General features: G+C 37.4%; 2 long non-coding RNA genes and 1 other non-coding gene across 3 annotated transcripts; 1 reads left to right on the top strand and 2 right to left on the bottom strand.

The window, feature by feature from the left end:
• Positions 1-9,309: 9,309 nt before the first annotated feature.
• LOC123385959 lies at positions 9,310-10,944 on the bottom strand. The gene is made up of 3 exons (XR_006599272.1): positions 10,867-10,944; positions 10,636-10,746; positions 9,310-9,658 (listed from the first exon to the last, which is right to left on the bottom strand). It is a non-coding gene; the product is annotated as an uncharacterized LOC123385959 (long non-coding RNA).
• Positions 10,945-12,326: 1,382 nt separating this feature from the next.
• On the bottom strand, positions 12,327-38,834 carry LOC123385958. The gene is made up of 4 exons (XR_006599271.1): positions 38,464-38,834; positions 37,263-37,320; positions 32,708-32,821; positions 12,327-12,493 (listed from the first exon to the last, which is right to left on the bottom strand). It is a non-coding gene; the product is annotated as an uncharacterized LOC123385958 (long non-coding RNA).
• LOC111561080 lies at positions 36,293-36,395 on the top strand. Its single transcript, XR_002743443.1, has one exon. It is a non-coding gene; the product is annotated as a U6 spliceosomal RNA (small nuclear RNA).
• Positions 38,835-72,089: the final 33,255 nt, after the last annotated feature.

Here is a 72,089-nt window from a genome sequence, read left to right on the forward strand (position 1 = left end):
CCACCTCACGCCTGTCAGAGTGGCTAAAATGAACAAATCAGGAGACTATAGATGCTGGAGAGGATGTGGGGAAACGGGAACCCTCTTGCACTGTTGGTGGGAATGCAAACTGGTACAGCCTCTCTGGAAAACAGTGTGGAGGTTCCTCAAAAATTTAAAAATAGAACTACCCTATGACCCAGCAATAGCACTGCTAGGAATTTACCCAGGGGATACAAGAGTGCTGATGCATAGGGGCACTTGTACCCCAATGTCTATAGCAGCACTTTCAACAATAGCCAAATTATGGAAAGAGCCTAAATGTCCATCAACTGATGAATGGATAAAGAAATTGTGGTTTATATCCACAATGGAATACTACATGGCAATGAGAAAGAATGAAATATGGCCTTTTGTAGCAACATGGATGGAACTGGAGAGTGTTATGCTAAGTGAAATAAGTCCTACAGAGAAAGATAGATACCATATGTTTTCACTCTTATGTGGATCCTGAGAAACTTAACAGAAGACCATGGGGGAGGGGAAGGAAAAAAAAAGTTAGAGAGGGAGAGAGCCAAACCATAAGAGACTCTTAAAAAGTGAGAATTAACTGATGGTTGATAGGGGTGGGAGGGTGGGGAGGGTGGGTGATGGGCATTGAGGAGGGCACCTGTTGGGATGATCACTGGGTGTTGTATGGAAACCAATTTGACAATAAATTTAATATTTAAAAAAATTAAGATGCCTTTGGCTGTAAGAAGTAAGTTAATCCAATTCAAGTTGGCTTAAGAAAGAATAAAATACATTCATATTATCAATAAGAAGTCTGGGCCTGGGCAATCCAAATGTTAATTCAACTCACTGCTCTCAGAGCTATGGGTCAGCTTCTTCATTGTGATTTCCTTGGCTTTCCATCATTTTTCTCTACCTTTCCAAGAGTTGATGAAGTATTACTCTCAGGACTCCAAGATATCTCCCTTTCGCTCAAGTCCTCATGTCACAAAATCTAAAGTCAGGAATTGGGCTACTTCCTCCATTGTGTCTCTATTCAAGAATCAGGAAAACTTTCTGAGAAGTTTCCTAAAGCTCTTCCTCATAACTCATATCTCATAGGGCAGGGTCATATCACTTGTCCATGGCTAGAGACATGATTGGGAATGGGAGTGGAATGATCCTGGTTGGCCTAGATTATTCAGAGTTTAGGTATTGGAAGGGGCCGGAAGCCTAGGAAAAACTGGCACCAAACTCAGGTACTGGTAGCATGGAAGTGGAAGGTATTTTTATAATAGTTCTTGAATATGAAAAATAAAAGAATTCTGCTACAGTCTTCAAGTTACTTGATGTTATGGGCTGAATTGTGTTCCTCCAAAATTCATACGTTGAAGTCCTAATACTCAGCATCTCAAAATGTATTTGGAGAAAGGGTCTTTAGAGAGGTAATTTCAGTTAAATGAGATCATTAGGGTGTACACTAACCCAATATGACTGGGATCCTTATAAAATGAGGAAATTAGGACACAGACATGCACAGAGGGAAGACCACATGCAGGCAGGGAGATGGTCATCCAAAAGCAAGGAGAATGGCCTCAGAAGAAATCAACCCTGCTGACACCTTGATCTTAGACTTCTATTCTCCAAAACTGTGGCAACGTAAATTTCTGTTGTTTGAACAGCCCAGTCAGTGATGCTTTGTTACGACTGCTCTAGCAAATTAACGCAATTGGTATTCTGGTTAAAATCCTGCTGCTTTTCTCTTTGCCCTCACCCTAGGAAGTCCTAATGATATTAAGTACTGGTTACAGAAGAGTTAATTTTACTTAGTTTTCTCATTTTTTACATGGGATGGTAAATAATGTTCTTTCCCAGTTAGTCTCAGAACCAGAACGTTCAAAGTAGTTTTATGGGAAATATAGTAATGAGTTGTTCTAAATTAAATGCCTTGAATTTTAACTTGGTGCTATGCCAAAATTTTCTGCCTTTATGCGTATAAGAATAGAGGATTAAGAATTCAAAGTACATTTACAGAGTGTGTAGTGGGAACTTTTTCTATTATTTCAGAATTTGAGCTGAGTCGCCAAAGCTAAAGACAATGGATGTTTATTTTGTTAGGACTGCATTTTTCCCCTAATTTATATTTTTCTAATCTCTTAATTGAAGTGCATCACACACATAGGAAAGTATACAAACCATAAGTGTACGTATCGATGAATTTTACCTACTGACCATCCTTGGGTAGGTATATTCATACATAGTCATTCAGCTGAAGAAGGAGATTTCCAATACCTCAGGAGTCCTTGGAGTCCCCTTCCCGTTTTACCCAACATTCAAGTGTGACCACTACATCAACATCTAACACTAGAAACTATATTCAGATATTTCAACGTAATGTTGTCATTGTAATCCCACAGTATGTATGTGTATATATATATATATATATATATATATATATATATATATATATATATATATATATATATATATTTTATTCTCTTTTTTCCCCCAAATGTATGTATAGTTTTCTATTATAACAACACCTCACAATGAATTTATCCCTCCTAGTAATAGGTGAACTTGAAGTCTGTAGTATAGACTTCTTAGGGTCAGGGCAAGGAGAAAAGCAGTAGAACTTTAACCAGGATGCTGACTGGATTAGTCTGCTGGAGCTGCCACAGCAAAGCATCATGGACTGGGTTGTTCAAACAACAGAAATTTACATTGTCACAGGTTTGGAGAATGGGAGTCTAAGATCAAGATGTCAGCAGGGTTGATATCTCCTGAACAGTGGTAGTATAACAATTCTGGTAAAACTCTTTTGGTGAAATATGAGCATATTTCTGTTGGAACTATACCCAGAAGTAAAATTGCTGGGCCACAGGTTGCACACCCAGCTTTAGCAAACACTGCCAAACAGCTCTCCAATTTATACCAATTTATACTTCCACCAACAGTATTATGAGAGTTTGAGTTGGCACATATATTCACCAACTCTTGATTTCTTCTTTCTTTTTCTCTTCACACATTCTGGTGGCACGTAATGGTATAGGCATTACAGCTTTAATTTGCATTTCTTAAATGAACCATTAATTTAATCGCTGTGTCTTATGTTCATTGGCAAATTGGACATACTCTTGAGATGTCGTTTTTTTTTGTTGTTGTTGTTGTTTTCTTTCAAAATGTTTTTAATGGATTACCTACACTTCCCTTATTTCTTGGTAGGTTTTGGGGTTTGTTTGGGTTTTTTTTTGGCATATTCTTCATATGAATTTTCACTGGGTGTATGTATTATATATCCTTTTTCATACATTTTATACCTTATATTTTCATTCTTTTGATAGTTTTTTTTTTTTAGGAAATGCTCTTTATTTTGATATAGTACTTTTTTTCTTTTTGATTAGACTACATTTTATCTTTATCTACTTCAAGGTCATAAAGATGTTTTATTTTTTCATGATTAATTGTTTTACTTTTCATATTTATATCTGCAATGCATTTGAACTTAAAGTCTGTGTATGCTGTGAATAGAAATCAAGATTCACTTTGTTTATATATGAGTATACAATTATCCCAGAACCATTTATTGAATAGAAAATCCTTTCTGTACTCGGTAATATCAGTTTTGACATGAATTAAAGTATAATATTTGTTTATCTGGATTCTAGTCTGCAGCATTGGTTTGTTGGTCTGCCTTTAATTCACAACACACTGTTATAATTGGAATAGGTATATCATAGGTCTGAATAGATAGTATTGTCGGTATTTCAGCTGTGTTTCTATGGCTTCAACATTTGCCTTAGTTATTCCTGTTTGAATTTCTATATAAGTGTTAGAGTCAGTTTGTAAACTTCAAAACAGACATTTATTTAATTTATTTTTTTTCTTAATTTGTCACAATAAAATGTACATTTTCTTAAAGTTTTGAGAATGTTTTCTTAAAAATAATTCTAGGTACTTAATATTTTGTGATTTTAAAAATCCCTAGGGGCACGTGGGTGGCTCAGTCAGTTAAGCATCCAACTTTGGTTCAGGTCATGATCTTGCAGTTCCTAGGTTTGAGCCTGGCACCGGGCTCTGTGCTCACAGCTCAGAGCCTGGAGCCTGCTGCAGATTCTGTGTCTCCCTCTTTCTCTGCCCCTCCCCCACTCACACTGTGTGTGTGTGTGTGTGTGTGTGTGTGTGTGTGTGTCTCAAAAATAAACATTAATTTTTTTAATTCCCATAACGTTGTTGAGGTTTAATTTGCATAGGAAAAAATGCATAAATTTTAAGGATACAGCTTGATACATTCTGACAAATATTCACATACGCATGTAACCACCATTACAATGGTATCAAACAAACAAGGTCATTTTTCACCCTTTCCCATTCAATCCTTAACCCTACTCCTATACCCAGGGTAAGGACTGATCGGCTTTTTGTAACTGTAGATTAAATTTGTCTTTTTATGAGTTTTATATAAATGGAATCAAGCAGTACATATTGATTTGTGTCTGGTTTCTTTTGTTTAGCATTTTTGAGATTCGTCCATGCTGTTGCATGTATCAGTAGTTCATTTTATATTTTTTTGCAGTTTCATTTCACTAAATGTATATATTGCAATGTGTTTATGCAATCACCTGTTAATTGACTTTGTGTCCAAATTTTGAATCTTACGGATAAAATTCTTATGAATGCACAGACATATCTTTTATCTTTCTCTTGGGTAAATACTATAAATGGAGTGACTGAGTCATATGGTAAATTTATGTTTATCTTTGTGTGAAACTGATAAACTTTTTTTATGTGGTTGTATCATTTTGTGCCAACACATGGCAGGATCGATCTTTTTAATTTTCGCTATTCTAGCAGGTATGTAGGGGTATCTCACTGTGGTTATGTTACAGTTTTCTGATAACTGATGAGGTTGAGCAAGCAATGAATTTGCTTATTAGTCATTTGTGTAACTTCATGATGTTTTGTTCAAAAGTTTTTTCCCAATTTTGGGGGTCCATCTTCTTTTATCGAAACGTATAATTTTATTATACATATGTTTTGAAAATATTTTCCCAAGGCTGTGGATTATCTTTTTATTTTCTATATGATATTTTTGTAAACTGCAGGGTCTTTTGTGTTTTTTTTTTTAATTTTTTTTAAAGTTTATTTACTTAATTTTTTTTTAATGTTTATTTATCTTTGAGAGACAGAGAGAGACACCGCACAAGCAGGGGAGGGGCAGAGCGAGAGGGAGACACAGTATCCGAAGAAGGCTCCAGGCTCTGAGCTATCTCAAATGCACAGACCGTTAGATCATGACCTGAGCCCAAATCAGTTGCTTAACCGACTGAGCCACCCAGGCGCCCCTGTAAACTATAGTTTTTAACTTAATGAAGTACAATATATTTTGTATTTTGTGGTTCAAGCTTTTGAACCTATCTAAAATATCTTGATCTTTCTCCTGTATTTCCTTATTAAAGTCTTATTTTTCACTTTTAAGTATCTGAATAATGAAGTTAATTTTGGCATATGTTTGAAGGTAAGGGTAAACGTTTATTTATTTTACATATAGATATCCAGTTTTTTCTAGCACCTTTTGTTGAAAATAATATACTTTTCCCACTGAATGACCTGGGAACTTCTGTTGGACTTCAACTGTTGTATGTATGAGTCTATTTTTAGACCACTGTCTCTTGATTACTGCAGTCCATAGAAAGCTTTGAAATCAAGTAGTATAGGTTCTCCGACTTTGTCCTATTTAAAAATTATTTGGCTATTCTAGATCCTTTGCGTTTCCTTAAAAAAATTTCAGAATCAGCTTGCTGCCTTTTATTTTATAAAAGCAGATTATGATTTTGATTGGGGCTGCTTTGAATCTATAGGTTACGTTGGGGAAAATCTAGTATCTTAAAAATATTTAGTCTTTTGGTATCACTTCATTTATTTAGGTCTTTAATTTCTCTCAGAAGTGTTTTTGTTCTTTTCAGTGTATGTGTCATACACAAAATGTATCTCTAAGCATTTCAGGGGTATTTTTTGATATTATTATAAATGGCCATTTTTAGATCAATTTACATTTTTTCAATTACATAGCAGTGCAGCTGATTTTTTTTTTTGTACATTGACTTTATATCATACAATCTTACCAAACTCACTTAAGCATTCTAGTAGCTTCTTTGTGGATCTCTTAGGATTTACTGAATAAATAATCATGCTGTTTTAATCATGCTGTTAATAATCAGGAACTCAAGACAGTTTCACTTTTTCTGTTTCAGTCTGAAATCCTTTTACTGTTTCTTTCTTCCCTGCTGCACTGACCAGGATTACTAGTATATTGTGGCTTCCTGTATTTGCAGTGCAAGTCTCTCCAACATTCTGCGCCACAAATTCTAGCCAGTGTTTCCTCCCCCAAATCCAATTTCTGTCTCTTCAAATCTGCAAGGACGCCAGGCTCTATTTGGGTCCCTGCCACTGCCCCAGAAACTATTACCAGTCAGTAAACTAGTGCCATTTATAGAGCTTATCTTATTTGTTTGTTCTCTCTTAAGGATCAGAGTCTTGTCTGCCTGTTGTCTAAGTGTCTGAACTTACTGTTTCATATATTTTGATTAGTTTATGAAAGTTGTTTAAGGTGGTAGGGTATATCCAGTCCCTATTATTCCAGATATCCTAAAGCAAAATTCCCGTTGTATTTCTTAGAGATACTTTAATTTCAAAGAGCATATACCTGGGTATTTCTATGTAGTTCCTTATGGATATCTTTGTCTTTTAAGAAGACTCTTTGGTATGTTTACATTTACAGTGAAGCTTTATATGGTTGAGTCTCAGTCTACTGTCTGGCCATGTATCCTTTGTTAGTTTTCTATGTTTCTCTCTTCTTTTATACCTTATTTCTTGTCTGCTTTTCAAGTATTTCTGGTATTCCATTCCTTCCCCTCTATTGTCTATTGCTCCACCTTTGATACTTGGTATTTTGTTTTTAATGTACAGTTATTACTAGGATTAAAATGTTTCCTTAATTTATCACTGCCTAACCTGAATTATTATTATAGCACTATGCATGTAGTGTTAGAAACTTTCAATATTATAATTCAGTTTTACTGTGTTTTATCTTATTCTTGTCCCTGTCTTATTTCTACATATATTATGAACTCTACACTCTGATTTTTTTTGCTATGGTCAATTGACTTAAAGGTATTTAAGAACACAAAAATTTTCTTTTATATTTGCTTGCATCATGATAGTTTTCAATGATATTCTTTTTTTCCTGTAGACTCTGAATTTCATTAACTTGGAACTACATTCAGCCAAAAAACCTTTTTTTTTTTTTTTAGGATTTCTTATTGTATTGACCTGCTAATGATAAATTTCTTCACTGTTAACTTACCTAAAAAAATCATTATTTTGCCTTCATTTCTGAAAGATATTTTTGCCTCATGTTGAATTCTAAGTTGGAAGATTTTTTTTCTAAATTCTGCATTTTAAAGATATGGCCATATTACCTTCTGGCCCCCCTTATTTCTGAGGATAAGTCAGTTGCTATTTTTATCATTGTTTCTCAATTGGAATGTACCCATTTTCCTCTAGGTGTGTTTAGATTTTTTTTTCCTCATCTTCAGTTTATAGCATATTAACTTGATGTGCATAAATGTGTTTTCCTCTAAATTTATCCTGCTGAAGATTTGCTGAATCTCCAAGATCTTTGAATTGATGACTTTCATTAATTTAGTTATACTTTTACACATTTTTTTTCAAATTATCTTTTGTTCCCCTTCCTCTATCTTCTTTCTTTCTGAAACTACAATTACATATATATTAGGTAGAATGATTTTGTTTTAAAGGTTCTGGGACTGTGCTAATCTGTTAATCTCAGCCAATGATTTTCTTTTTGATTTCAGATATTTTTTATTTCTATAATTTCCATTTGCATCTGTTTTTAATTTTTGTAATGTTTTATTACTGATTTTTGAGAGTGAGAGAGACAGAGCATAAGCAGGGCAGGGGCAGAGAGAGAGGGAGATATAGAATCTGGAGCAGCAGGCCAGAAGCTGTCAGCACAGAGCCCGATGCGGGGCTTGAAGTCACGAACCGTGAGACGATGACCTGAGCCACGGTCGGATGCTCACCTGACTGTGTCACCCAGTTGCCCTGATTTCCATTTGCATCTTAATTAAAGTTTCCATCATTCCACCATTGTATATATTTTTCTGTAAATAAATGTATCCTAATATTTTACAGCCATCGCTAATTTCTACATCCATGTTGTCTGTGGTTCTATTACTGTTTATAGATTTTTCTCTTAACTATCAATCAAATTTTGTTTCTTCATCAATTTGGTATGTTTTAAAGTTTTATCATGTGCATCAGGGATGCTATTTTGTAGGTACTCTGGATTACACTGTTTTTTTTCCCTCTGTAGTATATTGAGTTTGTTCACTAATCAGATAAATAACTGGCAGAGAAACTCAACTTTATGGAATATTCATTTCAGTCTTTGTTAGGGTATCTTATTTTTACAAATTTCCCTAAGCCTAGGGCAAATCCTTTGGTCTTTAGAAATAATATTGACTTCTTAGTCATGAAAATCCAGGTTATTTACCAAGCCCTTCTAACTGGAGCTTCACATTCTGTCTTCTCATTGGGCAGCCACTGAAATCTTAGATCAGGTATCTCCATCTTCCAGCTGTTGTTTACCTTGGGATAATTGGAGTCTTTTCTAGTGCATGCAGAGTTCAGGTATCATGCAAGGACTTAGGGAAAATTTATATGCTGATTTAAGGATACCCCCCCCCCAATTTGTGGCTGTGTTCAGTTCTCTCCTTTTTTGACTCTTCAATACCTTAGTAGAGTTATTAATCAAATCTCAAACCTTGTCTCCCTACTCCCTGTTTCCCTACTCAGGGTGTAATCTTCTCTTTCCGAGAATTATCTTGTCTTGGCATGGTTAGGCTGCTTTCTGAACTCTAATTTTTTTTGTTTTTGGCATTCTTTAATTGAATATTCAGTCTGTTGTAGGGCTTGCAGATGGCTCTACTGGTTTCGGATATTTATTTCCCTATATTCATACAAATTGAAATGTATAGTACTTGCTGTCTCTTTGTTATGCTGTGGCATGAGTAGTGGAAGGTTTGTAATCTTGCCTTATTGATTGGTATGTGTTATTGGAGGTTGTAGGGAGAGATTAAAATATATTCAGCTGTTTTTACACTATATCAACATAGAATTATATTTAGAAAATACTTGAATGTCATAAAGTGAATAGAAAAACAGAAATCATTATCCTCCCAAGATAAATGTCTAGGGGATAGGGAAAGGATTTCTGATTAAAGGCAGCATTAGCAAAAATTAATAGCCATATCCTGTCTAGATCTTGTGTCCAGTAAATCTAATACACTAATTACAGATGGATAACATGTTCAGTGTCGAGCTTGGCACTTCAAGAAATAAGAAGCACAATAACTGTGTTTTCCTGCCCATACTATTCCAACAAATATCACTTTCACACCACTGGGTCCAACTCTGGCAAGGTCTCTGAATCTATACAGCATGAGAAGGCATAGAACTTCAAGACTTCTCTCTAGTTTTCAAGACCTTCTTGATCATTTTCACTTCTTTGAGAAACTCCAACGTGGCTTGTCTCTCTACCCACACCTAGATGAGGTGCTTGCCCCAGATATGGAAGCTTCCAGGGTGACTCTGTTTGCACTGCCTGAGAGTGAGGAAACACAAGACAGGGCTTTAGGACACAGAATTGCCTTTATGATATGCCCATTTGTGGAACGGAGGAGAGCATGAATTTATGGTCAAAAAATTGTCCAAAAATGAACAAAGGAATTCAGAAGCTATATGGATGAGCTCCTAATAATAGTACCACCAAAAGCTGGCTGTGATGGCTTGAAGACCCCAATTAAAATGAAACTGCAGGGACACCTGGGTGGCTCAGTCAGTTAAGCGTCCGACTTCGGCTCAGGTCATGATCTCACAGTTCGTGAGTTCAAGCCCTGCGTCAGGCTCTGTGCTGACAGCTCAGAGCCTGGAGCCTGCTTCGGATTCTGTGTCTCCCTCTCTCTCTCTCTGACCCTGCCCCGTTGATGCTCTGTCTCTGTCTCAAAAATAAATAAATGTTAACAAATGAAACTGCAGCATTTCCAATAGGTGATCAGTACTCTAGTGAGCTATAGTATTGAAGAGGCCCAAGTGCCTGTTCTTCTTTCTTTCTGTGGAGTAATGCATGTGCTAGAAAATATTTATGAATATAAGAAAATTAACATTAAAAAAGAAGCATAAACCATCACTTCTACTTTAAAAAACTACAAATTAGTTTGGGAGATAAGACATTCATACAAAGGTAAGTACTAATATGAGTTAATAATACAGAAGTTTAAGAAGCACTATGACTAAGGGTCAAATAAAAGTAGAACTGACAGAAGTTATACATTCAAAAAAGATTTTATGAGCCGACTCAACTAGAAATTTTCTATCATTGTGGCTATAGTCAGGCATCTCTTCACCAGTTCTGGGACTATTCAGAAATGCACAGTAAGTAATTTTTTAATGGCTTGTCCCAGTCTTTCAGTCTAAAAGACCTCCTAACCAATTAGTCATGGCCAAATATCCTTATGGTGAGATCATTCTTTTAATCATGGTAGAAACTCAGTAAGCTATTCCAATTTCATCATCTCTTACCAGAATCGCTTAGCATAGAGAACATCCACTATGTTTCTTCCCAAAGATGTTCTTGCCCCTTTCACCACATACTTTTCAATGTCTTGGTAAAAATGATATCATCTGGGTCTTCTACAGAGAAAAAGTAAGGGGATAAGGTTGTAGTCACAACTCATAAATCTATTTCAGCATTCCTACCTGTGGAAAGTGTTTAATTTGGGGGAGGAGAGGCAAATAATTATAGTTATTTACCTAATTCCAGACAGGTGACTAGAAATCCCTTCTCCTTTATAGACAGAAATTCTGTTTTATTTATGCTGACAATAAACTGCAAGAGAAAAAAAAAGACTATATTTTCAGCCTCATTACAACTCAAGGTGGCCAGTGAAATATAAGTAGTAGTCATTGGGTGGAGAAAAGTCTTCAAGGGTAGCTGATTTATATGTCAACTGTAGTTTACTCTGTGATTATTGAATGCCAAAGTTCAGGGGTCAGTCAAGAACTTGGGGAGAATTTATACACTGTTCTTGACACACCTTCCTATTTGTGGCTACCTTCAGTTCTCCTTTTGCTTTTCAGTAACCAATGCTTTTATTGATAAGTTTTCATATCTCTTTTCCTATCACAGTTTCCCTGATCACAGCGTAGGTCTCTCTTTCTACCGCTGAATTATTTTGTTTTGTCATAGTTAGGCTGTTTTCTGAACTCCTATTTTTTTAATAGTCTCCAACTGAATCAACAACCTTTTGTGGGGTCACCCTATTGCTTTTATTCTTTCTTTTATTCCTTTTATCCTAGGAGATCCAGCATTCATCTTAGACTAAAAATCCATGATGGTTACTCACATGGTTGGTACCTTGATGGGAGGACTGGAAGTCTGAGCTCAAATGGGACCTCTCTTATTATTTAGTCTCAGAGGTCCAATAGGGAATGTTCTAAGAGATCCAGGCAGAATCTTCAAGATTTATTATTATTAACCTCAGAATTTCGGAGGGTAGCTTGTGTTGCATTCCATTGGTTAGTAAGACCATAAAACCAGTGCCAGTTTAAGGCAGGGAGGAATTCGACTCCACACCCTACCTAGAGGAGTAGCAAAGAATTTGCATCCATCGTTACTACAGTTGTTTTTTTTTTTTTTGTTTCTTTGTTTGTTTGTTTGTTTGTTTTTCAGAAATCCCTAAAGGGGCGAAAATGACTATGTACTCTAGATGGATATGAACATTAACTTAGAAAAGGGTGAAGTAGGTCAAATTTTACTAAGGGTGAAAGGGATCTCATTACAAAAAGGAGCACAAAGCAAGAATTTAAGCTCCCAGAAGACATCATTGTGGAGGTTTTGTGGACCTAGGAGGGGAGGTGCAAACTTTGAAATACCTTCCCCTTTAGGGACCTCGAAAGTGAGCAAGTCATATGCAAACTAAAAATAATGATGTCAGAGGTTTCTCAATCTGAACAGAAGCTCTTGAATTTATCATGATGTGGTCATCAGGGACCATAGGGCCTCCATACACACAGCATGGAGCCCGCTGGTACTGAGACACCCAAGTTCTGTTGGCCAAACACAGGACCTGACTGCAGTTCTCCTACCAAAGTTCACACAGACATTCCAGCACAGAACCCATTTTGAAACTGTTGTTTTTTCCTGCAATGGGAACTCTGATTAAATAGATATCTCACTATCTCAGCCTTGGGGAGTATCTGTCTCTCTCTGTCTCTCTCTGTCTCTCTCTCTCCGTCTCTCTCCCTCTCCCTCCCCTTCTCCCTCCCTCTTTTTAGAGGAAGGGCATAATAAAAATAGGAAAAAGAAAACTAGAATAGTAAACTTGCCTTTTACTTGGTAGTTTTTCACTCTGTTCGCTCCTGTTGAATACACTGTACCCTTAAGGAAAATAAAATGTTGGTCCACCATCTGAGAAACTTATTTTCCTGAGTAGTTCTGAAAATGACCCATATGCCCCCTCTTGAGCCCCATTATGACACTGCAAATCTTGTGAGACTGTAGTTAGCAGAAGACTCTGAGGCCATAGAATATTAATTCATGAATAAGCACAACAAGATGCCCAGGAATCAAAATAATTGATTTTTACTCTCACTGACTTTACTCTCCTGACAGTATCGTTTGATCAAGTACATGAAACATGATTCATTTAATCACCTTCATATAAGGGATTCGAGTTTACATTTCTTCATTAGATTTAAAAAATTATTCTGTGTAACAATAGATTTTACTCTGCCTAAGGAATCAACCACTAATTAGTCTTTTTCCTCATGATATATAAATACCTTATTTTTTTAAATCAATGCTCAAAATATTTTTAAAACTAATTATATTGAGGTTCTTTTATAATGTTTTTATTAAAAATATTTTCATTTGAATTCCATTTTTCCTTGAAGGCATTGGCTTTAATTGATCTCATTTTAATAGTTTCTCACATGATGCATGTCACTGGTTTATATTAACATTCTGTCATCAACTAAATAAATAGCTTCTCCTTGGTATAGTTAGTTTCTCTGTGGTAAAGATCACATTTACTAATGCCTTTTTCAGAATTTAGAATCAGGGTTTTTTTTTTTAACTCAAATGTAAGAAAAGCAAATAGCAATTTATGGCAAATTTATCAACAGTTCACAATATTACCAAAAAAAATCAATGATAAGAGAATTTATTATTTCCTAGACTTGGTTATATGTTCATCAAGTGACCTGGATGAAAATTCTGGATATTCACCACCAGTTTTCATTATTTTCATTATTCAAAGGACAGATGTTTCTACATTGTCATTAGGAAGAAGTCTGTGGTCCATTAGTACCTCCACAAACTCCACCAATGGAGAAGATGATATACTAGAACAATGACATACAAAATAGTTAAAAATATTTTAGACTCTGAAACATCTCTTAAAACTTCTTTAAAAAGTAGAGTAAGAGCCCTAATAGAATTTTACCTCCATTAATAAGCCAGTATGTACCCCTTCTCTCTCTGTCTAGATAGAATAAGCATTATCCTTATTTATGTATAAAAAGTATTTTACTAAAGTGTTAGCAGTCTGGGGTGCCTGAGTGGCTCGATCAGTTGAGCATCTGACTTTGGCTCAGTTCATGATCTCATGGTTTGTGAGTTCAAGCCCCATGTCAGGGTCTGTGCCTACAGCTTGGAGCCTGGAGACTGCTTTGGATTCTGTGTCTCCCTCTCTCTCTGTCCCTCCTCCACTTGCTCTATCCCTGTCTCTCTCAAAAAAAAAATAAACATTAAAAAATTAAAAATAAATAAATAAAGTATAAGGAATCTGTCCAGGAAGACAATTTACAGGTGTACTGCTTAGTCACAGGCTTCAGTTTAGTCTCACTTGGACAAATATAGCTGGTCATTTTTAACTTCTTTGCTACATGCTAGCAAGACAGTTCATTCCATTACCGAACACAGGATATAGGGGGCGTATTACAGAGAAGGTTCTCTATAAACCTTGTGATATGACAGTGAACAAGACAGAGTCTATGTCTTCATGTAGCATTTGTCTTTGCATGTAGCATTTCTTAAAGAGAAGAAAATATTCTCCGAAAGCACCTAATACTCTAAACTTCTCATGTCCCGATTCTGCTTTTTCTGGATCCAGGTCATCTCCCATTAACTACTGTTTGTTATTTTTCCTTTAAAGATTAGCGAGGTCTCTCAACCTCAGTTACTTCATTTTTCTCCTATTATACCTGTCATCATACACACTGCACCTACCTATTTGTTTGTTCATATTTTCAGCTTCCAAGCTAACTTTGAGGTCAAACTAGGGGTTTAAGCTAGCTACTAATGTCATTTAGGTATCAACTTCAATGTGTTTTTTTTTTCTTTACCTTTCTTGCCTAAATTAGGTGTTTCCCCCTCCCCCTTATATTTTTAATGCCACAGGACTTAAAACATTTTTTACGCCATGTGTTTACAATGCTGGTATTCCAAACAACACTATAAGCTCTCTGAAATAAGCATGTTTTTGTATATAACAAAATAAACATAATGACAATACACATAAAATATGAAAGGTGGAGTTTCTTCCATATGCCACCTAAAATCATGAGTCTTATGATTGGCCAATTAAAAAATTGAAAGCCTGATAACCCAAAACTAGGAATGCAAGAGGGTATTGTTTGTGAGTGGTTCAGGGATTGGATGATTACATGTATATGGACTTGAATGAATAACAACCTCATACTGTTCCTCCTCTTGTGCAAAAATAAACAAACAGTAAAAAAAAGTCTCAACTCCTGAAAAACAAATTCCAACTTATTAGTTCTGTATGATAGAGCTAAAAAAGGAATAAGGACAAAAGTACTGTAATAGCTCTAATGTATGTAACAATTAAACTGACTAGTCATAGCATGCCCTCTCCCCACATATATGTTGTTAATGTCACTGATTCTTCATACTCAGTAAGGTATTTTCAAAAAAAAAATTGATTACTTACAGTTTGTAATCAGAGACAACAGTGGCTACCACTCTGCTAGGTGTCGCTGGGTTGACTTGTGCTTAGGATTCTGCCTGAGAATCACCAGCCACAGGGACTTTAGATGATACAGGATAAGGGGTGCCTGGGTGGCTCAGTCGGTTAAGCGTCCGACTACAGCTCAAGTCATGATCTCATGGTCCATGAGTTTGAGCCCCACATCGGGCTCTGTGCTGACAGCTCAGAGCCTGGAACTGCTTCGGATTCTGTGTCTTCCTCTCTCTTTGCCCCTCCTTCTGTGTGTGTGTGTGTGTGTGTGTGTGTGTGTGTGTGTGTGTGTGTGTGTCTTGTGTTATCTCTCTCTCTCAAAAAATAAATAATAAACACTAAAAATTTTTTTGAAGATGATAAAAGATAGTTTCTACTTAAAAATTACAGTCTTAGGGCATCTGGGTGGCTCAGAAATTGAGCAGCTGATTTGGGCTCAAGTCATGATCCCAGGGTCCTGGGATCGAGCTCTGTGTTGGGCTCGGCATGGAGTGTGGAGCCTGCTTAAGATTCGTTCTCTGTCCCTCCCTCTCCCTCTCTCTCTCAAATAAAATTTTAAAAATTACAGTCTTTTCTAAAATACTAAGACAAAAAAATATAACCTTGGTCCAAAGAGAATTTTTCAAAATTTATAAGTTTATTTCTCCCAGAGGATTTTACTACTTTTCCCATAGGATAATGATGACTATATCATAGAAAACCAAGTAGAAATAACTTCTGTTAGTATCATAAACTAGTTAATATTGAGTACTTTATATGGTAAGGACTAAAAAACAAGTTATTCTTGTAAGCATTGGATGAATTATTAATTTATATCATTGAAAAATAATCTCTAGTTTATAGTATAGAGATCTATATATATCAAGTTTTCTTAGTTACAATCTAATATTCCATGATCAGGACTAGCTACATAATTTGTGGAGTCAAATACAAAAGGAAAATGCTGGGCCCCTTGCTCAAAATTCTTAAAACTTTCAAGGCAGTGACAGTTGACCATTAAACCATTAAACTATGTAACTTTGCAGACTTCAAGCCCTGGCTATAATTTAGAGTTTTTATATCAACTACCTTATTATATACATATAATTACAGATAAAAATCCTTCATCTTCCAGAAGAGTAGACACAGCTGTCAACATTTGCACATGAAGAAACCATAGCCCAGAAAAGCACGATCTAGGCTAAAGCTTCCCAGGCAGTCAGCAAGAGTACTCAGGCAATAACTTATGTGTCCTAACTCCAGTCTCACTCTCTGTTTACTTTATCAGATTTCATCTCCAAATCGAACTCCAATTTCAACAAATAGCAAAGACATTTATGACCAATATACACCGCTTCACTTCAAAACATCACCTCTGGAGTCAATTCTAGGAATTTAATTGTATGAGACAAGCAACTGTTACTTTTGTGAATGATTTTTTTTTTTGCCCCATTCAGAGTCCAAAACATTGCAGGATTGGGGAAATGAGAAAACTCATAAAGCAGCAACTCTTTTCTACCCAGTGCAGCTGAAAGATGCAATTAATAAAAATGGAGAGACTCGGCAGCCTAGCAGCACCCAAAGTAATAACTCCTTTTATGAATATGAGACATAGGTCTCAGGGTATCTTGAGGTAGGTTTCTGCTCTATTGATCACATTGTCAGACAACACATTTCATATCACTGAACACGTCCTATTTCAGGAGACGTGAGAAAGGGACACTGGAGGAAACATAAATGTCAGAGGAAATAGGAATGTCTGTGAACCTCAGCACATGTTTCTTGGAGCAATAAAGGTGGTCTGGCTTGGGAAGCCAGTCCCAGGAGTGATCAGAAATTAGAAAAGCATCCATAGCTGGTGAAGTACTTGAACATATGCTAAGTATAGACAACATGGCACGAAAGTCCAAGCTATTGCAAGTATTCATTTCCTGGGAAGTACCAGGAAGCTATCAGTCTCTCGTTCTGCCTTTCATTTGGCATTTGGCAAATTCTTAGGTACCAGGTCATATACTTAGCCACACTGATTCCTATGATATAAGTCATTCTGTTCATTGTATGCAGGAATAAATTCAATGCAATTGTCAATGCATTGTCCTGTACCCTATCTCCACATTTTTTTTCTCCCATTAATCCTTTCAGCAAGTTAAAAGTCAAGATATTTCATCAGATATTTATTTAAAAAGGAAGGATCCTTGACACGACAACGAAATTCTTTTCAGTGATTGTCTTTTTAAACTGGTGAACAGAAAGTTCTGTGATTGTTACACTCTCATTCTAATGCCGCTAACCTAGCTCTCATTCTGTTTCTTCAATCCCCAGCTGGACCCTCCATCCTTTTAACATTTCCTTGTCATTCAGAGATACTATTGGTTTGACTAAGTCACTTCTAGTGAATCAGAAAATGTACTGAACACCTACTAGCTGCTTTATGTACATTATTTCTAGATGTTTATAAACCCTACCCATGAAAATGTCATTCACACTTCAAACGCTAAGTGGCATGGAGATGGATTTTGAACATTAAGATGTGAAGCAAGAAATGGATTTTGCAGCTGTGGGGGTTGAGGAAGACAACCTAAATTGGTGATACTCAATTTAGTGAAATTGAGTGAAATGGGTGAAATTGCAGGTGGGACTCTCCTTATGCGTGGGGATTTAGAGAGTGAAGCAAAGTTTCAAAGTTTCCTTTTTCCTTTTGAATTAAATTAGGCAAAACGTGTGGCCCCTCTGTAAAACACACTGTGAATACATCTATTACAGAACATTATATTATTGTTCAAATTGCTTTTCCTATCTCTCTCTCTATATTAGATTATATACCCTTTGAAGCAAAAACATATGCTAATTGTTCTCCTGTACCCAGAACTTACCACATTGTATGGAAAATCAAGTCCACAACAACAATTTTAATAATGTGTTACACTCTTGAATCATATTATGCATTGTATTAAATGTCTGGTGTTCGTAATGCTAGTTCATCTTCATAATCTAATGATTTCAGTATGTGTTAGTATTTCCATTTTAATGAAGGGAAAATGAGGGTTATAACCACACACACTGAATTTAGGGTTTGGGGTCCTAGACTAATCAACAACCACAAGCCCCAGTTGTTAAAGCCCCAGCTTAGCTTCCCTTCAATTTCAGCAGCAGCCATCTGAGTCCGGAGATGTAAACAGAGAAAAGACTCAGGCTCCTGTGACAGTCCCTAGAAACAATCTTTAGGATGAGATACACACCAGCAGGTCAAGTAGTATATACTTGGCCAGAGCAACAGCCTCTCTTGAATGTAGGAGCATGGCCACTATAGCAGCTGGCATCAGGGAGTTCTTCATCCTATTGAAAAAACAACTCACCCAAATCGTACGTTCTTAATATCCAGGTTTTATCTAACGTGTTTTCTCCTACATCCAAGAACAGAGAAGGTATAGATGTGCATGTGCTTCTTTGTGTCTTGTTTCCTTTAGATTGCTCCCATGTGTAGAGCCATAGCTGCGTCTGTTTTATGTCATCCCGAAGTCTTTTGGTTGTAAACAATTCTCTTTGAGTTACCGCTTGAGTAGAAGGGGACAAATCCACCAGTGGATGTATGACTTGTTTTATCGTATGTTCTTCTACAGTAACTAGTGTGTTATTTCCTCATTCTCTTTTTTATGCTTCAACCTGAAGAGGAGGGAAATTCTGCCTTTACCGCTACTTTCTGTCTCTACCCATTACTAACTACCTTCCCCCAAAGGAGGAGAAGCTGACGTGATTGGTCAGTGCTAAGTACTGAAGGTAACGTAAAATGCACCCAACCATTCGTGGTCTTCTGTTTCCAATTCTTTCTCCCAAATGCAGCATTCTGTCTTCTATATCTGGAAGTCCTGAGGTAGGCACAGGGTGGACACGGTCCACCAGCCTCTTCACACTTTCAGCTGCATCTTAGATTTGGGAGAAGTGGTGTATGTGAAACATACTTTTCATTCTTGTCCATGTGACTTATGGGATAAAAAGATTCAGAGTTGATTCCATAGACCCTCCAAAATGGAAAGGTATATATAGGACAGTATACTTTGGCTTGCAGCCTAATGTTTCCTGAAGAAAAAAAATGAAATCCAGAAAAGCCCTACCTTTGTTTGTATATGTTTGTCTGATAATAAATAATGTTGACCCTTTATTTTTCATTTAGCTATTTTGTTTTTGTTTTTGAGTGTTATCAACCTGAGAAAGGCGGGATGATGAACAATGGGATTTGGGTACCAAAGGCCACCTTGCATAATTAACATGTATGAATTTTTTTCCTCTACTTTACAATCCTCCAGAGATAGTTAGGGCAAAGAGGTATCCAGAAAAAGGGGAGGGAATTTGAGGAGACAGAAGGAAATCCTCAACTCAAATTTTGGACCATGATGTTTCCTGGGGCTCAGCCACCTACATTCCTTCCTTCCCTGGCTGGGTAGGGCAGATATTAGTAGTTGTTCAGCACTATTTATACTCTCTTTCCAGAGTCTTAGCTGGGCACATGGCCAATTCACAAAAGACTCTATTTTCTAGGAGGCTTTGTGACCAGATAACTAAGCAATCTTATGTGTGCCACTTCTGAAGCTTACTCATAAATGAGCAAGTCTGCTATCTCTTTGGCCCTTCTCCTCTTTTTCATTGGCTGGCATATAGGTCTGATGGCAGATGCAGGTGCCAAGCATCCAGAAATGAAGGTATATCTTGAAGATGGCAGACATTCCCTAGTGTTCATGGGCTTCTTATTTGTATTTACTTTTTAAATGTTTATTTATTTATTTTCAGAGAGAGAGATAGAGAGGGGCACAGAGAGAGAGCGAGGGAGAGAGAGAATCCCAAGAAGGCTCTGCACTGTCAGCTCAGAGACTGACGTGGGGCTCAGTCCCATGAACTCATGAGATCATGACCTGAGCCAAGATCAAGAGTCCGACACTTAACTGACCCAGCTACTCTGGCACCACTGGACTTCTCATTTTTAACTATCACATAAAAGAAAAGTAAGCTTCTCTAATGCTTAAGTTATTGTGCCTTGGGTATTTTGGTTACATTATTTTAGACCATGCTCCCAACTAATACAGGGAAAGGAGCTCCTCAGAAACCTGGTTTACTCTCTTTCCCTGTATTTCATTTCTCACAAGTCCCCGATTGCACAGATCCTTAGCTCATACCATAGTTTTCAAGATGTCTTTGGTCATGATACATTTGAGACCTAAAGTACAATTTTTTGTTTGTGATACAGAGAGATATGTATTCCTTACTTTTTACTGATGATCTTCTAAACTGATGATGCCTTCCTTTCATTTTGAAAACAAAGATAGTCACATTATTTTTAGTCCTCCCATTTTTAATCCTTACCAAAAATAAATGAAAACTTTTGGATATTTATGACTTTACCTTTGCAAATACAAGTACAGAATGATGGATGGTGCCTGACACTCATCCATTAACAATTTCTACATTTTCCCCCTTTGTAATGCCTGCCTTCACCAGCCTCTCCATAGTGAATGCATTTGCTCCCCTGGAACATTTTTCACTAAAAAACATAGCAAGCATCATAAAGAGCACCTCAAAGAAAAAAAACCCACAAAATAAATTTCCATACATTGCAGAATCTGTGGAAAGTAAGATGGTATGATTCAGAAAATCAAGGATTTCAAATTATAAAGACCTGAATTCAAATAGTTTGTTATCTATGAATATTGGTCAGGTATACCTCTTCAAACCTAAGTTTCTCATCTATGAAAGAGAATAGCAATAGTTGCCTTATGTGAATTAAATGAGATAATACATGTAATGTGTAGTTTGTAGAGTGAATAGCACATTGCTGACACATGTAGCCACTAACTCACTGTTAATTCTTCTTGTAGTTAATGTTTTGATTATTTTCTAAATTCATCTTCACAAGTAATTGACAGTCAGTGCATTTGGAAGCAGCGTCTGAAGCCAAGATGTTTGCCTGGTTTAGAGAGAGTGAATGTTTTGTCAAGCCATTGGGGCCTACTCCAAATTCACGAAAACAACACAAAATGCTTACTGAACTGTAGAACGCTAATTATGCACCCTATTTATAATAATCTTACAAAGTCTCATTACCTACAGCAGTCACAATGCATTCATCTCATTTCTGTTTAGGCTGGGAAAATTACAGGAAGGCCTTGTCATTCTTTTTGGAGTTTTCTGTATTTGGTGACATTTCCCCAGCTTGCTGCAAAACAGCAGCTGCAATTAATTACTTTTTGAATTGACTAGAGGACAGCTTGTAAGTTTTCTGCTGCCCTTTGTCAATTCTGGCACAATGAATTCTCTTTTAAAGTTGCATTTTACAACTTGCATTTCAAGCATTTCAAAGATTGCAGGGCCTGAATATAAAATGGAAAATGGGGGACCATTTTGTGTTTAGTATTTTTCCAGAAGATACAGCACTGTAATGTTAATAAATTAACTCTGGATCCTAATGTTTGCAATTAACAAATATTTTTATTTATTTGAAAATCTAAAACTTTGTAGAACTGTCCCAGTTGTTGAGATGACATGCTCTTAAGACTCTAAAAGGGTACTAAGGATCTCAACCAGTTTGGGATTGCCTATGCTGACATCGTCATTTTCCAAAGTTGGACTCATCTGAAAGTGAAATGCAATGAGCAAAGAAACTACTAGCCTGAAAGTTCTTGTCATTCCTATTTAGTTAATAATTGCAAATACTTCCACTGTGTTCATTTCATTTCAAATGAAATGTCTTGCATTTATTTTAAGTTTTCAGGTCATATGTAGACACATATCACAGAACCTTTTTTGTTACTGGAGTCCATCTCCATAAATTGACATTAAAACAAGGTGAGGGATCATAACCCCAATCAGATAAATGATTCCCTAGTTGATCATTTATAAGTGATTTCAGAAGGTATTTTTGAATATAGGCTTTATGTAGGAAATATGATGGTCTTCAAAGTCACTTTAAACAGAATGATCATGTTACATCTGTAAGAAGACTATATTTGAGATGAGGTCACTTTCTCAACTCTGTGCCCCTGCTCAGCACCTGCCCTGTATCTGCTCCACATAAATAGCAAACAATTCTCAGTTTCACAGATGATGGAAGCCAGGCCAATTCATAGTGACCTCTTTCAGAAGTTACTAGACATAAATATTTTGAAAATGTGAGGTTCAGAGAATACTGCCAGCTGAATCCACATTGAGAATAAGGAGGGCTTATCAAATAAAAAGATGTTGCAAATGTGAGAACCTGGTTTCCTACAAAAGAGTCAAATGTCAAAAGTAATTACATTTGCTTTTGTGCATTCAGTCAGCTGATTCTTTTTTTTTCAATAGTAGTAAAACAAGATGTTAGAGGATGACTTATTGTGTCTCAGATTGACTGAGTTGTCAATATGGTAGTTTATCACGGAGTCCAACAGAAGGGAGAGACAAACCCTCCATATGCCAATTTTCAAACAAAATGATCTAAAACCTGTTCACAGAATCTAATATCTTTTCATCTAGTTCATAAATATAATAAGGGACCAGAGTTTTGAGGAGACGTTTTTGTAAAAGAGATTGGTGAACACAGTTCTTTAGAGAAAGCTATGGCTTTGCCAAGATCTCACCACCCTCCTTCCAAGAGATGAGAAAGAAGGCATCACTTTCTAAATTCAATCTTAGGGGCCTTTAAGAGTATCAAAATATGATTTTCAAAACGTTAGCTGTCATACAAATAAACAGTCAATAATTTATGTAACTCATTAATGAGTAAACCAGCCTGGTGACGAAACAAGAAATGAAAAAATATATATATGTATATAGTTATTGAATATATATATTCAAGAAAATATATAAATGATATAACATAGCATATATTTAATATAACATATAATATACATATAAATATATTAAAATATACATATATATTCAATAAAGAGCAAATGCCAAATAAGATTTCAAAATTAGATAGAAAATTGTATACTGTCCTATAGGACAAAAAAATCATAACCAGAGAAAACAATTGTTTTCTTTTTTCTTTTTTTTTAATTTTTTTAACGTTTTTATTTATTTTTGAGACAGAGACAGAGCATGAACGGGCGAGGGTCAGAGAGAGAGAGGGAGACACAGAATCTGAAACAGGCTCCAGGCTCTGAGCGGTCAGCACAGAGCCTGACGTGGGGCTCGAACTCACGGACCGCGAGATCATGACCTGAGCCGAAGTCGGATCCTTAACCGACTGAGCCACCCAGGCGCCCCTCAATTGTTTTCTTTACTAAACAAATCATTTCCATCTCTACTGATCAAAAATAATTTGCTTCGATCTAGTAAATATCTAACTTTCCAGAGTCTGAGACTTAATTAATGGTAAATAGTAATTGAAAACTGTTATCTTTTTGTAGAGTAACAGATGACCTCTGGGCAGGTTAGCCAGACAATACTCTGAAACTAATTTGAAAGGGCACACAGTAATTGTTGCCCTATTTATAAGTTTTGGATTATATCCTTGATAAGGAAATCACTCAGAATATTTTGAGATATATTCCCTGAAATCCAAAAACAGAGAGCAGTACCTGACTCCTGCCTGAAGAAGCTAAAGTGAACTAAAGCTGGAGTCTAATCAGATTCCTAGAAATCTAGTAGGCAATAGCAGGGCAGACTAACATCTCTGGTGGTAGACTCACTTTAGTGCTTCTGCACTGAGATGGTCCTGAAACCCCAAGTGTCATAGGAGCATTCACAGGAATGTTCTCCAATGGGCAGGTCTGGGCCTTGTGGTTGAAAGAGTAAAAACAGAATCTTCTTGGTCCTGACCAATCAGGAGATTGGTCCTGACCAATCTTCTAGAGGGGCATAGAGACCTCAGGAAAAAGGCTGGGAGTATATTGCTGGATGCCCAGGGGTTGAGTTAGAGGTTGCAAGAGACCATCAGGGAGATAGATACATCTAGTTGATTATGACAGTTGCAGGAAAGAATGGCCAAGTAGGCAACCTTTGAAGTGCCAACAAAAGTACCCACAAGAGAAAGATCTACCTTTCATCATTAGCCAGGCCCACTCAGGATAATAACTAAAGCCATCTGCCAGGCCTATATTGCTAACAAGTAAAACAAGTAAGAACTGGCCTAAAGACTCACCTAACACACCTTGGAAGGAAAATAGAGAATATGAACATGAAAAAAGCAGATAATATAAGTACCTCACAACCCTTCCCAAGCAGCTTTCCGCTTGAAGTAAGTTAAATCAGAGGTGTGTGTGGGGGGGGGGTCTATTTTCAGAACACACACTCCACATATACTGCAGCTACTAAAATTTTGTTCTAAATTTTGTTCTAAAATTTTAAGTGAGCCGTATCATCTTTTTCCCTGTTTTATTGAGATATAATCGACATATAACATTGTATTTAGTTTAATGTATACAACATAATGATTTAATAGATTTACATATTTCAAAATGATTATCACACTAAGTTTAGTTAACCATCCAACATCGCACATAGTTACAAATTTTGTTTTCTTGTGACAAGAACTTTTAAAATCTACTCCCTTAGCAATTTTCAAATATGCAATATACATTTGGTATGGTAACTATAGTCATCGTGCTGTACATTTCATCCCCCAAATTAATCTATCTCATAACTGGGAGTCTGTACGTTTTGACCACCTTCACCCATGTCCCGCCCTCTACCCCCACCTGAAGTACATTAAGTTAGATCTGCCACTAAGTTTAGAATTTTAACACTTATGTGGGACTGGATACTGATTGTGGATACTGACTGGATCTTGAATTTCTGAATTATGACTTTTTATGACTAAAGTTGATGATTTTTGTTTGTTTTTAATCTGAATGGGTACAGAAAACCATTAGCCTGTCCCAGTTTTCACTGAGGGGCAGGGAGGGAATATATCTCTCTAAATAAAAATTGAAAGGGAGAATGAGAAATGTAAATAAAAATGTATTGTGGTTACAATCTACATTCCATGCTTTTTTGCTAGTAGTAGAAATTGCTTCCCTTATATGAAGAAACCAGAGAGTGGGACTTCCACACGTCCCAAGACCATTATCTACTTACCTCACCATGATCCCACATTGATACTTTGGGGTTTAAGAATCGAAAGTACAACTTCACCACCAATTTGATAGGGAAGAGCCACAAATAAGGAAATAAAAATTATAGTAAACGATACTTTGTTCCCCATTCCACTTTTAGCTGTCTGTGCTAAACTTTTTAGGTGTATGATATAAAGAAAAATGTATGCCATTCCAATAGGGAAGCATTTTTTGCTTTCCAATATGACATTAAATTGACAGCCTAGAAGATATGTGATATTCCTCATAGGTAAATTTTTACTTCTCTAGGTAAAAATAAAATTTATTCATTTGAACAAAATGTTTCTGGTGTGGCTTATTTTGGCTTGGATGTTTCATAGTATTGTAGCAAAATTGAGGATTTCAAATTAAATAGTTTTCAATTTAATTTTAATTTAATGCCACCTCTACCACGTTATTTTAATAATTTTATTCATTTATTTTGTATTTTAGTTATTATACAGTGCGATATTTGTTTCAGAAGTAGAATTCAATGATTTATCACTTATATGCAACACCTGGGGCTCATCACAAGTGCCTTAATACCCATCACCCACCTAGCCCATCTCTCACCCACCTTCCTCCATCAACCCTCAGTTTGTTCTCTATCATTAAGAGTCTTTTGTGGTTTGTTTCCCTTTCTTCTCTACCACTCCTTCCATATGTTCATCTGTTTTGTTTCTTTAATTCTACATATGAGTGAAATCATGCAATATTTGTCTTTCTCTAATTTATTTTGCTTAGCATAATACATTCTAGGTCTAACCACATCATTGCAAATGGCAAGCCTTCACTTTTGATGGCTGAGTAATATTCCATCACACACACACACACACACACACACACACACACACACACACACACAGAGCACATCTTCTTTATCCATTCATCAGTCAGTGGACATTTGGACCCTTTCCATAGTTTGGCTGTGGTTGATAATGCTGCTATAAATATTAGGGTGCACATACCCCTTCGAATCTGTATTTTTGTATTCTTTGAGTTTAATTACTGGATTATAGTGTAGTTCTATTTTTAGTTTTTAGTTTTAGTTTTTGGTTTTGTTTTGTTTTTCTAACTAATTCAAGTTAGTTAATATACAGCATAGTCTTGGCTTCAGGAATAGAACCCAGAGATTCATCTCCTCTACCACTTTTTAACTCTCTGATTTGAGCAAGATATTTAATTCTTCAGAGCCTCAGTTTTCTCATCAATAAAATAGAGATAATGGAATTTCTCACCATTCTGTGCTACAAATTGAGATTAGACAATGTACCAGTAATAGCCTGACAAGGAAAGAGAATTTCACTTTTTGAAAAAATAGGCTTGTAATCTTTAAGGCTAATTATGATGTATGTGATATGCTAAATAGTTTTTCCTTCTAAGTTTGATGTGGAGATTTTAGATTTGAACTTCAAATTCAAATGGCTTCCCATTAGGTCCACTCTGCTGAGCACTGCTCCAGGGACCACTAGAGGGTCATTGGTTTTCCTCAGAACTCTGAGCTGCTTGGCTGCAGCTAGAGACTCTTGGGTTCTAATGCCAGGCACGTTGATTGCTCTCCTGCTTCAGGTCATAATTCAAAGGGTAGAATTAGTTTTGAAAATCTCTAAGCAGTTTAAGTCCTGGGATAGAAATCTCAAAAGTCAGCTGGTTTGAATTCCCACGTTCTGGAGACAAAACCATGTGAGAGCTATGTATAAACCTAGATGCTAGCTTGCTGTGAAATTTTGAGAAAAAAATAAAGCTACTTTAGAAACAGGACTATGAAACCAATGAGTGCTGAAAAGTCTGATGTTCTTCTCAGAACTCCGTGGGAGAGAGGTAGTGGATGAGTGAAGCTCCAGAAACAGGGGGATGTCTTGGGTCTCCATGAACCCACCCCAGGAACAAGAAACAAGAACTAGCTCTGATGTTGTCAGAAAAAAAAAAATCTGATCACGAATCTGGAAATAGAGTCCAGCAAAAGATAATAATGAGATGTGAAGTCCAACTGATCAGCTGACAAAGGGCAAAAGAACCATTCTGACACACTCTGAGGACACAAAATTCAACAATACATCCAACTTTCTACAAACCTAAGGATCTGCATTAATGATATGTAGGAAGAAAAATCATATCTTCCCAGTGTGCATATGAAAACTTTGGTCAAGACACCAAGCAAGTGGGCTGCATTCACAATTATATAGCATTTTCCACCTGAGGATAAACTAAAGCATTTCTCCGTCAGCTCTATATCACATTGGATGAAAGTTGTTCCTGGGGTTATTAACTGTCTACATTCCAGATTGCAAATGCCTGCTTGATGATTACAGCAAAGGAGGAGAAGTTTCTCCTATAAAATGAAAGATCCCTGGAGACAAGGAACTTGCCATCACCATGAGATGAATGGCCAAAATCAGAAGTGAGGCTGTGAAAATATTATTTGGGGCACAGAAAGTATACAATACAGCCACAGCTAATGGTTTAATGGGATACTAGACATTGGACAAGGATAAATATTTTTTGACCAATGGTAATAAAGATTTAAAAAAATTAGCAGGTTCTATGAGTAAAAAAAAAAAACTAGTGGGAGGAAGATCTAATTTTGATGAAGAGAGTGAGGAAAAGACCTCTTCGAGAAACTGACCTATATTCCAGATCAAATTACAATGGTGGTAGAGGACCTTTAAGGGGTCTACCAGTTCATAAGCTACGTGAGAGAACAGGATGAGCAAGGGCACCCATTTTCAGCTACAATACAAAATAGAATGTAGTAAATAGTGTCTGGGAATATTGAAGGAGGTTCCTGACAAAATTAGCCCCCTCAATGTCTGCCATTGTGTCTAGATTTCTAGTATTATTCCATTCCCCCCTGTCTTGCATTACATTCCAGAAAATGTATTTTTAAAACCCAGTAGAACTACAGTTGATTTGTACAGTTCCTCTATATAGTGGGATGTTAGTTCTCATAATTTTCTCTGTCACCATTCCTGGAGATAAGAAAGATATTAACAGGCTATCCTACTTCATAACAAGAAATAAACCAATGTCTTCTTCCCAGAAAACTGGATTTCTTCCATTTATTCCCAACAAACTCATACATGTTTGTTTTTGCCAAGAACCACAACAAATTTTAAATTGTTTCACTTTTGGAAAGATCCAATATATGGTTTTCCAAAGATATTTTCCTCTATTATTTGAAATATGTTTTCAGTTCATTTGTACTCAACTCAAACTGTTGCTTAATAAAAGCCATTTGATGTCCAAGCCAAATTTTGAAGATTATTGCATCTTTCCCCAAAAACCTTTTAAGAGGAAATTATGTTCTGTCAGCAAGAAATAGAACTGGACTAATGGTTAATTTTGTTCCACCATAAATCAGAGGCTGGCATTTGAAGGGGTTAAAAAAGAATAACACTAAACTAACTGCCCTTGATCAGTAGGCACAGGAAACTGGCAAACTATTAAACTCAAAACAAATGGAAAAGATCCTTCACTAGTGAAAGAAGATGTGATTCCAGGGAAGCCAAAACCTTGGTTTTAGATAAACGTATTAGAGACTGAATTCAGTTTACAAGTTTAGTCTAAAAAACAAAAACAAAAACAAAAACAAAACAGGTGAAAGAATTCAGTTCCAGCCAACTGACTTGCTTCTTCTGCCCTGAGGAAGACCAGATGGATGGAGCAGTCTGGAGGTGCTTCTCTAGCTAAGGAGAGAATAGACCTTGAAATACTTCACTTATTCAACCCTGTCATTATTTTACCTACTACTCGGCATAGAACGGCACAACACGGATAATAAAGTATTATGTTCCCAAAGGCAGCTTCTTGAAAGGCTAGCTTGGCAGCTGTGCATTTCACCTGGAAACTTCAACATTACAACAAATGGAGTCTGGCATGTAACTGGGAGAGGCCCCTAATTTATTAACATCAAGAGACAAGTTTTAAAGGGACAGTTTTTCTTTCTGTGCATAATAGTTTAGCAAAGGTCAGAATCATTTGCAATGCCCAAAATGTGCAAGTAAATAACTTTGATTACACAGTAATGTAAGGCAAGGAATGTTCTTCCTCACATTGATTTGATGAGCCTAAGAAAATCCAACTTGTAGGACATCACAAAACTGTACATTTTTCCTTTCAGTGGCATTCTGTCTGAGGGTCTCAGTTTATCTCTTTCTCTCCCTGTCCCCAAACATTTTCCTAGGTATCTCAATGATGATAAGCCACTGATGCTGAAAATATAGAGGTGTCCTCTGAGATTATGTTACCCAGGGCTATTTGTTAATAGCTATTATTAATATTTAAGCTACCTCAGTAATAATTTTTGCCAATGTATAAGCCTAAGGAAAGGTTTGTTATTTAAGGTTTAGATTTATAGCTTCAACTTCCATGTTTTCTAAAAAAAAAAAACTATATAGAGAAATAAACCTTTAATTAAGGTGAAAGTCTAATGAATATGAGAAACTATCTTAATTGTGAATAGATTTATTGGATTTAGCTTTACTGGGCTTACAAAGCACAGACCTCTGGGGATGGGACATCACTGAAATTATCTTTGACACCTAAAGAGAAACAGCTTGGTCAGGATTTAGTGATCGAGAACAAGCACAAATTTCTGGAGTTCAAGCCACATCAATACTATTTTTATGGTGTTAAGCCAGGGCACATCTTAGGCTTGCATTGTATAAAGAATACTATTTCTGGATCTTCAAGGATTCTGAAGGGGCTCCAGATTAGCTTAAAGGGAATCCACTGACTCCTTAATTTCTCCTAATCCCCAGTCCATTTTTTTCTAAAGTCTTATCATGCATTATTTCAATAACATTCTTGGCCATACCATAAATTCCTTTGCTTTTGTGTCTTTTCATCACAACTCATGAGCAAATCCTCATGTCTCATGCAGCCCACTTTCTGTTTTCTCTCTGTCATTGCCCAGGTGAGCCAAGTGCCCCACAATGCTCCTTTTGGGATTATTATAAATTGAGTTCACTAGCTTTAAAGGAGCCATCAAAACTGTTTACCAGTCCTACTTGACTCTCTGGCCCTCTGCTGTCTCAATTCCCCATTATCTTGTTGCTGAGGTCCAGATAAACACACACACACACACACACACACACACACACACACACACATTTTTATGAGTCATCGGTAGAAAGAAAGAAATAATAAGCTTTCTACATTTGCTGGAAGAATTAAATGAATTGTTATAGGAAGCTCTTAAAATATTGCCTGGTGAACAAGGGCTACATATCATTATTATTGTTATTATTGTGATGATTATTATATACAGTTGCCTAATCTACATTTCTATTTGAAGGCAGCTTAAATTCAACATACCAGGGCTGAATTTATGACCTTCTCAAACAAACATTTTAGGAGCACCTAGTTCAATGAATTGAACTGCCATTCATCCAATTTTACAAGCCAACGCCAAGGAGACATTCTTGACACTTCTTTTCTCTCTCACCAGTCCTCATGCTGATATCCAATCTATTAAGCAGCCAACAGTGTGGCAGGCACAGTGTGTTGTAGGAAGCACTAAACGGTTTCTTTCCCTCTCTTTCCTGTATTCTAGCTGCATTTTCCTCCTTCCATGTTCTTACACACGCAAAGCTTTTGCCGATACTGCATCTTCCGTCCATTATACTCCTATTCTACCTGCTCAGGTCTAATCTTGCTTTTTCACTTCTTAACTTTTTCACTTCCTCTCTTCACTTTCACTGGGATATAATCTTTGTTCTCTCCACAGGCCAGGTAGCTTTCTTCTGTCTTCTCTTAGAATTGTTTTTTTGTTTTTTCATAAGACTACAATCAGTTTTAACTAAGCATCCTTGGGGCTGATAATGTGATTAGTTATCCTCTATCTAGAATACAAGATCCACAAGATGCAGAAACCACATCTGGTTTTGCTGGCCATTATATCCGCATAGCTTAGTACAGTTCCCAGGGCCCAGCTGAAGATAAAAATGTATTTTCCAGAAAATGAGAGAGGCACTATTTCCAAAAAGAAAATGGAAATCCTTTAAGACAACAAAAGAACCAGTAAACAAATGAGATATAGAACAGAAAAAAAGGTAGAGAAAATCACTGAATCCAAAGTCAGTTCTTTAAAGAGATCAACAAAATTGGAGCATTTTTAGCTAGACTGACCAGGAGAAGGAGAGAAGATGGATATACTAGAAGATATACTAACATTACAAATGAAAGAGAAGACATTATTGCCAATCTTACAGAAATAAAAAGTATTATAAGACAATACTTATATTTTATGACAAGTTAGATTATGTAGGTAAAATTTATTAAATTCTAGGGAAAAAAAGCAAGTTACTGAAATAGATTTAGAAAGATTAGAAAATTGAACCATATATCATAAGTAAAAATTTGATTTACTAATTTAGAAAACTTCCCACTAAAGCATCTAAGCCCAGAAGTGCTTCATGAATTCTAGCAAACATTTAAAGGAGAATGAATACAAATCTTTCAAAAACCCTTGCAAAGTATAGAAAAGAAGGGATTACTTCTGAGCTCATTATATGAGACCACAATTATGATATCAACCAAATAAAGACAATTGATAAGGGAGGAAAACCTACAGAACAATATCCTTAGATTCAAAAATCTTCAATAAAATACTAGCAGTGATTCTAGAAACATAAAAGGAATTACTCAGAGTCAATTATATATCATGATGTGAAAGAATGAATTTGGACCTCCATCTCACACCACATAAAGTGTGTGTGTGTGTGTGTGTGTGTGTGTGTGTGTGTGTGTGTGTGAGAGAGAGAGAGAGAGAGAGAGAGAGAGAGAGAGAGAGATTGTGTGTGTGTGTGTGTGTGTGTGTGTGTGTGTGTGTGTGTGTATTTCAAGCCACATATGTAATTTCAAATGTTTTAGTAGTCACTTTGAGAAGTTTTTACTTTAAAAAGCGTGTGATGGGAAAAATTTGAATGCTACCCTTCTTTTTTAAAAATGTTTGTTTATTCATTTATTTTGAGGGAGAGAGAGTGAGAGAGCAAGCAGGGGAGGGGCAGAGAGAGGGAGAGAAAGAGAGAATCCCAAGCAGGCTCTGCATTGTCAGCACAGAGCACAAAAAGGGACTCAATCTCACGAACCTGAACTGAAAGCATGAGTCATACACTTAACCAACTGAGCCACCCAAGTGCCCCTGAATGCTTCCTTCTAAGACAAGGAAACTAGCAAGAATTTCTGCTTTAGCTATTATTTCTATTCAAGATAGTGAAGTTCTAGCCAGCACAAGATAAGAGATAGGAATTAAACTAACCAGGTTTTTCTTTAATCACATATGGCATAATTGTCTATGGAGAAAATCTCACGGAATCTACAAGAAAGCTTCTAGAACCCCTGAGTTTAGGAAAATTTTAGAATACAACATAAATATAAATGATCAATTTTATTTCTAGATACTAGTAACAAACAATTGGGTACTGAAATAAAAATACCACTTAAAATAATAGCAAAAATATGAAAAATTAGGAATAAATCTGATAGAGTATGTGCAAGACATGTTCACTGTAAACTACAAAACATTTATGAATGGAATTAAAGATCTAAACAAATTGGGAAACATACCACATTAATTCTTGGAAGTCTTGGTATTGTTAATGTGTCAGTTCTTCCACATTAATTCATAGAGTCGATACGATGAAGTCAATATCCTACCAGGTACTTTATGAAAACTGGCAACTTTAAAAATAAAGAGCAGATTTGGAGCACTTATACTACTTATTGTATAAGTATATTATCAAGACAATATGATGTTGCATAAAGGTAGACAGACAAGCAGAGCAATGTAATAGAATAGAAAAAATCCAATAATTGTATGTATATATTCAGGTAAATTTCCACCAAGACTCATAGGCAATTCAATGGAGAAAGAATAGTTGTTTCAATAAATTACAATGGAATAATTAGATGTCCAAATATAGAAAATTTAACTCGAATCCATTTCTTATACTATATACAAAAATGAGCTAAAAATGAATCATAGACCTAAATGCAAAAAGAAAACTATAAAATGTGTGGAAGTAAAACATAGGAGAAAATCTTTGTGACCTTGCATTATTAGACAAAGATTTTTTACATGCAATAAATTTGCAGCCAATAGCAAATTTAATAAATTGGATTCATCGAAATTAAGAACTTAGGCTTTTTGAAAGGAAGAGAGTGAAAATACAAGTCACAGACTAGGAGAATATTTCCTTATCATTCATTTGATGAAGGACATGTAGATAATATATATTCACAAGCTGAATAACTCTCAAAACTCAGTAGGATTACACAAAAATATATTATAATAGTGTAATAAATTGGACAAAAATTTAAAAGATGCTTCAGAAAAGAGATATACAGACATATACAGACTGTAAATAAGTACATGAAAAATATTCACCATAATCAGTCCTTAGAGGGATACAAATTAAGACCAAAATTTGATACTAACACATATTATTAGACTATCTAAAATTAAAAAGACATACCATATTAAGTACTGGAGAGGATGTCTCATACAACTCAATATCTCATACACTGATAGGAGTATAAAATGATACGATCACTTTAGAACTAGTTCAACAGCTTTTTAAAAAGCTGAGTATACATCTAGTATATGACCTAACCATTCCACTCCTAGGTATTTATCCAAAAGAAATGAAAGCATATGTCCACAAATGATTGGAACTCAAAATTTCATAGCAACTTGATTTGTAATCACCAAAAATTGAAAGAATCCAAATGGCCATCATTATGTGAATGGATAAGGAAATTGTGGTATATTCATAAAATGGGATAATATCCTTCAATAAAAAGGAATAAGCTATTGCTACATGGAAGCACATGGATGTATTTCCAAATAATTATTCTGAATGAAGAAGCCTGAGGAAGAGTGTCTGCTGTATGGTTCCATTTGCATGAATTCTAGGAAATCCAAACTCTGTAGTGAAAGAAAGCAAATAAGTATTTGCCTCAAGATGAGTGTAGGCATAAGCAGTGGGAGGGAGGCATCAAAGGGGACATTAGGAAATTATTTGGGATACTTGTTACTTTGATGGTGGCAATGGTTTCACAGGGGCATGCATATGTAAAAAGTTACCAAATTGCACCCTTTAAACATGTTAAGTTAATTGAGTATCAAATAAACCTGAACAAAGGTGTTTAAAACCTATCATGGAGGCTCTACTAGAAGTTTGTACTGGCCATGGTAGTGTCAGGCAGAATTGTCATTTCTACTCGTGTATCTGTAGATTTCAAGGAGGACTAAAAACTTGCCTTGATTAAGGTCACTTGTTCCTTGCCCGAATTTCAGGGTTTGTTCTGATAGCTGTTGTTATTGATATCATTTTAATTATATAATTGGTCAAATCATTTTCATTGCCAGTAAATTATGAAAGCCTGAGGTGGGGCTTGAACTCACGAACTTGTGAGATCATGACCTGACCCAAAACCAGGAGTCAGATCCTAACCGACTGAGCCACCCAGGCACCCCATATTTTACTGGAAATGTTAATACAATTGCTTTTTAGGCTGTGGCTGTCTCCAATAACCTGCATGTGTATTTTTGCCCTCTTATGTAGACCTTGTATCTGTTTTAAAAAGAACATTGTTTAGAACATTTTTCCATAGAATTTTTTGCAGGAAATGCTTTAAACCATGTTACACCCCAGAGTAATATGCCATATTCTCAAAAGTTACAGTGCCTCTCTGGTTCTCAGTCTAGAGTGGAGGATGGGGAAGGAGTAGATTTACTCTAGATATGATAAGTGAATATATATATTCATATATATAATATATATATACTGAAATATTAAGTTATTGTAATCAAAAGGAAGAATTATTGGTGTCATTTTCTTCATATTGTTTATCTTCTAATTTTCTTAAAATAAACATAGTATTCTGTTTTAATAACAAAAAAATTAAAGAAACAAGTTGGAAAAACCAGAATCAATTTTTTCACCTTTCAAACTGATGAAGCTAAAATTATCCAAAGAAAGTATAAAACTTTCTAAATTGAAAAAAAAAAAGAAAAGGACATTATTGAAATGTAAGACTCACGAAATCAATGATGAGACCTTATTTTCAGTACAAACTATATTTTGTTACAATCCATCTATTCAGTATCAGAAATTTGTGTTATATATAAAGGCTACAAAAATTAGTAAAACACCACTGCTGCCTTCAAAATAATAGCCCAATGGAGGAGATGGACACATATATAAGTATAGAAGCTTCTCTACTGCATACACATTAAGTTCAGAAAATTTCTCCTCAAACTCAATTGTTTGATTAACCTAAGGGCTATAGATAAAAACACTAATACCATTTGTTGGTGGTAGTCACACTTGACTGGCTTTTAACTTAAATGTTGTCTCCCCCCCACCTTGTTGTAAAGGGGGCTCTATTTATTTATTTATTTTGAGAGACAGAGAGAGAGACAGAGAGAGAGAGAGAATGCACACTCACGAGCAGGGGAAGGGCAAAGAGAGGGAGAGAGAGAATCCCAAGCAGGTCCCATGCTCAGCATGGAGCCCCATGCAGGGCTTGATCTAACTGTGAGATCATGACCTGAGCCGATATCAAGTGTTAAGTGCTCTATCGACCTAGCCACCCAGGTGTCCTCCCCCTTTTTAAATAAAAATTCACAAGTATAAGCAATGTTGTGTATATAGTGGTGGTGCTCCTTCAACATGTAATATGGTAGAGAGAGTGTACTAAATGCCAAGAAGACACAAAAACAAGAAAGGGAGGGTATTGAAGACCATCAGATATCTTTTTGGGAATCAAAAAGCTAGCACATAACATTAATGAGTGGACAACGAAATCTTATAGAAAGATTATAACTTTATCTTTTTGGGAACTTAAATTCTCAGTTTTGTACTTCTTAGGATCAGTGCCTTTATTCAGCAGTGGTAAACAGAGATGTAGTAGGTAGATGGTCAGACTGAATGTCCACTATTGTAGGACTGTCCAAGAAATTTCTAATATTGCCAATTTAGACTTTTTAGATTTGTTGTTTTTGCAAATTTCTCCTCTGTAATTAATTTAGGTGAGACAAGTACACACACACACAACTGATTCTCATTATTTGTGGATTCCGTATTGTAAATTTGCCTACTTGCTAGAATTTATCTGTAACACTAAAGCCAATACTTGTGAAGTTTTATGCTTGCTTCGGTGGCACATACACTAATTCTGGAATGATACAGAGATTAGTGTGCCCCTGCACAAGGATGACACACAGATTCGTGAAGTGTTCCATAAAAAGAAAATATCTGCAGGGTTTTCAATCATTCACAGACAATGCACAAAATGAAAAATTGGAATCATCTGATGCACATTTCCAGTTGAAGTCAAATAAGGCCACACTCTGTCTTTTTGTTTCAGCTCTGATATCGTAAACAAGTGTCTTTTTCATGGTTCATTAAGTGTCACGTTGTTTTGGTATTTTTGTGCTTTCTGTAGATTTCACTGTTTAAAATGACCCCCAAGTATAGTGCTCAAGTGCTGTCTAGTGTTACTAAGTGCAAGAAAGCTGTGATGCGCCTAAGAGAGAAATACATGTGTTAGATAACCTTCATTCAAACATAAGTTCCAGTGTTGTTGGTCCCGAGTTTAATGTTAATGAGTTGGCAATATATATTAAATAAGGTATCTTTAAACAGAAATACACATAAAGCAAAGCTTTGTATTGATCAGTTGATGAGAATGTTGTGACAAGAGGCTTGCAGGAACCTAACTCTGTATTTCCCCCGGGAGCAATGATTCAGTGTTTGCTAACTCAGTGTTTGCAACAATTCAATAGAATGGAACTAATGAGAATGAGACTCCTCTGTATGTGTGTATATATGCACACACATATAGTTTATTTTAAACAAGCATATGTATACATGTATGCATAAGTGTACATGCAAATACACATGTTGACTAATCAATTGACTAATACTAACCATGAAGATTAACCTTAGTCTTCCAATCTCTGAACCGGGTTACGTGCTATATGCTGTAAATTGTGTTTATGTGTTTATGAGAGACAACAGAACTTCTCTGAAATTAGAGTTTTTCCAGAAAATCTGGCCCTCATGACCACTGTTCAGTGACACCAATTCTGAGTGGAGGATCAGTGAGCACTTACTAGAGGAAGGCTGTTTGCTTCAGCTCCAGCATTCAAGCCAAAGAATATTTCTCAGTACCTGAGCAAAGGGAATTAGAAAAAGAGGAAGAAGGACAACCAAGAAAAAATTAATTAATTAATCGATTAAAACCTCTGAGTCCTATTAAATCCCCCTGACCCCAAATCAGGATATTTTTACATCCTTCTCATTATTTTTAGTATTTGTTACTGCCCTTATGGGCCTCAGCTTTCCATCTGCCAGATGAATTTAATTGAATTCCTTGGGCTAAAAAGCAAAAATCAAGAAAGATTTCAAAGATAGGGAGATAGATATATGCTCTTGAATCAAATGAAAGGGGAGCCTAGAAAGAATGAGAAATGAAATACAGGCAAGAAACATGTAGTTCAGATTTGGGTACAAAAAAAAACTAGAAAAGGCAATTTTGAAAACTGCACGTCAGGTATGTGGTTTCACTTCTATTCAGAGGAAGGTGGTAACCAAATTTGGATTTTTCTTTTGACTGGACCTTACTTTTCCAGTGCCATCTTCCAGAAACAACTACCTCTTTGTGAATGGATGTGTAAGTAATGACACAAAATGATGAATCTTAGAAGCATCAAGTTCAGTATGGAAATCGCATGCGTATTTTTTACAGTGGTCTCTGAGTGGTCTCTAATTCTTTATCTAATTAATGAAAACTTCACCCTGTTCCAGTGCTCTACTAACGATATTAGCTGAGTTTTTAAGTGTAAACAATGACTGCCAGAAAAATGTTTGAAATTTATCCCCCACCTCTTCAGAGACTGGGAAAAACCATCTGTCTTCTTTAAATCTATGTTTGGAGATTTGATTTTAATTTCAACTGCCAAGAGCATTGGCGAAATTGCAATCCTGCGACCATTATCAACTGACCGAGAACATAAGTGCACTCAGTATGCGTATATACTACTGGTCCCATGACAATCTCTTCATGATAACAGGGGTGTCCCTGCCTTTGCAGACCTAAGAGGACCCATGACAAATGATTTGCACCAAGAGACTGACAGCTCATCGTCTCCCTCCTCTCCCCATAACATGCTTTCTTTCATTCCTCTTATTCCCTCTTTTGTAGCAACAAAACTTATCCAATATTTGAGGCTCTTTTAAAACTAATGATCTTAGACTCTGGGTATATGAAAGATGATGATACAGAGAATGAGAGCCAGCTGTTTCTCATCTCACCTGAAGATAGATCTTGGGCTGCTGCCACTCATTCCAGAAGGATTGAATGAATGCTTCTTGATCACAAAGACGGCGTGATGATGATGATGACCAAACAGCATCAGGCATAGGGAAGACCTGGGCCGCAATCTAAGGCAACTCACTTTGATAAAAGGAATGTCCTGACATAGAAAATTATGAATTTAGTTGCCAATTCAAATCTACTCCGCATTTAACAAGAATTTGCTAACCATCCATTATGACGCCGGTGCTATGTTTGAACCCAAGGAATGTATACAATTAGAGGCTCAGAACCTGTCTCTGTCAAGTTGATTTACAACTTATTTTAAAACAAGGGCTTTCTGGGGCGCCTGGGTGGCTCAGTTGGTTAAGCGTCTGACTTCAACTCAGGTTACCATCTTGCTGCTGTGAGTTTGAGCCCCGTGACCTGCTCTGGGCTGAAGGCTCAGAACCTGGAGCCTCCTTCGGATTCTGTGTCTCCCTCTCTCTCTGCCCCTCCCCCGTTCATGCTCTGTCTCTCTCTGTCTCAAAAATAAATAAACGTTAAAAAAAATTTTTTTAAAAACAAGGGCTTTCTTATGTGAAATTATGAAGCAATGTTTAAAGATAACATGTAATTACTGTACCCACTATTTTTGGGTTCAGGAAGTTTGAGTACTCAAGGGAGTATTCATGAAGGAAGTAGGGTTTTAGTTAGACTTTGAAGAATAGATAGGACTAGGAAGTAACTGAAAGATACACATTTGTTCTATAAATATTTACACTATATTACCTAACCATGTTCTAGGACTCCCCAGAATCATAGAATGATATAGTTAAAAGGTATGTTTGAGATTATAAAGTATCCTTTTATTACACAAATGAGGAAGTGGTATCTAATCCTTATCCTCTCTGGGTGGGCAATTATAGCAAATTAGTGGTAGACCCAGGGAGAGAAAATTTCTACTTTAGTTCAATACTTACATATGAAAAATATATCATTTCTCCTGCCTTAATTTCCAGTTAGTAACCAGGGCCTACATTACAAATGGCCTGAAAATAAATAGAAAGTATCATGGAAGCATCATTATCATAAAATAAGGAGAAAAAAAAAATCCCTCCATCCACCAAAACCATTACCTTGAAGACAAAACAAAACAAGAAACATTTCCATTGTTAAGAAATTAATACCCATATGAAACAGATTCTTTTTAGAGATTTTTTTCTTGTAAAAAGTAATACTGTGGTTTGTCAAACCTTTCCCATAGTTGATTAACCCTTTTATTTATTTATTTTTGCAAATTGATTGTCTTTAGTAAAATGACTCCAACTAATCTTCATTTTAGTGTGGTTGTCTAGTTTATATATTAGCCAGAGTTGTTAAATTCCAAGTTATTCTACCTTTCCAGACATCAATAAATCCTATATTATACTTTAGAATAGAGGTTTTTTCTTTCCCAATAATGACAGCAAAGAAAAGAAGCCAGATATGCATAAGGCACTTATTTAGAGGCAGCATATATAGGAGTTACAGTGTAGGCTTGGAGTCAGACTGATTTGGCATCAAATTCTAGCCTTGGAACTTGTATAACTGAATACAAGCCTTGAATCCCTCTTCTTCTATAAAATAGAGAGTATATTACCTAACTCACAAGATAAATTGTAAAGATTAAGTAGATAATGTGTGCAAAATAATTAACAATGTCTGCATATAGTATATCCTCAATAAATTATAGGTAAATGTTAGTTATTGAGTACCTTGAAAATGGAGATGAATTATGTTTAAGTTTGGTTACTAAATTGGCGTCAAGGTTGCTGACCAGGTAATTATAGTCACACTTATGACAAAAGGTTATCAATTGTGCATGAAGTTGTAAATGTATCTAATTAAGCATGCAACTGTCAGGAAAAGAAAGATGACTAGAAGGCTATCAAGGACTGCTCTAGCTTGAACTATGTTAATCACACATAAAGCTCTTCAGGAGATGTTAGCACCTTTTTTAAAATTTTTGAAACTCATTAATTCTCACAATAAAAACCTTAGAAAATACAAATATGTAAAATAATCAACAAGATCACCTGTAATAATGCCATTTGAAGTCAATAAGTTTGAGGAATTTCTTTTTAGATTTTCATATGTATAGGAAATTATTACATATATAATTTTGTGTGTATATGTGTAATAAAAGTTACATCTTAAAGTCCACAGAGCCCAGGGGCACCTGGGTGGCTCAGTGGGTTGGGCAACTGACTCTTGATTTCTGCTCAGGTGGTGGTCTCACAGTCATAGGATCAAGCCCCACATCAGCTCTGAGCAAGGCGTGGAGCCTGCTTAGATTCTCTCTCTCCTTCTCCCCTCTGCTCCTCCCCTGCTCACACTCTCTTTCTATCAAAATAAACAAGTAACATGGGATGCCTGGGTGGCTCAGTCGGCTAAGTGTCTGTCCGACTCTTGGTTTTGGCTCAGGTCATGATTTCACAGTTTATGAGCCTGAGCCACACATCGGGCTCCATGTTGACAGTGTGCTTGGGACTCTCTCTTCTCTCTCTGTCTCTCTCTCTCTCTGTCTCTCTCTCTGTGACCCCCGCCCCCTTGCTTGCTGTCTCTGTCAAAAGTAAGTAAGGTCACAGAGTCCAACCACATGCACTTTTTATATTGTATATCCCCTAACCTTAAATAACATTAAAGTTATTAAATGACAATAAGTAACATTAATGTCATTTAATAACATTCAAGTAGCATTAATAACATCAAATAACATTCAGAAGTGTTATTACATAATATTCCATTGCATGATTGTATTGCCATTTTCAGACGTCATTTGTAATGATTATAAATAATGCTAAAACGAACATCCTTGGGAAGAAATCTTTGTCTCCGTGATACTTTCCTCAGGATGAATGCTTAGAAATGATTTTACTGTATTGAAGAAAACTAAATTTGGGCTGCCTGGGTGGCTCAGTCAGTTAAGCTTCAGACTTCGGCTCAGGTCATGATCTTACGGTTGGTGGTTCGAGCTCTGTGTCGGGCTGTGTGCTGATCATGGAGCCTGCTTTGGATCCTCTGTCTCCCTCTCTCTCTGCCCTTCCACCATGTGTGTGCACACATGCTCTCTCTCAAAACTAAATAAACATTAGAAAAAAAAAGAAAACTAACTTTCTATAGCTCTATATGCTATAAAGGTAAACTTCCCTCTAGAAAGTTTATACCAGTTTAGACTCTCATTACTGTGTAGGGAAGTGTTCACACCCAATTCACTGCCCTTCCCACCACCACTCATCATCATTCATCATAGCTGTAATAATAATTGCTGACAATTACTAAGCCCTTACCATGTGGCAGGTAACAGACACTATAGTTTTTACATCTTGGCACATTATAATTATTCCAGTTTTAAAGATAAAAAAAACTGTGGCACAAACAGTTTAAGTTAAATGTCCGAAGTTATTCAATTAAAACCAAAGTAGGGACTCAAATTCAGACAATGTGATTTCAAAGATCAGGCTTTTAATGTAATACAGTATAATTTTCCTACAACAGTGATGAGTATTATTTTTTTTTACATTTTTGCAATTTGAAACAAAAAAAAAACACTGATTTATTTTCCATGTTTTTTAGTAAAGTTAATATTCTAAATATGTATTTTTTTTACATTTTGTGTTTTTATTGTGAATTTTCTATTCATTTTTATCTCTTTATAGAATGCTTTTCTCTGGAGACAAGATTTTAAAATTAGATACTAATTGACTCCCTCTTTGGAGTAATAATAAATATGGATTTTCAAGATGGTGACACGATTTATTCATTTTCATGAATTTGGAGAAATTTTGCTAATTACATTCTCTAGTGAGCTTTGGACTCCCTGCCTGCCAATGTATATTGCATTTTACAGGTCCTTTTAGATGTTCGCTTTGGTTTGTAACTGATGGATTTCCTGAAAGTAAAAAGTCATGGGAGATTTAGTGAGTATGAAATGGTAAATATTGAAAGCATTTTAAATATTGATATGAAAATAGATCTCCTAGCTAGATATCTTTTTGTTCTGCTGTTTCTGGAATGAATACATTAGCTTAAAATTTTTAAGCATAACAGATGTGAAAGTGCTAGTGTTTGGATTGGTAATAGACTGTTCTCTGCCAGATTTGCTGGTAGCATTTCTATATTCTGGAAATACGAGAGACATTTACAGCCATAGTGATATTTCCAAACACTTTAATAAATCTAGTACACTCACACAATTATTGCAATTGCAGAAATTCTCCTGGCCTAGAAGAAATTGCTATACTTAATGGAGTTTGAGGATTGATGTTGTATTTAAAGGCAACAAAAAGAATGGGCATGAGGTGAGATGCAATAAAAAGAGAAACGAAGTCAGGAGCCAAGCTATTTTGCAATAAGAAAGATGGAAAATGAGAAATTAGAATAATTTGGTGAAGCCAAAAGGAGTGCCAATACTCGTGGGAAGACTCAGATACCTCCCCACAACCAGAAGTCTGGGAGTCAACAAAGTGCTGAAGTTTGTTTTGGGGCTGGGTATGCAACAAAGTTCCAGCAGCAATGAACAAAAAAATCTCTCCTCATTTTCTCTTCATTCAAAATCCATACCTAAAACATCATTATAGTAACATATTTTTCAGGGTCCTGACAAGAGACAGTCCGATGAAATGAGGTCCTTGAATAGTGTTAAGAAAAGGATACTTATTTTTCTTGACAAGGGGATGAGTATAGGTTGAGGGAATGAACAGGGATTGGTGAAGCACGCAGGGTATGTTCTACTTCTAACAGAATGGAGTTGTTACCACTTTGAACATGAAGAAATGGAGTGGTGGGGGGAGGAAGGGTATTATGGGAATTGGAGAAAGCCATAGCTATTGGCAGGGAAACAATCTTTGGTGAACTGATGTATCTCTTCTTCCTCTGATCTCCTGTTGGTGCCCACCATTGAGTAAACTCAGTAGGAAAATAGAAAGCAAAGGAACCTTGGTAGATAATGCACAAAGGTCTGCCTCCCAGGGCTCACTGCAGTACAGAAAAGAGGGGAGAAGGGATCTGGAAGGGCAAACAGACCAAAAAAGTTATAGCTCTGATCAGTGTTAATGAACTCTCTGAGGCAAGCCTAAGTTCTAATGCCCTTCCTTCACTGATCTCACATTTGAAAACAATATGCCCTGAATATCCATGGCACCTGAGAGACACTTCCTCTACCTAAAAGTGAAAATTATCCAAAAGAAGGAAGGTTATAAGTACAAATGTCTTTCCCTCAGGTTATCTGCCACAACCCAGTTCTCTCTTTTATCATTATGAACTTCCCTCTTAGAACTGCTTTTGCTGCATCCCATAAATTTGGTATGTTCCATTTCCCTTTTCATTTGTCTCAAGGTAAATTTTATTTCTATTTGATTTCTTCTTTGACCCATTGATTGTTCAATAGCATGTTGTTAATCTCCACATATTTGTGAATTTTCCAGTTGTCTTCATTTAATTAATTTCTAGTTTCATAACATTGTTGTCAGAAAATATGCTTGATTCGATTATCAGTCCTCTTAAATTTATTAAGACTTGTTTTGGGGCCTAACGTATAATCTGTCTTGGAAAATGTTCCATGTGCACTTGAGGAAAATGTGTTGTTTCTGGATACAATGTTTTATAAATATCTGATAAGTCCATCCAGTTTAATGTGTTGTTTAAGGTCAATGTTTCCTTATTGATTTTCTGTCTGGATGATGATGTAAGTAGGGTATTAAAGTCCCCTACTATTATTGTATCACTATCTCTTTCTTGTTAATATTTGCTTTATATATTTAGGTGCTCCTGTGTTTCGTGCATAATATTTACAAATGTTATTCTTCATGTGGATTGATTCCTTCATCATTGCATACCTTTCTTTGTCCTCTCATTATGGTCTTTGTTTTAAAGTTTGTGTTGTCTGACATAAGTAAAGCTACTCCAGCTTTGTTTGGGTTTGCGTTGGCATAGCATTTTTCCATCTCTTTACTTTCAGTCTGCGGTTGTCCTTACAACTAAAGTGAGCCTCTTGTACACATAATATAAATGGGTATTGGTTGGGTTTTTTTTTCTTTTTTCTTTTACCCATTAATCCACTGTCTTTTGATTGGAGAATTTAGTCCATTTAGACTTAAGGTGGTTATTGATAGGTATGTACTTATCGCCATTTTGTTCGTTGTTTTCTGGTTGTTTTGTAGTTCCTCTCTGTTTCTTTCTTCTTCTCTTGCTCTCTTCCTTTGTGGTTTGATGACTTTTAAGTGGTATGCTTATATCCCTTTCTCTTTCTCTTTTGTGTATTTACTGTAGATTTTTGTTTTGTGGTTACCAGGAAGCTTACATATATCTATAGCAGTCTATTTTAAGTTGATAACAACTTAAATGTAATCCCATTGTAAAGCTCAACATTATTACTACTCCTCCAACATAATTTTATGTTTTTGATGCCACATTTTAAATCTTGTCTTCTTGTGCATCCTTTAACTAATTACTGTCATCATAGTTATTTTTATTACTTTTGACCTTTAACCTTTATACCAGCTTTGTAAGTAGTTAATTTACCTTTACTATATATTTACCTTTCCAATGAGATTTATACTTTCATATGTGTTCTTGTTACTAATTAACACCCTTTCTCTTCAGCTTAAAGACATTCCTTTAATATTTCTTGTAAGGCCAACTCAGTAGTGGTGGACTTCTTTAGCTTTTGTTTGTGTTGAATGTTCTGATAATGAATCCCTTCACTATTTTCTTTATATGAAAATTATTAAGGGCTCTCCATGATTATTTGCACTTTTTTTCCCTTTTCTATTCACTAGGCCCTAAATTCTGATAAAAAATAGTGAGCTATTTTTCCCTTCCAGGATGCTAGCTGCTACTAGTACTAAAAGTGATAAGGACACAACTTTTATTATGTTTGTAGTAAGTAATGGTGTATATAGTAGGTACAATAGCATAAGAAAGACAGTCTTTCTTTTAGAGTCCTTGGTGCTAGATGCATCTTTTATCTTCTTAATTCAATTTATTTACAATAATAAACTGGCAAATATTCAACAATCAGCACTTAAGGGAAACAAACAAACAAACAAAAAACAGAACAACCTGTCTTCTTTGTTTTACCTCCTGTTTTTTTTTTTTTCTCCAAGTGTGGGATGGATTATCTGAGGATAAACAAATCAAAGCTTCATCTACCATAACTCCCCAAGTATGTAGTGAACTAAGTTATGACTTCCTTTCTTGTGTTAACTCTCTACTGCCTCTGACTGAACTCTTTTGGTCACTGGGATGTGTGAGATAATATCTCTCCTTTGAGCACCAAAAACAAACACTTTATAAATTAAAAGCAGTAGAAATATCACAATTGACCATAAAACTTGGCAGGTATGTTGGCATTTGCAGAAGGTTACAACAAAACGGTCTTGCACACTCAGGCATATGCAATGGGGGAATTTTAGCTGTAGTCGGTGATAGTTCCTTTATGAAACAAATCTCAGAGGAGAAGAAAAGGAGAGCCCAAAGCAGCTTCTCCCCTTTGCCTGAAAAAGAGTTTGGCATCCTCCTGAGCAAAAAGAAATGAGAATTGTATACCCCGTGGTTCATTTCACAAAGGACATGGGAGCATAAAGCCTGGTTTTTAAAGTCTAATTTGAGACACTTCCCTCCTCCTCTCCCCCATATCAAGTGTTCTACAGTCCTGGAGTCTGCAGTACAGCTCTAGGTTCTCTAGGGGATTGTGGAGTCAGGTCACAAAATGCCTAGGAGATATTCATTATACCCTCATGAGTAAGAAAATAATAGGCCATTTAGCTTACAATAGAGACAATAAGCCTGAATGTTACAAGGAAATGATGTTTATTGTCCTCACAATCTTTTCATAATAGTAATATTACTAAATTCATCCTAGAAAAATTTGTTACTTGTTTTACCAGTTAAAATTCTTTTCTCTAGTTGCATCAGTTTTGAAAATCCTCATGGGTAAAAGTTGTAATGGCAGTAGTGCCTGGGGAGCTCAGTCGGTTAAGCACGCGGCCCTTGATCCAGCTCAGGTCACGATCTCATGGTTCCTGAGTTTGAGCCCCACAGCAGGCTCCCTGCTAACAGTGTGGACCCAGCTTGGGATCCTCTCTCCTTCTCTCTCTGCCCCTCCCCACTCATTCTCTCTCTCGCGCGCTCTCTTTCCCTCTCTCAAAATAAATAAACTTAAAAAAAAAAAAAAACTGTTGGCAAATACTCTGATCCACACCTTCATTTTACTTTTTCTAGTGGGTTCCATGTGGTTCAAGGGGTCAGGATTTTATAAAGACAAGCGTTGTTTTGGGGAAGAGATCAAATCAAAAATCAATTTGATCTAAGAGACTAAACAGTGAAGAGTAGGACAGCTCCTCCTCTCTACTGAGTAGAGATGTAATGAAACAAACTGCAGCCTGGTGAGATCAGTACACCAGTGGATTCACGTGGAACAAACAGGCAATACAGAGAAAGGAAAAGGGAAAGCTTTCTGGAAGAAAGGACATTTGAGCTGGGATTTCAGAGAAAGAATAGGAGCTCTTCAGTTCAGTAAAGGAAGGAAGAGAGCTCCAAATGGAAAGTGCTTACAAAGGAAAAGAGCTATGACATAACAAGATGTATGTGAGGAGTAAATAGTAGTTTGGTATTGGGAGCTTGTAGATACAAGGTAAGGAGGCTAGAAAGAAAGGACTAAACAGTGAAGTCTTTATACCCTGTGGGTCAGTGATTAAAAGTGGAATTCATAACCTCCAGTAGGGACATAGGATGATCCATTGAGTGTTTAACTTCAAACTCTATTTTTTTAAGTCTATTACAAGCAGGTCTTAGGGCAGGTGTCACATGAGATATATGAGGTGATCTTGAAGGAAGAGAGAGTTCCTCAACATAAAGGTGGGGGGAAGAAATAGGACTTGAATCATTCTTCTCTATGAAGCAATTTATGTAGCATACATTTGCCTACTTAAGTAGATTTACTGCACACGAATATGTAGTTTTCCAAAGAAAAGGGGCACCTGGGTGGCTCAGTCGGTTGAGCATCCGACTTCAGCTCAGGTCATGATCTCACAGTTAGTGCCTTCGAGCCCCGTGTCAGGCTCTGTGCTGACTGCTTGCTCAGAGCCTGGAGCCTGCTTCAGATTCGGTGTCTCCTTCTCTCTCTGCCCCTCCTCCACTCACGCTTCCTCTCACTCTGTTTCTCAAAAATAACTAAATGTAAAAAAAAAAAAATAAAAAATAAATAAATAAATATGCTAAACAAAAGTTTTGGTGATAACACATTAGTGCATGCACTAGTATAAAACAGTAAAAAGAAGGAACCAACACATTTTTTAATTCTAGAAAAACTGTCTCCCACATACCAAATTTTTAAAAGCGATCTAATCAGATTACACAAAATGTCAGCCTAGAAATAAAAATTATCAATTCAAGTATTTGAAACATTGTTTATATCCATTGGTTATAAATAAAGAACCTTGCCGCAAACAAGGCAAGGTTGACTAGGCAATGGGTAGCATGAAGGCGTCATGAAGGCAACAAAATATTCACAAACTAAGTAGCCAGGACATGACACACACCTTAAGTATTTGTTCAGTAATACTTCAGGTCACTTAATACTTGGGCCAGTATTTGCAAAGTTTTTCTCAACTTTAATAAGGCCTGAAGATTGTACCAATGATGCCAATATCCCAGTTTTGGTATTTGATGTTATAAAAGATTTAGGTAAGATGCTACCTTTGAGGGAAGCCACGTGAAGGCTACATGGGACCTCTCTTGACTATTTTTGAAGATTTCTATAATTTAGGAGTCTATAATTATTTTTATGTTATACATGTTATATGACATTAATTAGTGACTATTTCAAAGTTGAGATTTTTTTAAAACTTCATGATAAATATTTGGAATTTGATTTTAAGGTTTCCTACTTAACAGCAAAAAACACACAAAAAAACAAAAACAAAACAAAAAATAAAAAACAAAAAGCTGTGTACCATTGGGCAAATACAATACTATTCAGTTCTACCTGATATAGTAAAAATGGTTGAAATAACACTTTATGAAAAGCAATATGGAAATAAACTAAAATGTGTTCTATTAGCAAAGATTTTCAGAAGACTCAGAATATTGCTGAAGGTTTGAAGAAACAAAAGTTGAAATAAATTATGCAGTAGGCAAGATTTACTATAGAGTTGCAAAAAAATGCAGATGTTTAGAACAAGTCTTAGCTCTGGCGTTTGTTACATTCTGTTTGAATAATTAAATGTATGTAGAACTTTTTTGGGGTAAAAAAGAAACATGAACTAGGGGAGATAAATTGTGAGAAACAATTTTTTGTTAATAGGAATAATAATAGTGAATTGTGGAAAACCTGTTATAAGAAACTACTAATGAAGTTGTTACTTTGAATATGTGTGTGTGTGTGTGTGTGTGTGTGTGTGTGTGTGTTCAATTCTAGAGTTATTTTTGAAGATGAAAAAAAAGGTCTTTGAATATGATAGAATCTAGGGCACCTGGACAGCTCAGTCAGTTAAGCATCTGACTTCGGCTCAGGTCATGATCTCACGGATCATAGGTTCGAGCCCCACATGTGCTGACAGCTCAGAGCCTGGAGCCTGCTTCAGATTCTGTGTGTCTCTCTCTGCCCCTCCCCCACTTGCGCTCACTCTCTCTCTCTCTCTCAAAAATAAACACTTAAAAATTTAAAAAAAATAAATATGATAGAATACTTTGAATCCATTTAATATGCTGACAAACCTATCTGACATCCCTAATAGGGGATGTCCTAATGTCAAAATGGCCATTGTCGTGCATCCCCTGCTATACACCAGTATAGTCACCACAGAGCTTATGATAGTTATAAGCATGCCAAACTCAAAAAGACTTGAGCCATAGCACTGAAGAAAATATTCAGTGTGAGAATTCATTTGATTTTAACAAAAAGGTTTAATTGTCACATTAAATTAGTGTTGTTTGACTTTTATTGGATTTGTCGTTTCCTTTGTATTTAATGTATAAATTTGTCTTGGTTGAATTCATGTATAATAGCTATGAGCAGGCGGAGCTTATACCTAGCTTTATGTTTAGAAATACTTAAGTAACATTATAATAAAAATCATTTAAGTTCCTATTCAAGATCTAGGACTATGTTTTCATTCCTTAAAAGGTAATATACATTACTCAAGTTTGAGAAACATAGCCTAAGTCCCTATGAACTGTCTTAAGCCCCAAGTAAGGCTTCCTTGGAATAAACCAACAGACAAACAACTTTTGTGGGAGGGTAAATGTAAGTAAGGGAGAGAGAGGGATGAGTCCCATCAAAAGCAGAAGCAGCCATAAAAGGTGAGATGATACTAGGGGAAAAGTTACAAGCCACATATTTTAGTCTTGCTCCAATGCTGAAGACATCATGAGTATTACTGACTCGTCGGACCGCATCAGTTACCTGGATAGTGTACAACAGACGAAACTGACTTCTATGTAATCTGGCGCAATTCCATCAGAGGTCTGCCGTGTCTAAAGACTTCTCAGTGAACTGAATTGTATTCCTAAAAAGTAAGACAATCTCATTTTGTGGCCGATGAGATGGCCACATCGCTGGAGACCAAGGCTGACAACATTTCTAGTACCAACTGTGTAAAGATGGCACTTCGATCAGTTTCTAAATAAAGTTTCATAATTATTTCAGGAGGGTAACTGCAGTGAAGATTTGTCACAGCCTGAGAGGAGGTCAGGATTAGGATGCCCTGTAGCGGATTTCTTCTCCTGTGTTCCCACTCTAAAATAAGAACGGTGCACAAATATTAAGAGATATTCATGCACGTAAAGGGTATAGTATCAACCACTACAAAATTCCTGGGCAATATTGTATTTCTTATGATTTCCAGAAGCAAAAATCATATCAAACTGGCTGGGAGGCAAGAGAAGAATTTCTTGTGATTTGTCAGAGTTTTAACAAATATGTTTGCTTTCTTAGTGTTCTTTTTATGGAGTCTCTATCCTTCTCATGCTCAGTATGCTCCCAGTTTTTTTTTTTCCCGAAGCAGGTTTCAGGTTTTTTCCAAATGGCATTCCAACATGCTTTCTCGGGTTCCTATCTGCCTTCCAGTGACTGGCACCTGGGTAGCAGATGGTGCCAATGGCCCACTATATATTTCCTGGATTGATGAATACAACTGTCAGGAACCTGACTGCGTTGGCCTGATGCCTCATAGCAGAAAAGCCAGCTCAAAGTGACAGTGACTGGAAATAATTTTGATTAAAAGGATCCGGAGCTTGTTGAGCTTCAAATGTTGCTTTTATTCCTCCTCTTCTTTACACTTACACATCCTTGGATTTTTGCCTTGAAAACATATTGTGAGTAAATTGGACACCACAGTATCTTAAAGCTTGGACATGATCCACTTTTTCTAGGAGTGCATTTTTTTTGTGGGATAGAGGCATTTCATAGCTCACCATGTCCTTCTGCATATCAGACTTGTCTGATCATATGCAGGTATGGATTTGCACATCTCTGTCACAGACTTGATTGTTCTGAAGTGGCAAAGAGAACTGATCTGACATCTTGGATATACAGGAGGATCACAGAGTCAAAGTCTTAGCCTCGTGTTTAAAATAGAGAAATATGGGGGTGCCTGGGTGGCTCAGTAGGTTACGTGGTCAACTCTTGATTTTGGCTTAGGTTGTGATCTCACAGTTCATGAGTTCAAGCCCTAGATTGGACTCTGCTCTGTCAGTGTGGGACCTACCTGGGATTCTGTCTCCCTCTCTCTCTGCCCCTCCCCTGCTCATTCTCTTAATTAATTAATTAATTAATTACATTAAAAAATAAGAGAAATAGGGAGTTTTAAAAAGAGGGTTTAATTTAAATCTATGTAATTTAAATTAAAATCTATGTAACTTGAATAAATGTTAAACAAAATTTTAAAGGGGCGCCTGGGTGGTTCAGTTGGTTGGGCATCTGACTTTAACTCAAGTCATGATCTCGTTGTTCATGGGTTCGAGCACCCCATCAAGCTCTGTGCTGACAGCTTGGCGCCTGGAGCCTGCTTTGGATTCTGTGTCTCCCTTGCTCTCTGTGTCTCCCCCCACTCACTCTCTGTCTCTCAAAAATTAGTAAGTGTTAAAAAATGGTTTTAATCTGTATAATTCACCATTGAAAAATTAATTAATCGATCAAATGAATCTACTGTGAAGTCTGTCAAGGAAATTGTGTTCATTTATACAGTCAATAACATTTATCAAATTGCCTACTAAATGCCAGGAACATTGCTACAGCCTGGGTATTGCCTTCCTCAGGGGAGTTCTATGCCCCTTTGACCTCTCCCTTCAAGTACTCCAGGGATTTCTCAAGTTTTGTCTGTTTCTGAAATAGATGTTATGCCTCTCCCACGTTTTCTTTGGTCACTTCCGAAGATCAGCATTCCCCAAGAGAAGGTGGCCTTGTCTACACCATGAAGCTATGGAAGTTTACGTTTCTCAGCGCTGCTTTTACATGGGTCTCTTCCTGAGACCTGAGAGGAGCCTTGCCAATGTGTTCATGTTCTTCAAATGTAAGATGTTTTTGTACTACATCTCCTAAAGAGGGGTCACCAAATTTTATGAGATTTAGGCTCCACAAAATCTGGGTCCGCCCTATATAACAAAGAATGAACATGAAAGGGTGAAACATTTGCCTCTTACCCAAACTGCTATAGCTAGAACGGTGGAAATACCAAGAAGAACACCTCTTAGTACAAGGGGCATGTCGTCATTTCAGCCTACTTAATGTCTATAGTACTACAAATAGGAAGATGATATGTCCCAGGAAGCCAAACCAAAAAGCATTCCTAGATAGGCAGCTGGGATGCTTTTACTCACAACACTTCTGACACCAAATATGTAATGTCTTTTCCAACGCCCCTTCTCCAATTCTCTGACACCAACTAAGTGTTGTACAGTTCAACTCCGCTCTGTCACTTACTGCCCAAAGTTAGTTCAGACGTCACAGGTTAAAGGTCAGTCTCACAAGACTGTTCCAATCTCAGAGGCCGGTCACAAAAGGGGTGTCCTGGCTCCCCATACTTCTGCCTGGTCTACTGCAAATTCAGGGGTTTCTCCATCCCTCCACCCAGGTTTGGCAATTTCCTAGAATGACTCACAGAACTCAGAGTAGCACGTTATTGACATTCACTGGTTTATTATAAAAGATACAACTAGGAGTAGCCAAATGGAAGAGGTACGTAGGGCGAGGTATGGGGGAAGGGGTGCAGAGCTTCCATGCCCTCTCGAGGCACACCGCCCTCCCGGCACATCAGCGTGTTTGCCAACCTTGAGGCTCTCCACATCTCATTGTTTAGAGGTTTTTATGGGGGTTTCATTATGGAGGCAAGATTGATTACATCCTTGGCCATTGGTGATTAGCTTTCCTAGTCCATCTCCCCTCCCCTGATGTTGAGAGATAGGGCTGAAAGCTCTAAACTTTCAATTAAGGATTGGTCTTTCTGGTGACCAGCTCTCATCCTCAAGCTATCTAGGGCTGCCAAGAATCACCTCATCAGAACAAAAAATGCTCCTATCACCCTTGTCACTCAGGAAGTCCAAATGGTTTTAGGAACTCTGTGACAGTAACTGGTGAAAAAAATAAAATATTGTTTTAGGATACCACAGTAATGTTTGCAGTGGGCAGTCCAGTTTGAAGAAACTATGAAAGAAATCATATTTTCTAAAATCATCATTTTCCTTTGTCATGTCCACTAGCATTTAGGGAAAGAATAAAAAATTTAGGTGAGTTAGTGATAGTTGGGGGAGAAGACCATAAAATTAAAGTCTGACTTTTGAATAGTTTTGGCAAGAAGAGAGCTTGAGAACTGCTGTGCACTTAGAAGAGTATCTGCACTCAGATCAATATGTGCGCTCAGACGTCCCCTGGTAAGGGAACCTGTTTGGGCCTCAGGGAGACTGTCTATCCCCTCCAGAATGAGGGGTTCCCCATTATCCTGTGGGGGACTTATTCATATAACAGTTAAAAGCATTGATTGTTTTTTTAGATTCAACTTAAGTTCAAATCTTGGATCTTCCATTTAGTAGCCTTTTGATGTAGGACAACTTAATCTCTTAAAGCCCCTGTTTCCTCATTTGTAAAATAAAAGTTATAATACCTGCCCATAGAGGCCTGGAAGACTACATGTGACAATGTGTGGCACATAGCAAATACCTAAGGAGTGTTTATTATGACATTTTTAAGGCTCTATCTCTCACAATAGAGCTAGATATCTGTGTGGTCCCTGTAACTTGTTGAATATATTTATGCTTAAGTTGACTTTATGTAAAAATTATGCATACTAAATATATGCCATCGTGTGAGTGATTAATTCATGTTAGCAGCTTTTCTTAATGTTTTGTAAAATCCTCAGGTAATAGCACCCCTCCAGGTATTTCTAAAGAGAGGAAACTGAACAATGTAGAGGAAAGTATCTGTAGTGACCATTCCGGTCCATGGCTGAGCACAATCTATAGTGTGCCATACATAACAGCACTCCAGAGAGCCCCCCTCTAGGATTCTGTGAAAGTCGCTGGCTGTTGACAATAGTACTAATGATGCATGCACTCGTGTGAAACTCTAGGAGAGGAATGGGATGTGTTCTAATTCTAGGAAAGCTGTCAGATCATAAATTTAAACAGAAAACCTGGTTATCTTATCAGATTGTACAAAATGTCAGCTGACAAATGCAAAATTACTAATAGTTTCTTTGAAACATGAATTTATATCCATTATTGTAAAGAAAGAAGGAAAGGAAGAAACTTGTTCCAAGAGCATTTTCCCTTCAGTTGATTATTCACTAGGGAATAGCAGGAAAGCATCAAGAGAGGCATCAAAAGATTTCAAAACAAACCAGAACATGACATATACCTTAATCAATTTTTCAGTGGTGTTTGAGATCTTTTCTGTTACTCAAGCCAGTATCGACAAAGTTTCACTAAATTTTAATAATGAATAAATCCTGTAGATTGTACCGATGCCAATTTCCTGGTTGTGATATTTGAGGTTATACTATAGTTACATAGATGCTACCTTTGAAGAAACTTGGGTGAAGGTTACATGACGCTTCCCTACTATTTTTGAAAATTCCTGTGAATCTAAAACTATTTGAAAGGAAAAATTTAAAAATATCTGACTCTGTTTTATGTATTTTGGTTTTTAATAACATTTCAATTGGAAAGAGAATTTTTATCAAGTCGGCAGCCACCTCCTCATGGAACAGCACCTGAAGAGATCTAGACTTCCGTCCACCTGCCACGCTGCACATGGTGCCCCATGCAACTGAGACCACAGCCTGGCACCACAGCACATATTGAGTCAATCACCAATGGCCAAGGATGTAATCAATCTTGCCTCCATAATGAAACCCCCATAAAAACCTCTAAACAATGAGATGTGGAGAGCCTCAAGGTTGGCAAACACGCTGATGTGCCGGGAGGGCGGTGTGCCTCGAGAGGGCATGGAAGCTCTGCACCCCTTCCCCCATACCTCGCCCTACGTACCTCTTCCATTTGGCTACTTTTACTTGTATCTTTTATAATAAACCAGTGAATGCCAATAACGTGCTTCTCTGAGTTCTGTGAGTCATTCTAGGAAATTGCCAAACCTGGGTGGAGGGATGGAGAAACCCCTGAATTTGCAGTAGACCAGGCAGAAGTATGGGGAGCCAGGACACCCCTTTTGTGACCGGCCTCTGAGACTGGAACAGTCTTGTGAGACTGACCTTTAGCCTGTGACGTCTGAACTAACTTTGGGCAGTAAGTGACAGAGCGGAGTTGAACTGTACAACACTTAGTTGGTGTCAGAGAATTGGAGAAGGGGCGTTGGAAAAGACATTACATATTTGGTGTCAGAAGTGTTGTGAGTAAAAGCATCCCAGCTGCCTATCTAGGAATGCTTTTTGGTTTGGCTTCCTGGGACGTATCATCTTCCTATTTGAAGACCCAAAGTGATGTCTAAACAGATGATTGTGTTTGAGACTGTTTTCAGATACTGTCTTAATTCAGACTGCTGTAGCAAAAAACACAATAGACTGGGTGACTTAATACAACAGAAATTTTGTTCTCACCATTCTGGAGCCTGGAAGCCGGAGATCAGGGTGCCAGCATGGTCAGGTTTTGGTGAGAACCCTCTTCTGTGTTGCAGACTGCCTGCTTTTCCTTTATCCTCACAGTATGGAGAGCAGAGAGAGAAAGCAAGTTCTGTGGTGATGAGACCATTACAGTCCTGACTTCATCTAATCCTAACCACCTCCCAGAGGCCCCACTTCTTAACACCATCACACTAGGGAGTAGGGTTTCAACATATGAATTTGGGGGTGGGAGGAGACATAAACCTTCGGTCCATTACAGATGCAATTTCTTTAGGGAAGCACAGCTACTTCCTAGTCTGGTGTCTAGAGTTTTCCTTTTGTTCTTGTCACTAAGATAAAATGATTAACTGTAACCAAATAACCTCTTACTCCAGGACTCTAATACTGGCCTTATGCAGAGTTATGAGGTAATTAAAGGCTTTCCTTAGGGCCCCTGTCCTTCCCCAGATGCACTATGCTTGTGCTTAAGCACATTCTATTGCAGAAGAGGGAAGAAGCAAAGGACATCTGATAAACTGCCATATTCAATGCAAAGCTTCAGATGCTCAGTGCCTGGGTGGCAGAGCTTTCTCTCAGTGCAGTGGATTTGGTGCATGGCAGGAATTGCTGCTGTATTTGCTGTCAGTGAAGTTACTAGGATGGATTCATTTGAAGTGCGGGGGTGGGGATGAACTCCAGTGACTCTCATGTCTTTGACAATCACTGCAAATCAAGGCATCGTAACCTGACAGCAAGAATTAGCCTGTGGGATGTTAGTTCTGCACCATGCTCTCTGCTCTGTGTTTCCTTAAGAAGCTCACAGAACATTTTCCACATGGCATCCTTCTGTGTGGCTTCCTTTCCTGCTGTATCTATAACTGGTTGATATAGCTCATGCCTTTCAATTTTCGGTTGCTCTTTGCTTTATAATAAAGATTGTTGCTTTCTGCTTGGTTAGGCTCCTGATCTTATGTTATTCCCACAGGCTTTTGGCATCCCTTGGTTAAAGCCCATATTTCTTAGATTCTTCCTAGTTATTCTCCAAATTTACAGCTAAATAGGTGCTAAACTCCTTCATATAGAGACAGGTTGTCCTTTATTAGCAGTAAGAAACCACACTGGAAGGACAAGGTTGCTTTGCTGGGATTCAGTAACCATTCTCGCCATGTATCACTCACCCACACTGCAGCCCAGGATCCCAGAGATCACTTCTATGGCTTGTCTACACAAACCTGCCTTTTGGAGTTCAGGACTATATTTTTGCAGATACATGCTCAGTTCAATGTTTCCCAAGCAGATGTTTTTCCTAACATTCCAACAAGGTAAATAGGCATATCAATTCTTATTAGGATTTTGGTGGATGATTTTGAGTAAATAAGCTATCAGCACTATGGCAGGTGCCTCCCAAGTTTTCTCACTCTTTGTCTTGTCTTTGGACTCATTTAATGTATTTGCTGAGACTGGCATAATCAATTATCTCAGTCAATGAGATGCTTTCTGGATTCCTTCCAGTAGCATGGCTTGTTCCTTATTAGTGTGGTCCTTCCCCCAAATTACCGTGTGATAGCATGACCCGAAAACCTAGCACTTGAGAAGAGAGGACTGTACCACACACAATCTACCATGTCATCGGTCTCGCGTGTGGAAACTGCATTACTGGAGGCTAGCAAGTGGGAAAGAACTACACACACAAGATTCCTTGCAAGGTTAGATTTACTTCACCATTTAATTCCTCACAGGTAAAAAATTTTAATGAAAGTGATATGACACACGGGGCTGAAATGAAAACACCACATTTTAGCAGAACTTTCTCCAACTCCAGAGTCCCCACTGGGGGAAGAAGGCTGCAGTGGCATTGCCCACACAAAGTAGGTTCTTACCAGATGTGAGACTATTCTTGATACACCAATTTGTTTTGTACTTGAGGCTTACATATCCATCTAGAAGAAATCACATTAAATTTATTCACTGCTACTTAAAGGAATTTTTTTTTTGGTGGGGGGATTGGCAGAGGAAGAGGGAGAGAGAGAATCTTACGCAGTTCCCCATTCAGAGCTCGATTTCATGACCATGAGCTCATGACTGAGAGCATGATCTGAACTGAAATCAAGAGTCAGATGCTTAACTGACTGAGCCACCCAGGCACCCCATGGAATGTTTTTAAACATTGGACTCTTGAGTTCTTCAAATAAGCTCAAAGACAATGAGGCCATATCCACAGCTGATGTGAAAGTATAGTCAGGGTGCGAGTACTTCTGAATATATCTTTACCTCTAGTTTTTCAGCATTCCAAAAAAACTCTACTTTCCCCAAGGGAGAAAAACTTTCCCATATCCAAATGGTGACCATGTTATTTTGTTCTACATTACCACTGTACTTGCCAAGTTCTTGGAGAATTATACATTCAGTTCTTTACTTCTCTGTACAAAACTGAAAAAGAAAATGGATATACCAATAATCACTCTAGAATCCTCTCAGTGATGCCGATGCTAAGGGACTCAGATTAGAACTTAATACTTAGGATCAGCAAGGTGGGGTGGATGAATAATTCCACAGAAGTGAAATATAAAATAGAATGGATGATGAATTCTCTAGATAAATATAAATTTGAACTTCAGACCCACCAGGATAAATGTCTCAGTTCCATTACTTCTCCATAGATACTCTTGCTTTCTTATCCCTTTCTTCCTTCTCTTCCTGTTCCTATACATTGAAGAGACTATCTGGTCAACCCTTACTAGTAAATCTCTACAAAACCTTAATAACCTTTGTTTTAAGTAAACTTCTTTCAAAAATGACTCTCTACTTCCACAAGAGCTGTAGCAGATCTAGTGGGGGTTGTCTCCTCCAGAGCTATTCCCCCATTTTCCTTGAAAGAAACATCCAATCAGTTCAGAGAAGCAATATTTATAGTCCCAGGAAATGACTTCTGGGTCAATTTTCTTCTCCTCCTTTCTAGCCTCCATACAGTTAGGGATGGCCATGGATCCCATTCTATTCAGTGATATGTCTGCTGAGATGAGATGGGGAAGCATCCAGGAAAGTTTTCCTTATGCTTTCCTAACTAAAGGGGACAAAATTCCTGACATATTTTTTTTCCATTTCCCTCCTCTCTGCTTGAACGCAGACATAAAGCTACAACAGCCATCATGTGGTCATGATGTGAAACCTTAAAGAGATAGCCAGATTAATCACAGAGTTGCCAGCTCTGATTTAATAAGCCACCAAAACAATGTAGTCAGCTGTATCCCTGGAAATATTTTGCATGGGTGGATAGCCTTCATTATTTAATGTTAGTAGCCAAAAGTTTCCTAAGTGATATGGGATGCCTTCTGTTTAAGGGCTAAATAGCTGGAATACAAGTCCAGATAATTCAATAATATATACCCATTAGTGAACACCCAGGCTAAGGATAAACTTGATCAGAAACTGACCAACTCAAGACTCTCTCAAGAAGCTGGAATTTAAATAAATGAAAGGAATGATTATATTAGCTGTCTAGAGTTCTCTAGCTCATAAATAACTTGTCAGAATGGGCTCTTAAGGGCAATTATTGCCTAAAGTAGGCACTTAAATATTCCATTATTTTGGAATTAACACACGAAGGTCCCATAGTTTTCTAGTATTCAGGAGAAATAATGGGCAGTGTGCCCAGCTTGATATTGCAAAGATGTGTGTGATCCCTTGCATTTTGATGAACTGAATATGGAAAAAGAGAAGGGGATGTTAGTGAGAAGTATATTCTTTTATTTCTCTCAGACTACAGGAGAGGAGCTGAGGCACTCTTTTCACATTTCTTACCATGACTTCCTTGAATTATCATTCCTGCTCTTCCATAGTTATTTGCAAAAACTCATCAATTAGAGGTGAATGTAGCAATAAGGTGAACATTTACTGTCTGCCTCCTGGCCTTTTACTCTTTACCTAAGAACTGAATAGGGACAGAGTATGAGGACAAGGGTAAGACAGGCTAAGAACAGAAGATAAACTTTACTTCTCAGGAAGCTGAGAAAGTCAGGAAGAATCCGTGTAAAACAGGAAAAATGCAAGAAGAAATGAAAGGAAGAAGCGGAAGTGAGTGATTATAAGGTCTTCTGGCATTTGGGGACGGGAGAGTCTCCAGAGAGTTTTATGAAGATAAAGAACTGAAGAAAAGACAGGGGACATTAAGAAATATTTCTGAAAACTATTTGGAGACGTTCTTAATCTTGAGAATTTCAAGAAAATATCTGAGTTATTCTGAAATTCATCTTGGAAGCCAGTCTATGTTTTTCCTAATGCTATACCATCTGAAATTGGATTACGTAGGCTTATGATGATCCATCCACATTTTTAAATTCAGTATGTAGATAGATAACACGAAATGATAATTAGTGGCTCAAGTCAGTAATGAAGTATACAATGTAAGGAACTTCTCTAAACAACTCACAAAACAATGCACCAACTAGCCGTTAATAGAAACATCAACAAGAGCTAGAGCCTTAGACTGTCACGGATGAAGAGGTGATGTAGGTTAACGTGTGCATTATACCAAGAAAGAAGCTCAGGCCAAAACAGGTTAATTGACTTGTCCAAGGTTATTCCCAAGTTTTGCCCCCAGTTCTATGTCACCGTCCCCTTGATCTGCTTGCAATAACCTCAGATCAGTCAGCAATTCAGGACTCACGCTTGCATTTTACACATGTTAGGCCAATGGGAGCTACAAGAAACCATGAGTGACATGTACTTCCAGAAGAACAGGAGAAGTAAATTACAGGGAAAACACAGGTGAATGTGGTTAATGATACCTGCCAACCTCAAAGGAAACATGCGCTCATCTGCCATGACACCGGGAAATGAAACTAAAATGAAAGACGAAAGTGTTTTCCAGGTGCTATCATCCAACCTAATTCTCCAAGGCACATAAATACTGACTGTACAAGCCTATGAATGCAATAATGGTGCAGAATGGGCCTCCATCTCTAGCCGTTACAGACCCCCCAACCTTGCACCTGGTAAAAATGTCTAGGTGCAATAAAATGTTAGGATACACTAATGGGAAAACGTGGCATTTGCTGAAAAAGATATCGGTAAATGAGATGGAAATCCTAGCTCCTTGTAATCTGGACATAGAGCACCAAGCTCCATGTGCCTTAACCCTCAAACAAAGAGCGAATCCAGAAGGAGAACTGAAGACACACATGCACTAAAACCACATTCCTGTGGTGCTAGGCAAGATGAATAAGACAAAGCCCCTCATTCATAATGATCATGTTATGAAACTGTAAACATTAAAGACAGGTAAGATCTCTCTAGCACTGATGACATTACAAATGATGCAGATAAATAAACTGACTGCAAATGTTTCAGTTGCAGTAAGTGCATAAAATAATAGGTGCAAAAGTGCTGAATCAATCATTCAAGAGTAAAGGCAGAGTTATAGACTTCTGCTCCTAACCATGATGTTGTAACAGGGAATGGACTGACCTTGATTTAAACAACCAGAAAGATAGACAAAATAGATGAAACAATGGTTTTCAGACATTGCACATGAGACAGCACAGGACTGTGATCTTTGAGAGAAGGGAAGCCACTAAGAGGAGCCCAGCAACTGCCTACTTTCTGCCTAGAGGCAGTCTCTACACCACACTGCAGGGAGGAAGAAGTGGCCTCAAACAGAGGCTGGCAGCGTATCTGACTTGAAGAGAGACAGGTTGGAGTTTTGAGAGGCCAAACATACTCAGTTTTGAGATGCAGGGTGCTGGAGAGGAGAGAGCTGCACAGAAAGCAGTAAACTCTGGAGGATCTACAGGGATGACCCTTTGAGTCTTTGAGTACAGGTATATGCACATTCACAGGAGGAAACCACGTGAGCCCAGGGAAGGAACCACCAAAAAGCAGCAGCTAAACAATACTCCCAAGTTCTCAGATGACGGCTGGCAGGAAAAGACTCCTCAGTACAAAGGGCATCAAATAGAATGTTCCTAAAGGCATCACGTTGGTAGTGGCACTGAATTAACCTGAAAAGAAAGGTTGCACTTGAGCTGCCCTAACAGAGCTTAAAGGCAAATCTAGGACTGACCCAAATGATTCCAAACAATATGCCGTAACACCAATATTACTTAAAGGAACACAACAAAGTCTAGCACCCAACAATGTAAAATTCAAAATGTGGATTATCTAATGAAAAATTCCAAGGTAACCAAAAAAGCAGAAAAATGTGGAACAAAAACCAGGAAAAAATAATCAATCAATATAAAAGACTCCCAAATGGTAGTGGCAATAGAATTATTGAATAAAACATTGAAGCAGAGACTCTAAATATGCTCAACAATGTAGAAGATAATATGACATTAATGAAGAAAGAAATACGAGATATTAAAAAAAACTTCTACAGGTAAAAATACATATTTAATTTCTTGAAAAGATAATTGATTATTTGCACTAAAGCAAAATTAATAACAATGTATTTTGAGGTATATCCAAAAATACTCTGGCAAAAATAGCAAATGTTGTATGTACAAAGGTATTCATTGCAACTAGACTGTATGATGAGAGGATATCTAAGAGTTAAAGCTTTTAAAAAAAAAAAAAAGCTTTTTTTAGCTTAAGGCTCAAAATAGAAATTGACTCAATTGACCCAGTCCATGTTCCCTTTTTCATTAGATCCATCCAAGTTCTGCTCTTCCCTCTAGATTTTGCCTCTGCAGTGGTTAGAAAAGGAAGAGAGGGCCATTTTAAACAAATTTTAGCAGCTATTAAGATGTGATTTATTGGATTATACAGTGTGCCAGTCAAGAGCTTTACATGGTTTATCCCATTTAATACTCACAGCATCCTATCCTCATTTAGAAAGCCAAAGCTAAGAGGTGTTAAGGCACTTACTCAAGATTTCACATAAAAGTCAGTAAAATATAGTCCTCTCTGGTTCCAGAGCCATGCTTTCCTAACCACTGTGCCTTACTGACCTTTAAGAGCAGAGTGGGTCTAAGCCACTCTATGCATTCCCCCTTACCTCTTTACCTCAACTTTTACCTGACCTTCTAGGAGTTAGGAAAAATCTGAGAAGCAAGATTGTGGTATCTGGGCATACTAGATCATCCACAGAGAATAAAAGGAAAGAATGAATCATAAAGAGGAAGAAAACTTTATGCTCTTCCCAGATCTCTCTTTAAAACTCAGTACCTATAAGAAAACCAAGTTGTGCGTCGCTGGGGGCTCCATGTAGTCCTTAACCCAAACTGAAGTTGTTTAGATGTGATGTAAGAAGAGAGACCATGAATTCAGACTGTGAGACTAACATTTTTCTGTTTCAAGTTTGTTTTCCCATCTATGTTTTCAATTCCATGAAAGCAATCTGTATCTTGTATTATTTGGAATCATCCACTATGTGGATATAACATAGAACTAGGCATATAGCACAGTGAAGTCACATTCATTTTTTAAAATGTGAATATTCTTTGTAAGCTATTCAGACTATTGTGGAAGTAGGGCAAAAAATCACTATTAAGACTAGGCATGCAGGGGTGCCTGGGTAGCTCAGTTGGTTGAGTGTCTAACTTCAGCTCAGGTCATGATCTCACGGTTCGTGAGTTCGAGCCCTGCATCAGTCTCTGTGCTGATGGCTCAGAGCCTGGATCCTGTTTTGGATTCTGTGTCTCCCTCTCTCTCTGCCCCTCCCGTGCTCATGCTCTGTCTCTCTTTCTCTCAAAAATAAACATTAAAAAAAATTAAAGACAACAAAAAATACTAGGCATGCGGAAAATATACTGGCCAATTCAGGTAGATTGTAATTGGGGTAATAACAACCTGGTATCTTTTCATAGCACTTTTTAGTTTATGAAATCTGTAACTTATTTAATCTGACTCCACCCTTATAATGTGCTAAGTATATACAAGATATTAAGCACACAAGATATTAATATCTCTATCGCATACATGAGGAAACAAAGACGCAAAAAGATCAAGTGACTTGACCAAAGCACAAAGGTGGTAAAGGGTTGTCTGACTAGTATTCAGATCCAAGTCTCTGACTCCACATCCAAGTTTCTCCCACAGTACAGCACTGCTCTCTTGATAGCTAAGCTAACATTAGTTTCTGAGCTTGTTTAGATTTTCTGATGGTTTGATTACATTAACTTCAGCTAGACAACCTCTCACTTTCTACCCTGTTAAATGGATTTTCCTTTGCTAGAAGTGTGTTCATTTTCATAAACTTCTTTATGACCCTAAAAAATATTTCAAATTGCTCTCTGCAGGCAATTTCAAGGCAACCAAAATATCTTTGAGAGATCATAACAGAAAAGAGGGAAAACTAATATATTCTAGATAGACTTTTATGTGTTGTAAAAGAAGTAATTAATGTACCCATCCCACCAACCATGGCAGATGGGTGCTGCCATCCCCACCTCACAGGTGACATCTTGGAAACCTTGAACCCTTCAGTAATTGCCCAGGACAATCCCCTTTATAACCTATATCTGGGATTCAACATATTCCTGCCTGATTCCTAATCCCACATTCTTTCACTCTACTACTAGAGAGGGGTTAGGGTTTGATTCCTCATCAACAGATTTGATATTTTTTAGCCATTATGTTCATTTTTTTAAGATACAGGGGCACCTGGCTGACTCAGTCAGTGGAGCATGTGACTCTTGATCTCAGGGCTGTCATGTTGGGTGTAGAGATTACTTAAAGATAAAATCTTATTTTTAAGAAAGGTAAATATTATACACAGTCTTTGAATCTTTTAATATTTTTGGACTTTAGGTCTATTTAAAATGAAACTAGTAAGGTTACATTAGTCTGCTTATGTGGGGGAGTGTCAAAATATTTTAATATGACAAGACCATACTTATTTAGCAACTTCAGTTATCTGAAATATTTTTGAGAATAAGTAAGTTAACAAAAATGGTACTAAATGAATGATACAAAAATAGATTATCCATTAGACAGTAAGTAAGTTTGTTATTCTGAACTCATCAACACTTACTTCATGCATACTTTTAGTAAGTACAGTGATTTTCAACTTCCCAACTCATGGCATGTTTAATCTCATATTGGAAAATAGAGAAAAGGGCTATAAAAGGTGGACTGAAAATCATATAAAGATAGGACTGCTGAGTGAGAAGGTAAGAAAACATCAAGATAGATAGAAGTATTTTATGAAGGGTGCCATGCTGGTTCCATAGTATGGAGGGACTTGTGTTCATTTATTCCTTTAGTGAAAAGCTTTATTTATTCCATAAACTCTACCGAAATGTATCACTATAATAGTAACTGAAATAACAACAGATGTGGTGGCCACAGGGCCATGATAGGGCTAAAGGTGCATGTGATCCAGAGCTGCTGACCTTGAACAACCCAGGAGGGCATTGTCAGCCATCTGGTTCCCATCTCAGATATCCTCAAGATGATTTCTGTGTTCCTTTCCTGACATTGTGAACACCTCCAGAGAGGGGGAAAACTATCATACTAGTAACTGGGGTTCACAATAACAAAAAGGTCAAAGTTGAGTCACAGAATATCAGAGCTGGAAGAGGTCTCAGAGATGCATCAAGTTAGGGGCACCGGGGTGGCTCAGTGGCTCTGTCAGTTAAGCATCTGACTCTTGGTTTCAGCTCGGTCATGATCTCACAGTTTGTAAGAATTCTCTCTCTCCCTCTCTCTTTCTGCCTCTCCCCCACTCTCACTGTCTCTGTCTGTCTGTCTCTCTCTCTCAAAAAAAAAAAAAGCATCATGTTAAAGCTCTTAAGCTCTCATTTTTTAGAAGAAACCAACTAGTCTCAGAGAACTTAAGTAACCACAAAGTCACAGTTTCACCTGAAGAGGCTGTCAGAGCTAAGAAAATAAGGCTGGGAGCCCGAGTGCTCATCACCACCGCCTCTTTTCCAACTGCATTATGCATTGAGGCTGCTATTTAGTAAGTGATGACACAATAATCAGTCTTCATAAATATTCCATTTAAAAAAGAAAAGTTATTTCTTTTAAATATTGGAGCTTGAGGAGCAGTATCTTCCTGTTATCTTTAAAAATCACTTCTGTGAAATGTCTCGTACCCTTAGGAAATGAGGTAAATGCGCTGTTGCTATATGCTGAATTTTTAACTACTGCAGACAAACAGGTCACCCATTTCTTGCTCTCTTTGACTAATCTCAGGGAAGAAAATGAGATAGAGAAATTTGTGGCTGAGCAACACACACTTTGCGCCTCTGAAATGGATGGAGGTGACTTAATTTTCTCATGGCAGTCTGGGGGTGTCAATTAGAAATGAAGGAAAGGTCAAAATGAGAAAGCAGAAATGATTAAAATACAGGGGAAATTAACCTGAGTGCCAGAGACTCATCACTGAAGCTGAAAAGGAAAGGAGGCAAAGTGGAGGAGAAGCAGAATGGGAATCACCTTGGTATTAAATCGGGAGAAACTACAGGCAGAGAAGGAACGCGTTCATGAGCCAGCTCCTTTTTCGCTTCTCAAGCCTTAACAACTGGGCTTCAGCACCGCTGCTCAACTGCGATTGCTTTTGCTTCAGATCATGTAGCCTCTTGTCTGACCTGACCACCTGACCACCCCTGTCAACAGTGTGACATGGGAGAGGAGAAAATCCCAAGTAGTGCAAAAGAATTAGGAAAGCTTAGATTATTTTCTAAATATCTGTAAGTATTATAATGGCATTAGTCATTTGAAAAAGATTAATTTAAAAAAAAAGAGGGAGGGAAGTTGGGAGGTAGGAAGGAAGGAAAGGCAAAGTACTCACTGTCTTCTCTTTTGACAGTATACTTTCTAGACTTTTCTCTTGAGCATCCTCCTCAAGGAATTCCATGCTCTAATCTGCTTCTTTCCGAGCTCCAAACCTCTTGCCTGCTGCAACATCTAGATTTCAGGTATTAGTGAATTGAACCTTAGCCAGAAATGTCATCAGAAGTGGGAGCACCCAGGGGCACCTGGCTGACTTAATAGGTTAAGCACCTGACTTCAGCTCAGGTCATGATCTCAGGGTTTGTGAGTTCGAGCCCCGGATCAGGCTCTGTGTTGACAGCTCAGAGCTTAAGCCTGCTTCGGATTCTGTCTCCCTGTCTCTCTGTCCCTCCCCAGTGTGCTCGCTCTCTCTCTCTCTCTCTCTCTCTCTCTCTTTCTCTCTCTCTCTCTCAAAAACAAATTAACATTAAAAAGAAGGAGGGGGAGAAGGAGAAGAAGAAGGAGGAGCACCCAAATGCTCTGGCTCTGATCAGTGCTTCTGCTTTTTGCCACAGGACTTACTTTACTGGAGAGTCACTTAGCTACAACTCAAGCAGCAGCCAGGGCCACAAGCAGCCTTCAAAGTGATGAGGCTGAGTTACAGTGCAAAAGCCCCAAAGGGAAGTGACACTGTGCTAGTAATGGAGGTTTAGGAGATAGAGTGGAGAGAGAGAATATATGCAGAAGTAGAAACTCAGATCCTGTATCACTTTGGGCCATAAGTACAATGTTCAAATACATGAGGTAGACTCGATTAAAATCAATCAATTTTTCAGAAATGGCCTAGTTATTCAAACTGATGGAAGTTGTACGGTACCAATCATATATTCTTTTGCTTTAGATCGTACAGTCTCTTCTCAGACCTTACCTGACCGGTCCCTTCAACAGTGTAGTATTGGCCACTCCCTTTTTCTTGAAGCTCTTTCTTTTAAAAAAAAATTTAAGTTTATTTATTTATTTATTTTGAGAGAGAGAGAGAGAGCACGTGCACACACAAGTGGAGGAGGGGAGGAGGGAGATGGAGAGAGAGAATCCCAAGCAGGCTCCGCACTATCAGCGCAGAGCCCTACATGGGGCTCGAACTCACAAAGTGTGAGATCGTGGCCTGAACGGAGGTCAAGAATGGGAGGCTTAACCGACTGAGCTACGGAGGTGCCCTGAAGTTCTTTCTTTCTTAATTTCTATAATTTTTCTTTCTTCTGGTTCATCTCCTGTGCTTTGATACTTCTTTATCACTTCTCAGGCTCCTCCCTCACACTTTGACCTATCGGTCAAAGTTGCCTAGAGTCTGGCCCTTTGCTTTCTTTCTTCTTCTCTCATTTCATTCATACAGTGTAGAACAGATTCTTTGGGGTAACTTCATCCACATGCTGATACTAAGAAGATTCAGAAATTTCAAGTTCCACCTTCAGGTAAGGCAATGTCGAGAGGAAAAAGCGAGCCATCTTTTCCCAGGCTTCTTTTTCATGAGTGGATAAACTTTTCCCTGGAAGCTAATTGGGAGATTCTCTGTCATATTTTATTGGCAAAATGAGACTGCATGTCAACAAATAACCGTTGGCCCAATGACAGACAAAAAGGATGGAATTTCTGTGGTGCCTCATACTAATTGTCTTGAGAAGGGATGATATTTGTCAGAGTTCTAGTAGGAGAATTTAATAAGAGACATTTTGCTCAAGTGTGGCTACAATGTAGGAAAACACAAGGAATAGTAGGGTTCCCTGGGTCTAGGTACAGGGTGCCCACAAAGGAGGCAGGGAGTTTTCCCATTCTTAGATGTGAAGAGGAAAAAACGGAGAGAGCTGTGTGAGGAGAAACTCTGAGTCGATATGTGCTCTTTGGCACAATTATTTTTGATGGAATTTGTCGATCTTTTGTTGATTTTTAATGCAATCCTGTACCCAGCATATAAATGGACTCTATTTTTAGTTTTAATAGTTTGTGGATTTTCCTGTGTGTGTGTGTGTGTGTGTGTGTGTGTGTGTGTTTATGCATCTCATTACCTCATCTGTAAATAATCACACACTGTCTCTTCCCTTCCAATCTATATACATTTTAGCTCTTTTTCTAAAATTACTGAATTCACCAGGATCTCTGTGCTATATTGAAAAGTAGTAGTAATAGCAGGTACACAAGGCTTATTCCAACTTAAACAGAATGCGTCTAAATATTCTCCATTATGTTTGCTATTTTCTGAAGGTTTTTATTAAATAACCTCATCATCTCCTTTCTATTCCCAGTGGCTCTTCTTAGTTTAATCCATCATTATCTCTCCCCAAGAACATTGCAGTAGCCTCCTATAACTAATTCATCTACCTCCAGCTTCACCCCTACAAATTCATCTTCTGCATTGTGATCAAGGTAATATTTATGAAATGCAAATCTGATCAACACTCTACATGCTTAGAATTCTTCATTAGTCCTGCAAAATGTATAGAACACACATGTGCACATTCCTGAGGGGGAAAAAAAATCAACCCTCTTATATTAAACATCACTCCATCTTTTATAACTTGCTGTTCTTTAGAAGAGTATATAGGGTTTGGGCAAAATGAGAATACATTAACAGTTACCAGACAAGTCCTGTACCCCTTTTTTAATTTTTTATGTTTATTTATTATTTTTGAGAGAGAGGGAGAGACAGAGCATGAGCAGGGGAGGGGCAGAGAGAAAGGGAGACACAAAATCCAAAGCAGGCTCCAGGCTGTCAGCTTTCAGCACAGAGCCCGACACGGGGCTCGAACTCACAAACCGTGAGATCATGACCTGAGCCAAAGTAGGATGCTCAGCCAACTGAGCCACCCAGGCACCCCTGTACCCCTTTTAATTCTAAGTTGTCACTGTCCTTCACAGATAAACTGCTGAGAGGTTAGGGCTTCATAGCATTTCTTTCCCATGTTTATCCCAAGAATCCTCCTGCCCTCACATTACAAGTTCTATCCCTATTGCCTGTGTGTCACAAAGTCTCCATTCCAGGGCTGACAAAATCCAAATCTTGAATGGATCTTAGGTTGTAGTCTCATAGAAAGAAAGTCTGTGATTTTTTTCCAGTTTTATTTAGATACACCTCTGTACACATTTAAGGAGTGGTTTGCACAATGGGTTGACTTTCATGCTTTATGAAGTGATTACCACAGTAAATTTATTTTTTAAAATAATATTTATTATCTCACAATCTCCATGGGTGAGGAGTCTGGCATGTCATAGCTGGGTTCTGTGTTTGGGGTCTGATATGATTGAAATTGAAATGTCCTTTGGGCTTGTGTTTCACCTGAAACTCAAGATCCCCTTCCAAGCTCTCTTGGAACCTTGGTATAATTCAATTCCTTACAGCTATACGACTGAGATCCGTATTTCCTTTTCTTTAATTTTTATTTATTTTTTAGCTTCATGTTTTTATTTAAATTCCAGTTAGTTAGCATACAGTGTAATATTGGTTTCAGGTGTAGAACTTATAAACATCCGTCATCCTATATCGATACAATAAAAAGAAAAGGCAGAAAAAAAGAACAAAAGTTCTTTCCTCCTTATGACGAGAACTCTTAGGATTTACGTTTCTTAACATCTCTCATGTATCCCATATAGCAGGGTTAACTACAGTCATCATGTTGTACATTACTTATTTATTTTATAACTTTCTTTTGGCCAGAAAGCCTGTGATTTCATTATGTGAAGGAACTGAAATGTGATGAGCAGCCCAACCACCAGCCAATGAGATTTCCCTCCTTCCTTCCTTGGTAAGCAACATAGTTTTCGATTAAATTCTATGTCTTTGGTCTCATTTTTCATGACACCCTCTTTCTAGCCTAAGCTATTTCAGATTCTCCTTTTGCACGTCAAGCTTTTGTAATATCAATGTATGGATATTTCTATACTATAACAAGCTATGCCAGGCTAGGCCTCCTGTGTTTTCATGTTTCCCAAGCCTAAAAGCCTGTTCCCTTTCCAACCTCAGTTTCTATGTCATTTCTTCCAGGATCTCCCAACCCTAGGGAGTAAAGATTCATTTCACTGTATAATTTCTCTATGTTTTACACATTTTATTGTGGTTTTTACTATATTATAAATTCTTCTCTAAGACTGTCACACACAATTTGGCCTGGAGGTGGCTTGAGATAGCTTTTCATGAATAAATGAATGAATGCATGGATGAATGCGTGAATATCTCAATGAGTGCTTTTTAAGCTTATTTATTTATTGAGAGAGACAGAGAGAAAGCACTAGCAGGAGAGGGCCAGAGAGAGAGAGGGAGAGAAAGAGAATCCCAAGCAGGCTCTGTGCTGACAGAGGAAAGGCAGATGGGGGACTCAATCCTATTAACTGTGAGATCATGACTTGAGCCAAAATCAAGAGTCATATGCTTAACCGATTGAGCCACCCAGATGCCCCATCAATGAATGTTTTTGAGGCTCAGACTTGGCACACTTCTTGGCACATGATCGATATTCTGTACACATTTCCTTCCTCTGGTTCACTGGGCAATTGCGTCAGGCTTCTGTCATCCAAAGCCATCCCAAGAAGACCACGAAGAGAGCTGTGAGGGGCAAAGCAGGGTCAGTTACTCAGGGACATACCAAACTGGATCATGGGAATATTCAATTCCTCAACAGCTTGTGAACTACTGGCACCGTTATTCTGAGGGATGAGAATAAGGCAGGTCATTTCATGTCTGTCGCCTCACCAATGCCAGGGAGCTCTCATTTTAGAATCATCCAGCTGGAGGAGGTAAGAGCTCAGAGCAAATGATGCCCCCCGGCCTGAATGAGGGGCTGAAGAGTTGTCTAGGCAGCCATACTATTTAGGAGGGTGCAGAGGCCTGGGGAAGCTATTGAGAGCTAAGAGATAAAGTTTCTAACTCTGCACTAGCTTTGAAATGGGAGAAGCAACAGCCAGGCATTTTACTAGATGAAGTGTGCTAAAGTGCCTCATTTTAATTATCACAACAGGCCTGCAAAGTCAATATTATTCCCATTTTATAGATGAAGACCCTAGGGCTGAGTGAAATTAACTCATTTAATGAAGGTTATTAGATAGTAACTTTCTAGGCCACATAACAAAATTAGGTCTGGTCTTCCTCCAAAGAATTCACTGTTTTATAGTTGTTTTCTTAGCCCTGTATTACAACACACTTTAGAAAGCAAAAGTCGCTTCAGCTCACACCGTCCTCCCTCCACTCGCCAGTATACCTCAACTAGCAGCATATTACAGCAAAATATATCAAGCTATTTCTTAAAAGAGGGAACTGAGCAAGCATTTAATGCCAGATGTCATACAAACTGACCACCCACCTTGCACGCACTGAAAAGCAAAGAACGAGAGCGATTAGACTGGTTATTGATGTCAGTCAGACTAAAGCAAAGAGGCAAGAAGGTGGTATGATACTCTTAAAAGAGGGTAGCTTCAGTTTAAAAACATGAATCAGAATTTAAGCTAAACTTTAATTTCTGTAATTTAGTGAATAAAAAGGAAATTAAATTTCTATTCATATATAGTTCAAAAAAGGTTTTGATTGTCATATTTTTATGTTGCATAGAAATACAAAATTGGGAATTCATTCAGATTTGCTTAATTCAAGGCTGTCCCATGAAAGAGATACTTGATGTTTTTGCTTGACCGCAGTGGCAGGACCAACACCAGTGAATGGAAGCTTTGGGGAGGATAATAAAACACTCTGCAGTAGATAGTGTTGTCCAAAGAGGGAATTAGTTGCTTCCAGCCTCCTCAGAAATACTCAAGAGCAAGTCGTACAGCTAGGGTGTTTCAAGAAGTCACAAACTCAAGTGGGATTGAATGAAAGGATCTCTGTGTGTCTTTCTCAACTGGTGTTTCTTTGG

This window comes from Felis catus, chromosome B3 (assembly GCF_018350175.1).
Source record: "Felis catus isolate Fca126 chromosome B3, F.catus_Fca126_mat1.0, whole genome shotgun sequence".
NCBI lineage: Eukaryota > Metazoa > Chordata > Mammalia > Carnivora > Felidae > Felis > Felis catus.